Source organism: Saccopteryx bilineata, chromosome 3 (assembly GCF_036850765.1).
Source record: "Saccopteryx bilineata isolate mSacBil1 chromosome 3, mSacBil1_pri_phased_curated, whole genome shotgun sequence".
NCBI classification, from domain to species: domain Eukaryota; kingdom Metazoa; phylum Chordata; class Mammalia; order Chiroptera; family Emballonuridae; genus Saccopteryx; species Saccopteryx bilineata.
Window position 1 is genome coordinate 268,408,142 of NC_089492.1, and position 71,048 is coordinate 268,479,189.

Here is a 71,048-nt window from a genome sequence, read left to right on the forward strand (position 1 = left end):
ACCATAGTCATTGACTTGTTTGGGATTCTAGAAAGTGCTGCATGAACAGGATTTGGAGGGGCTGTTGGCAGGGCACAAAGATTGGGGGGCTGATTCTGAGATTAGTTTCCCCAACCTCCCCCCCCCACCGCCCCACCACATGACCTCAGATCCCTGTGACTCACCCAAAGCCACACCCCTCCATCCTTGCTCAGTGTATCTGTTCCGTGGGGGAGAAGCATCCCCTCCATGGTCCTTCCTGCCCTTCCTCCCACTCAGCCTCTGCACCAGGTCCAAGAAATGCTAGTCAGTTCCCAGTCTTTGCTCCCAGTTTCCTAGTGTCTGGGAGGAACTAGAGGGGCTGTATGTGCACACCCAACAAGGGGCTTCTGGAAATCAGGGCACCTCCAAGAGGTCTGAAGTAATCATAGAATTCTTGAATGAAGGCATCTGGGGTTGTCAAGCCGAACCCCACATTTAACACAGGCAAGCGAAGAGAAGACGCAAAGGTAGCCCAGCCTTGGGGAGGAAGGAGCCAGCAAAGATCTTACCCAGTGCAATGGATAGAACGACAGTAACCCCATTCAGATCCCTGTCTGTGGTCAGCAGGCAGAGTGCTGGTACTTTTTAAGACAAGCCCATGAAGTTAGTATCATCATCTCAGTGTCTGAGTGGAGAAACGTTACTTCCCAGGGGACCCACAGCACAGCTGGAAGTCAGACGCAAGCCCCCCCCAAAGCTAAAGCCAAACTCTTCACTGGACCTCCCTGGACATGCTTCTCAACTTTAGGAACAGCATCAGTGACAGACAGCAGCCCCCATACTGTGATCGCCCTAGGATTCAAAGCGGGAGCTTAACCCAGGCTCCACACCACTGTGGAATTGTGAAATTGTGAGTCAAGTTTCAACTGTGAGCCAAGCCTCATGTGTCTCCTGGGGTTGGGAGTGGAATCATGAAGTCACTTTGTGAATCTGGGTCTCTCTCCCTGGGCCTCAGTTTCCCCATCTCTATTGGAGAATAGCTAGGGATCTAGCTAATGGATAGCCAAGGTCCTGGCTCTGATGGCTTGAGATTCTGTAAGTCTAATGTTAATCTCAGGGCTTGGCCTGCTCGGCACTTAACAAGGCCATTAACTCTGGATCCTTCTCTCTGGGGTGACGCAGGAAAAGAAAACAACAGAGATAAGGTCTCTTGGCAGCACAGGGTTTGGCTCAGGGGCTCTGGGGACCAGCCTTCCCTCCTGCCAGAGAGGCCATGCCGGGAGGCGGACTGCTCACACCTGGGCAGCGTTCCCAGCTTCCTTCCCTCCTGTCTGGGTCCAGGTTCTCTTCACTATCCCCGAACTACCAAGAGACAGTCGCAAAGGACCATGTCCCAAGTTTAAATGCAGGGGTCTGGGGGAGAAAGTAGGGGGGGGACGCAGAGTGGGGTGGGTGCTGGCCAAGGTGCTGAATCCTCCTTGGCCACCAGGGCGTGGTTATTCTCCTTACTCTGGGACACCCATGATTTTCCCCAGCTACCAGGGAATTCTAAACCACATAACGGAAGAGAAAGTGATAGGAAGCAGAGCAGAAACAGTGGGGGTGGGGGAGGGGGGTGTAGTCAGGAGGCTCAACCGCCAACATAATAGCAGGAGAGGGGGAAATGCTTTTATTTTGATATGTGTTCATTTCCCTTTGTTTTTCCTTTTACCTGGATGAAATTTTGTGAGTGTTTTACCCTAGATACAGAACAGTCTTTTATCTTCTCTTGAAATGTTGGCAGCTCTTATATTTCTTACTATTCAATATTACAAAATGCTCCCCACTCACCCTAGGAATTAGACGAAGTAGAGGAAGAGTTGACACAGGGGCTTCCTACTCTGGTGACAAGGGAGGACCTTTCACAAAGCCCAGGTCCTGATGAACTCCCCCAAACTGTGGGCCTGGATGTGATCAGTTACGGATGCTGGAGGAGCCTGGTGGACCTTCCAGCCCAATGCTGAAGCCCAGAGAGGAATGGTTCCTAGCTCAAGCGCAAGGCAAAACCAAAGCTCAAACCCAGCTTTCCTGGTTCCCAGTTAGCACCCAGCTGAGAGCCCCACCCAGGCAAGGAAACAGAGCACAGGGGCTCAGCTGGCAGTGGGCAGGGGCAGGGCTGAGGAGGCGGGTGCTCAGAGAAGGATACCCCATGTCTAGGAAGGTCAGCAGGGCATGAGAGGTACCCTCAGAATCAGGGACTGCAGCTCGAAGGTCACAGAGTGGGAAGTTCTCTCCAGAATGGAGACAGCCCAGCTGAGCATGCCAGCCAGTGTCACAGACTCCAGGATGGCTGCTGAGAGACCACTAATCTCATCTCTGTCATTTTACAGGTAAGAAAACTGAGACCCAAATGGGAAGACACCAGCCTGTGGGGCCCAGCCCAGGTCTCTTGACTCCCAGCTATCTAATCCACTCTTTTCAGGTCACCTTTCATCTTCCTCCTGGGGATTCCAGGGCCTCCTCCCGCCCCCTGGGAACTAGAAGCCTGAGCAGGGGAGAAAGGGCATGGCCAGGGCCCCCATAACCCCAGGCACCTAGAGCTGGGGACCTCCTTCCATCCTCCTCCCTGACGGCAGAGTTGGCGTCCCCTCCTCCTGGACAGAGCCATTGGGGCCTGCCCACACCTGGTTCCTCCCTTACAGGCAACAGAGTCCAGAGCCACACCAGTCACAGCAGGGACAAAGCCACCAGGGCAGCAGCTGGTAGATGAGGGCATCAAGGGGGTCCCCTGATTCCAGGGCCCTAGAGTCAACCCTGGGGCTTTGAGTGGTCTGGGGCTTTTGTAATCTTTTTTTTTTTTCTAAGAAGGGGCTTTTTTTGCCCCTCGCTCCCTGGGCCTCCTTCCTCTGCATCATGCAAACCTCAGACTGAAGCCCCTCTCTGACCAAACTGCCAGGTTACAAACAGGAACAGGGATGTGGGCCCAGTGGCTCTGTCTATCCCAGGAGCGGAGGAGCCCCAGGAGGCCCCAGAAAACCAGAGACTGGCTGAAGGTGTGTGTGTCTCACAGGACAGGGCTGTGGGTCTAGGCCTGGGTGAACCTTGCTAAACCTGGGTGGGTGGGGGTGGGTTCCAGCTCCATCCCTGAGTCCCCAGTGACCCCGGATGGCTCCCTATGGGTATCCAGTCCACATTGGTTCACCAAAAGGGATGGGTGGTCCTGGGCCACGGGGTCACTGCCATTTCTAAGGTTCTAGCTTGAGGCAGCCTTGTAGAAAAGTTTGCCCAACAGTGCCCATCCCCATCCCCCTCCCCCTTCTGTCACACTCCTGAGATGCCCTCCTCCGTCTGCTCTCTTCCTCCCCCAAAACTTACCCTCCTGTGTTCCTCAGGGCTCAGCTTATGTTTAAGATGCTGCCCCGACCTATGAACACTTACAATAGAAACCATTCCAAAAGGGCAGCGTGTGGCGGGAATTCAGGCACCGCACAGCAGGTGGGGGAAGATTACAAGGGTTTAGGAAGGGAGAGGGGACTTCTCGTGACTCCTCACTGGCAGTACTACCGCAACTGTTACAGTGCGGCACAGATCCAACTAGAAATGAGGGTGGCTCCCTGTCTGGAGCCTAACCAGGTCCCACTCTGGGCCCAGCCCTCAGCGCTCACTCCCCTCACCAGCACCCCAGCACAGGCCAGTGGCCCCTCACACAGCCTTTCTGTTTCCAGGGGCTTCCTGCGGAGGCAGAAAAGACTGCATATCAGGCTAGGATCAGAGCACTCAAGAATATTAGGATTCCAAACAGAGAGAGTTGAGCATATTTTGGTTCTTAATGCGCCTCCTTTTATAATACTCGCCACCTTCCGCCTAGAATGCCCTTGCCTTCCTTTTCTTCCTGTCAAAACTGTACTCCTCATTCACATTTCACTCAAGGCCACGCTGTCCCAGTCCTTTCAGGCCAGCAGAGCTCAATGCTCAGGGTCCCTGCGGGGCACGGGAGCTCCCACTACACCAGACTATGAGCGTCTTGAGGCAAGGATCATGCCACTGGCTCTGCCCGCTGGGTGCAGAAAGGGCCTCAGAAAAGTATTTACCAGCTAGCTGGTGTCAAATCTGGAATCACGAAACCACCCATCACCAAGTTGGGCAGGATCTCAGAGACCAGAGACAACCCCTCCCTGGAGATGCTGGGATGCATGCAGAGCCCCCAGTTGGGCCCACTGACCACCCAGCCGCATTCTGCACAGCAAGAACCAGGGAGTTGGCAAAGACTAGGACAGTCACTTGACTGTTTGCCTTTCTAAATTATAAAATAACGTACGCTCATTATTATTATTTTTTTTTTCTGAAGCTGGAAACGGGGAGAGACAGACAGACTCCCGCATGCGCCTGACCGGAATCCACCCGGCACGCCCACCAGGGGACGATGCTCTTCCCCTCCAGGGCATCCGCTCTGCCGCGACCAGAGTCACTCTAGCGCCTGGGGCAGAGGCCAAGGAGCCATCCCCAGCACCCGGGCCATCTTTGCTCCAATGGAGCCCCGGCTGCGGGAGGGGAAGAGAGAGACAGAGAGGAAGGAGAGGGGAAGGGGTGGAGAAGCAGATGGGCGCTTCTCCTGGGTGCCCTGGCCGGGAATCGAACCCGGGACTTCTGCACGCCAGGCCGACGCTCTACCACTGAGCCAACCAGCCAGGGCCTCATTATTTTTAAAATACAAATAAATGTGAGACGATCAAGCTGAGAGCCCCCTCATCTGGCTCCCAGAAGTCAACAGCTGTTAACAGTTTGGTCCTTCCGGGCATGTTTGCTTATGCACAAACATAAACAAAATTTTCTTTTCCAAAACAAAAAACAAAAATGTGATCATTTTCCGTCTCTATGTGTTCTGTGGGATAAATGCCTACATATGGAATTGTTGGTCAAAAGTCTTGTTCACTTAAAATGTGTTGCTTTCCTAAGTAAATTTCTTTTTCCATAACATGCTCTTTGGAGAAAATTTGGAAAATCCAGTCAAGACACACAAAGTATAAATTATCCATCAGCTGCTGTTCAGAGATAACCGCTGCTAGCAATTTGGTGGGAAGGTTTATAGCCTTTTTCTCCGTGTATGTTTATTTACAAAAACCAAAACAGGCTCTGCTCTTGTTCCATAGCCTGCTTTTAGTTACCACTGTTGTCTGGCCACTTAATAACACATTGTGGCCTGACCTGTGGTGGCGCAGTGGATAAAGTGTCGACCTGGAAATGCTGAGGTCGCTGGTTCGAAACCCTGGGTTTGCCTGGTCAAGGCACATATGGGAGTTGATGCTTCCAGCTCCTCCCCCCTGTCTCTCTCTCCTCTCTAAAATGAATAAATAAAAATAAAAATTAAATAAAAAAAAAATAACACATCGTAAGCATTTTTTCTTGTTAAATGTCTTCTACAGCATCAGGTGAGTAGGAGGGATGTTTGACCTCAGTTCCCCCCCCCAGAAGCCTGCTTGTCCTGACCCCCATTTGGAGTAGAGAGCCTAATGCAGCTGTTGGTTGGAGTCCGTTGCTCCAGGATGTGACCTCACTCTGCCCCTCCCTTTCAGAAAGGAACGCCCAGGAAGAACTTGAGCTGAGGTCTCCCACCCCCCACTGATGGGCATGCCGCCCCCCTGCAACTTCTCCACTGCTGCCACCCGTGCAGTAAGGAGACGCCCGGCCCTTTCTTCTGCTACTTTCCTGACCCCGGGGCTCCTCAGACCCTGCTGCCAACCCCTGACCCAGAATGGGAAAGGTGTGGGCAGCCCAGGTGGCCCGGACTGTGGGCAGGGGAGGGCTTAATGACTCAAGTGGGGGGGGGCACAAAGAGTGCCACTGCTCTGGTACCTCAGCCAGCTTTCCCTCCTACTGGTGGCACTGAGGAAGGCCCTGGGGCAGGCAGGGGCCAGGGGCGCAGGAGGGGCTGAGCGACTTGAAAGTTTTCTGGCTTCCAAAGCAAATACTCAACTCTAAGCCAGTGCTCTGCTCCAGGAATTTACTAGTCAAATAGTGTAGAATGAAGTGTAATCTTAGACATGACCCTTCTCCATTCTGCGGGGAGAGGGTCTCAGTACCACGTGGTTCCGAATGCACCTTCCCGGCTCTGGAGTTCTAGAGCCCAACTTGAACCCGTGTTTTCAAATGCTCTCTTTTCTCTCAAAGTCCCTGTGCACCTTATGATTTGTTGAAATCAATTGTGCACCAGGCCTTGTTTGAGCCATTATTAACATAATAATTTTTTTTTCTTTACAGGGACAGAGAGTCAGAGAGAAGGATAGATAGGGACAGACAGACAGGAACGGAGAGAGATGGGAAGCATCAATCATCAGTTTTTCGTTGTGACACCTTCGTTGTTCATTGACTGCTTTCTCATATGTGCCTTGACCGCAGGCCTTCAGCAGACCGAGTAACTCCTTGCTTGAGCCAGCGACCTTTGAGTCTAAGCTGGTGAGCATTTTTTATTTTGCTCAAGCCAGATGAGCCCACGCTCAAGCTGGTGACCTCAGGGTCTTGAACCTGGGTCCTTGGAATCCCAGTCCAATGCTCTATCCACTGCACCACCGCCTGGTCAGGCCGTAATTATTATTATTAGCTATCACCTCGTTTAATCCTCACACCAAGTCTGAGAGGAGGTACCACTTTTATCCCCGTTTTCCAAATGAGAACACTAAGTCTGGAGAGTTAAGATGATTTTTCCCATTAAGTGGCAGAGCTCAGATCTGAACGCAGGGCTGTGTCTTCCAAACCCATGCTCCTTATCTGCCCACCCATACCACTCTGTGATGTGTGCAGGGGACATTCTTCCCTGGCTACAGGTGAAGAAACTGAGGTCAGAGAAGGGAGATGAATTCTTCAAGATCACAAAGCACGTTCATGGCAGAGCAGCTCTGGCTGGTTTTCAAAGACGGAAGCTGGTGAACCAGGAACAGCCCTTGAGCTGCGTTCATGAGCCAGAACTGAACAGGGGTGGGCCGGCCAAGTGGCGAAGGCCGTCTTTGTTCAACGCAGCTTGGGTCTACCCTCCCCCAGCTCAGTCCAGAGAAGTGTTGACTTTGGGCAAGTCCCAAAAGAAGAAAAGGTGACATTACCTATAAGATGAGGGAGGGCTAAGCCAAAGGAACCTCCCTCCTTCTCCACTCTCCTCTAAGACAGCCCCACTGTGCTCTCCACTCCCTCCCTCTCTCTTTTAATGCTTACCCAATAAATCACTTACTCAGATAAGCAAAGACAGATGCACCCCAGCTCTCCATCAAGGAGCTGACAGTACCCTGGCAGTCACAGCACACGTGCTGCGGGCTAGGCTGGGACAAGACGTAGCTCACAGGGACTCAGAAAAGAGGGGCAAGCTGGAAGAGGCACTGGTGAAGATGAGACCTGCACAGTAAGAGTTGGGCAAAGTGTTTCAGGAAGAGGGAACAGCATGTGCAAGAGAGTGAGGTCTGGGGGTGGGGGAGACTGTGGTGAAGCAGGAGAGGAGGGCAGAACCAGGGCATGCCACGCTGTGGGCCCTCTGAGGTCAATGGGGAGCCACAGTAGGTTTTAAGCAGGGAATGGGGTATGGTCATGTGTGTATGGGGCAGGGCAAAGCTGGAGGCAGGGAGTCCAGAGAAAAGGCTGGAGGCTGGGAGGGCTGAGGCATGGGTGGAGTCAAAGATGGAAATGGTGAGGGAAGGCAGAGCAAGGAGGGAGCCAGTGAATCCTCCCAGCAGCACTGGGAACTGTTTCAGAGCTGATGACTCGGCCTCACTGGCCTTCTTCAGAGAGGACAGGCAAGATGAAAGATCTGCGGAACAAACCCAGAGCCCTACACTGTTCCCAGCAGCAGTGGAACCCTTAGAGTGCAATTTCTGCAGTATCCCACAGTAGCCCTGGGCAAACGTGTCTGGTGTCAGGGAGCCCAGCCTGGCCCTCTACTGGACGATAATGACTAGGAGTTCTTCCTTTATATGGGGCCCCTTGTGTCCCCACTGGTCCTAGCCCTGTCCTCGGGGCTCCCATACAAGACTGGCCTCCTTTCCATTGGACACTCCCTTACAGGTCCTTCTGTTTATTCCTTTACCAAGGGCACCTTTCCATTCTTCAGCTGAATAAACCGAGGCAGTAGTATGGGATTCCATGCTACCTCAACTCTTTGGACGTGGGAAAAGCAGAGTTAGCTTAGGTCTAGATCTTGACCTTGCCACTTACCAGCCAGATAATCTTAAGCAAGACACTTTACCTCACTAGCCCCAGCTTTCCCACCTGGAAAACAGGAATAATAACATTTAACCTGGCAGAGTTGCTGTATGGACCAAATGTGTCAAGCTAATTGTAATACCTAATGACAGCTAGAACTTATTGAGGGACTGTCATGTGCCAGGTGCTGTCTTACTGGGCTGGGCCACAGTGTTCAGGACATGCTTGCTGGGAAGCACGTGAATAGCATGAAGCCTGGCAGCATGCAGAACTGTGTTCAAATTCTGTCTATGCCCCTTACTTTTTTTGTGTGACAGACAGAGTCGGTCAGAGGGACAGATAGAGACAGACAGCCAGGAAGGGAGAGAGATGAGAAGCATTAATTCTTTGTGGTGGCATCTGAGTTGTTCATTGATTGCTTTCTCATATGTGCCTTGACTGTAGGGCTACAGCAGACTGAGTAACCCCTTGCTCGAGCCAGCGACCTTGGGTCCAAGCTGGTGAGCTTTGCTCAAACCAGATGAGCCTGCGCTCAAGCTGGCAACCTCAGGGTCTTGAACCTGAGTCTTCTGCATCCCAGTCCGACACTCTATCCACTGCGCTACCGCCTGGTCAGGCTATGCCCCTTACTTTTTAACCTCAGACAAACCCGCCTCTGTACCTCAGCTTCTCCATCTGATGAATGATAATAGCAGAGGCGGCTTGCCAGGTCAGATAAGACAAGGCCAGGAAAGCACCTGGTGTTACTCATATCACTTCTCCCCCATGGACCAAGCACCTTCTAAGTGCCAAACACCAGAAGGAAAGAACTGTTGGCCACTCAGTCTTTACCTCCAAGCATATTCTTGCCTTGCAGCACGCCCCCTCCAGACCTGGGAGCTCAGTGTCCTGTGAGCCATGGCTGCTGCAGACAAGGACGTAGCCTGCCCCAGGGAAGTACTGTAGTACTCAGTCCCTTCCCTGGTGCCTCCATTCTTTTGCCAGACATGGGTGGCTCGCAAACTCCGAGGGTTATCATCCCAGCCCTGCTCTCCTCATCCGCTCTGCTGCTTGTCTGCCACATCTACAGAAGACATGCCGCCGCTGGTCCCGGGTCACCAGCCCCAGCCCACCAGCCCAGTGAGGGGTCCAGGTAAGCCACTCAAGCACCACAGGACAGAGTTCCATTTCTGTTTCACTCTTCGTGTCCTTGTGCACCACACTTGGGAAAAGCCCTATTGCATCTGTAACTGCCCACAGGTGGGATATGTAACCCTTAAGTCAAGAGGAGAATCTCTCCTTACTATCTTGAGGCAACAAAGGATGAAGTGCTGAGCTGGAAAAGCCTCACAGAGGCCACCACCGCATGTGTGATCCCAGAACCCCCTGTACCTTGTCCAGGTTCTGCTGGATCTCAATTTACCAACCCTTTGGGTCAAGGAAACCCATTCTGCAACCCTGTCACTGTGGCCCTGAGTGACTGTGGACTAAGGCTGTCCTTGGCCCCACAAAGCCCCCCCGCCTTCCTGGGGCCACCGCATGCAGCCTGGTGGGGTCTCCACAGGGAGCCTTACTAAGGAGGAAGACATCCTCCTGCAGGAACTGGATGAGAGCAGTCCTGGTTTCACCGTAGTTGAGACGTAGCTGATCACATTACCCAGAACTTGCAGCCCTTAGAAGTTTCCACTTCTCATATCTTAAAACACTCACATTACCTATGTATTCCTGAGGGCACAGAGTTTCAGCTTAGTATAAGTTCTTGTGGGGAACATAACCCTTAAACGCCTGACAGGCAAAGCCTGGCTGGCGGGGAAACTGCTGAGGCCCTGGACCCCTGCCCAGCTTGCAGCTTCCCTTCTCCCTACCTGCTGCCCAAGCTCTAGGATTCAGAAGGGCACCTAAGTGAGACAGGATGTGTCACACAGCTATTATAAAAGTCCAGGATTCTCACCACTGCCCTAAGATCTCAGGTCACCCATTCTGTCTGCCAGCCACAGGGTCACAGCTTCTTCCGCTCATCCGATGACACCCAAGTGTGTATCATGTGCCAGGCATGCCAAGTGCCGGGTTTATAACAAATGAGATCCAGACTAGTAATCTAGTGGTTGGAACAGAACCACGACAAGAGTATGAGAAGTACTTAGATGGAGTAGAGAGTCTGTGAAGCACAGAGAAGAGACCATTAAACAGCCAGGAAAGAAGGGTTAAAGAAAGCTTCCAAGGAGTGGAATCTAAACTGAGACCTGAAGGATCACTACGAGCTTGCTGGAAGGAAGGTGAGAGAAATAGTCCGTCCAGTCAGAGAGAACAGAAAATACAGTTTAGGGGCTGGCAAGCTCGGGTCCACTTCCTGGTTTTATAAATAAAGTTTTATTGAAACATAAGTGTGTCAATACCTAAACCAGAACATTCACTTATATATTGTCTCTGGAAGCTTTTGCTCTATACAGCAGAGTGAAATAGTTTTGACAAAAATGGGACTGTTTACAAAGCATAAAATATTTCCTGTCTTGCCTGACCTGTGGTGGCGCAGTGGATGAAGCGTCGACCTGGAAACACTGAGGTTGCTAGTTTGAAACCCTGGGCTTCAGGAGGAAGTACAAATGGCCAACAGATATATGAAAATATGCTCATCTTCTTTAGTTATTAGAGAAATGCAAATCAAAACTGCAATGAGATACCACCTCGCATCTGTTAGATTAGCTATTATTAACAAGACAGGTAATAGCAAATGTTGGAGAGGCTGTGGAGAAAAAGGAACCCTCATATACTGTTGGTGGGAATGTAAAGTAGTATAACCACTATGGAAGAAAGTATGGTGGTTCCTCAAAAAACTGAAAATAGAACTACCTTATGACCCAGCAATCCCTCTACTGGGTATATACCCCCAAAACTCAGAAACATTGATACGTAAAGACACATGCAGCCCCATGTTCATTGCAGCATTGTTCACAGTGGCCAGGACATGGAAACAACCAAAAAGCCCGTCAATAGATGACTGGATAAAGAAGATGTGGCACATATACACTATGGAATACTACTCAGCCATAAGAAATGATGACATCGGATCATTTACAGCAAAATGGTGGGATCTTGATAACATTATACGAAGTGAAATAAGTAAATCAGAAAAAAACAGGAACTGCATTATTCCATACGTAGGTGGGACATAAAAGTGAAACTAAGAGACATTGATAAGAGTGTGGTGGTTATGGGGGGAGGGGGGAAAGGGAAAGGGAAAGGGGGAGGGGGAGGGGCACAAAGAAAACTAGATAGGTGACAGAGGACAATCTAACTTTGGGTGATGGGTATGCAACATAATTGAAAGACAAGATAACCTGGACTTGTTGATCTTTGAATATATGTAACCTGATTTATTGATGTCGCCCCATTAAAAAAATAAAATTATAATAATAATAAAAAAAGAAACCTTGGGCTTGCCTGGTCAAGGCACATATGGGAGTTGATGCTTCCTGCTCCTCCCCCTTCTCTCTCTCTCTCTCTCTCTCTCTCTCCTCTCTATAATGAATAAATAAAATCTAAAAAAAAAATTTATTAAAAAAAAATTTCCTGTCTTGCCCTTGACAGAAAAAGTTAGAGGTTAGAGAGCTTATGCTGCCTTTTAGGATCACTGTGGCTGGAGAAACAGCGGGAAATGTACAGTAGGCAGCTCACAATGAGCTCTTCTGCCCATAGTCATAGTGGACTGATCCAGGAGTAGACACACCTCATTTAAACTGACCTGATCAGATTCTCTCTTCCTAGAAATTTGAAATATGGAACATAAAACCCAGAAATGGAGCTGAGTCACATTAGCGTCTGTGAACCTCTGTTGCTGAGGCCCCAGACTGGTTAATCAACAATTCCTTTGATTCAGAAGGCCCCTGCAATCAATCCCCCAAACTTTTTTTTTTTGTATTTTTCTGAAGTTAGAAATGGGGAGGCAGTCAGACAGACTCCCGCATGCGCCCACCAGGGGGCGATGCTCTGCCCATCTGGGGTGTCACTCTGTTGCAACCAGAGTCATTCTAGCGCCTAAGGCAGAGGCCACAGAGCCATCCTTAGCGCCCAGGCCAACTTTGCTCCAATGGAGCCTTGGCTGCAGGAGGGGAAGAGAGAGACAGAGAGGATGGAGAGGGGGAGGGGTGGAGAGGCATATGGGTGCTTCTCCTGTGTGCCCTGGCCGGGATTCGAACCCGGGACCACTGCATGCTAGGCCAAAGCTCTACCACTGAGCCAACCAGCCAGGACCAATCCCCCAAACTTTTAATTCTCATTTTCCTTCAAAGCCAGTTTCTGTTACTTTTAATGAGGGGAAAAAAAGCTTTAAGGGAATGGAGATGAAGCTGGCAGAGTAAACAGGTTTAGTTAGCATGGTCTAACTTAAGTATAATATGAGCCAGCTATAACTTTATATTTTATAGTAGCCAAGTGCCACATTTTATTTATTTATTTCAGTGAGAAGAGGGAAGATAGAGAGACAGACTCCCACAGGCACCTGACTGGGATCTACCTGGCAACCCCCGTCTGGAGCCAATGCTTTAATCAACCAAGCTATCCTCAGTACCCAGGGTTATGATCAAACCAATCGAGCCACTGGCTGCGAGAGGGGAAGAGAGAGAGAAAAAAAGAGGGAGGGGAAGAGAAGCAGATGGTCACTTCCCATGTGAACCCTGACTGGGGACTGTGCTATCCACTGAGTAAACCAGCCAGGGCATAGCCACATTTTAAACAGTAAAAATAAATGAGTGAAATTCACTTTAATAATATATTTTATGTCACCCAACATATATGCTATATTACCATTTCAGTAACCAATATTAAAAAATTGTTAATGTGATATTTTACACTTTTCTCTTTGGACTATATATTTGAAATCTGGGGTGTAGTTTATACTCATAGCACATCTCAAATCGGACTAATCCTATTTGAAGTGCTCCACAGCCACATGAGTTTGAGACAAATGTAATGGACAGCGGAGATTTAGACAGTCAGTGCTGTGGATGCCCTGGCTAAAAAGTCATGGCCTTATTCTGAAAAAAGTGGGCATTTCCTGAAGAGACTCACTCCAGGAAGTAACATGATAAAAATTTCATTTAGGAAAATCACTCTGAATTCCACTTAAAGAATGGACTGGACAAGAGTTGAGACTAGAGTTGGGGAGATCGATTAGGAGGAGTTGAAGTAATCCACATGGAATGAGAGATGATGATGATGATGATGATGATGATGATGATGGAGTTTACCAGTGGCAGCAGGGATATAGATAAGTGCTTGAAGTCAAGAGATGCTTAGGAGGCAGGCCCTGGCCAGTTGGCTCAGTGGTAGAACATTGGCCTGGCGTATGGAAGTCCCAGGTTCGATTTCCAGCCAGAGCACACAGGCAAGGTGCCCATCCGCCTCTCCACCTTCCTCCTCTCCTTTCTCTCTATCTCTCTTCCCCTCCTGCAGCAAAGGCTCCATTGGAGCAAAGTTGGCCCGGGTGCTGAGGATGGCTCCATGGCCTCCACCTCAGGTGCTAGAATGGCTCTGGTTGCAATGAAACAACGCCCCAGATGGGCAGAGCATCACCCCCTAGTGGGCTTGCCAGGTGAATCCTGGTTGGGTGCATGAGGGAGTCTGTCTCTCTGCCTCCCTGCTTCTCACTTCAGAAAAATAAAAAAATTTAAAAGAAGATGCTTAGGAGGCAGAAGCAACAAACCTAATCATCATTGTTGCCACCTTCCTGTCCCTACTAAAGCCATTTACCATCTACATCTCCTTCCCATCACCCCATTCCAAATATCTTCCCCTTCCTCCCTGGCAACCAAAACAGTAAGCTGCCTCCACTAGTCACTATCTGTTCTAGATAAGTTACTTCACACTTAAGCCTGTTTCCTAATTTGTAAATAGAAATAATTTAAGTGATTTGTTTGGGTAGCATGTGTCAGGTGCTGTTCTAACCTCTCTAAATGTTAACTTATTTGTTCCTTAGGAGGAGATAGCCTGACTAGGTGGTGTTGCAGTAAATAGAGTGTCGACCTGAGATGCTGGGGACCCAGATTCAAAACCCCCGAGGTCGCTGGCTTGAGTGCAGGCTCGGCATGGGGTCACCAGCTTAAGTGTCACTGGTTTGAGCCCAAAGGTTGCTGGCTTGAGCCAAGGTCGCTGGCTTGAGCAGTGGGTCACTGGCTCAGTTGAAACCCCCAGGCACGTATGAGAAAGCAATCGATGAACAACTAAAGTGCAGCAACTACAAGTTGATGCTTCTCATCTCTCCCTTCCTTTCTATCTGCCTCTCTCTCTCGTGCGCACGCTAAATAAATAAAATAAGAAAGAATAGTATGAAGTACGTATTCCATTTTACAAATGCAGAAACTGTGGCACAGAGTCTTGCAGCAGGAAACACAGGATTCCACCACAGGCAGAGAGAGGTCGGAATCTGTGTCATAATATCCCCTTCACAGACTTGTATGAATTAAGTGAAATAATTCGAGTGAAGGTCAAGGGTGGGCATGATACATAGCAAGTACTCTATTTTAAAATGTGAAACACCTTGTCCTCCAGGTCACGATTTCTTTCAAAGCCCCTGATTTTCTGCCTGAACTCATTAGGTGTCTCCACTGGAGTATAACTTGGATGGGTGAGAGGGACACCTCACAACCACCCTTTTATTCCAGGATCCTCCTGCTCTGTTAAATGGAAGCGGAAGTAGTTGGTGGGCGAGGAACCAACTTCCGGTGCTACTTTGGGCCCTTCTAGCAAGGCGGAGTCCAGGTCTCCCCGTTCCGACGCCATTCGCGTTGTGGTCTGACCCCTTTCCCGTGAGAGTCCTGCGAATCTTCAGTTTTCCACTGGTGAAGCTGCGTCTCTGTTTTTCAACCCAATGGATTCGGCTGTCTTTTCTCGCTGTTCAGTAAAGTCAGACCCTCCTCCGGGCCGGCAGAGGGCGCGAGAGCTTGTGGCTCGAAACCTAGGAGCTACTCGGACACGGAAGTGACGTAGAAGATCCGGAAGTCCTCTACCGCAGGGTCCGAGGAAGGGTTCCGGCGATTGGAAGCCTAGTAATCTAGGTTCCGGGAAGTCGTTGTTGAGGTTATCATTTCCACCCGTGATATTCTCGAGTGCTTTAGTGAGAAAACTGAGCTAGAGGAAGGGGCTTGCTCATATTCACTCAGCAGGCCCAGCGCACCTTGCACAGGACCCCTCGGGGCGAAGAGATGGCGGGGGAAGCGGGGGGGGGGGGGGTTGCTCTGCCTGAAGAGTCCCTGAGGCAAGTGTCAGAAATATTCCTAGTGCAGGAATGGGGAAAACGAAACCCGGAAAGAGAGAGCGACTTGCAAATTAGTAGGGTTGACAGATTTAGTAAATAAAATGCAGGACGTCCAGTTAAAGTTGAATTTCAGGTAAACACCATGGTTTACTATAAGAATACCCCATATATTGTGGAAGACATATGTTTACTAAAAAATTAGCCGTCGTTTATCTGAATTCATATTTAACTATGCGTCCTGTGTTTTACATGGCATTCCTAGGCCAGGGTCATCCAGCTGAGTGGAAGAGCAGAAACAGCTGTTGAGACATCCTCAATGCCTCCCCACCTAAGGCTCACTAGTATGTGGACCTGCGCTCTAACTAGGTGTAACCCTCGGTGGCCTGCAGGGACCACAGCCCCTTCCAGTCAATGGTCTGCCCTTCCCAGGATCTAGGCTGTCGTTTAGGAGCTTAAGAGAAGGGGCCAGATACCCACTGCTTGGATTCAGGGGTCCCCCCCCACACACACACCCTCCAAGACTAGTTTATTCAAGACACTGAGGGAAGTATATTTAGCAGCTATACTTAACAAATGTGTAAACAGATGGACATGTTAGGTGCTGTGTTTCTTCGTTTGTCCATTTGGCACACACTTTTTGAGCACCTACTTTGTTCAGGGTAATGAGAACATAGCAGTGAAAAAAATAAATAACGTATCTGCAACCAAAGAGCTCCCCCATTCTAGAGGGGCTGCCGGACGGTACACAAACATAGAGTATGGTGATAAGTGCGTGAAGACAAAGCCAGTTAAGAGAAAAGAGAGAGACTGGAAAGTGCTGTTTTCCAAAGCAGTGTTTTCAAACACCAGTCCACAACCAGTACCCCAGAAATTTTGTGCAGGTCCGTGAAAGAGTTAACCACCCTGATGTTGTATGAAGATTACAGACCCAGTGATGTTAGTCAAATTTGTTTATGCTCAGGGTGATTTCTGCATTAGCAGTCCCCAAAATAATTCTATTTTCACAGGTCCGCATGTGTAAAAAGATTGAAAGCCACTGTTCTAAAGGGTGAAGACCTTGCCTAAAGAAAACATTTGAGTCGAATCTGAATGAAGTGAGCAAGCCCCACAGACACCCTGGGAAGATCATGCCAGAGAGCTGGAACAGTACATGCAGGCCCAGCAGGGGTGTGTGTATGGAGTGTTTGAGGCGTAGAGAGACCCTGCTGCCCATGGGTGGTGAGTAAGGAGGGAGAACGGGAGTCAAGGAGTAATTTAGTCAGGACTTGACATTTTATTTTTGGTGAAATGGGAATCATGGGAGTAACAGGACCTGGCTGCTGAGTGGAGTGGACTGGGGAGGGGAGGAGGAGCACCAGCCCCTGTGTGAGGGGATGGTGGCTTGGTTGGGGCAGTAGCAGATCTGTTGACCTCCCAGAGTGAGTGAGGGAAGTTCTCAGAAACAGTCTGGCAGATGGAGAGCTGAGCCCAGCATGTTGATCTGTAAAACATGGTTTTGGATGAAGAACAAAGGGGCAGGAGAATAACTCTTTCTGATTGCTCTCTGGGTCTCTTGGTGTCCTGAGATTTCAGCCTATTTATTGTCAAACTATCAAAGACTATCCCCAGTCTGGAAGCAGGCGACACCTCTGTTTTGGTAAGCACCTCGTTCACTCAGAACACATTGCCACATTAGATGACCACAAAGACACATGCAGGACCCAGGACTGGCTGAGATACTGTCATTTATAATAAGAAATATATTTTTGGTCTTCATCCCCATTCCTGGCAGAGCTCCTAAAATTCTTGTTGTTTCCTAAGTGGTGAGAGTGATAAAGGTGTCTTCTGTTATATCCCACCCACCAACCTCAGGGGAGGGGACAGGGGCTGGAGATTGAGTTCAGTCACTAGTGGCCAAGGATATAATCACTTGTGCCTATACAATGAAGCTCCCATAAAACCCTAAAAAGACAGGGTTCAGAGAGCTCCTGGGCCGATGTACATGTGGAGGTGCTGGGCTAGTGGCATACAGGAGAGCGCATGGAGGCCTGTGCCCTCTCTCCATACCTTGCCCTGTGCATCTCTTCCGTTTGGCTGTTCCTGAGTTACACCGTTTTATAATAAACTAGTAATCTAGTAAGTAATATGTTTCTCTAGAAAATTAGTTGAACCCAAGGAAGGAGTTGTTAGAACCTCTAATCAATAGCCAGTTGGGCCTGACCAGGCAGTGGCGCAGTAGACAGAGCATTGAACTGGAAAGTTGAGGACCCAGGTTCGAAGACTTGAGGTTGCCAACTTGAGTGCGGACTCACCAGCTTGAGCATGGGGTCGCTGGCTTGAGCGTGGGATCATAGATAGGACCCCATGGTCACTGGCTTGAGCACCAAGGTTGCTGGCTTGAGCAAGGGGTCACTTGGTCTGCTGTGGCCCCCTCACGCCCAGACAAGGCACATATGAGAAAGCAATCAATGAACAACTAAGGAGCTGCAGTGAAGAACTGATGCTTCTCATCTCTCTCCCTATCTGTCCCTCTCTCTGACTAGCCAGTTGGTCAGAAGCACAGGTGACAATGTGGACTTGGTGACTGACCTCTGGGCCTCTGAAGTGGATGGAGGGGGGTGGTCCGGTAGGAGCTGACACTATTTCCAGGTAGGTAGTGTTGGAATTGAGTGAAATTATAGCAGCTGGTGTTGCAGACTTGCTTGGTGGTGTGGGGAACAAACAAACAAACAGCATTGCACCAGGCTTATCCAAAGAGAAGTTCAAGTGACTGTATAAAACATCACAGTGAAATGTCCAGAATGGGCAAGTCCAGAGAGACGGGAAGCAGCTTAGTGGTTGCCAGGGGCTGGGGCAGGGGAGAGCGGGGAATGACGGTCGGTGGGTTTCTTCCTGAGGTGATGGACATGTTCTAGAATTAAATAGTGGTAATGATTGTACAAGCTCTATGAATACACTAAAAACCATCCAATTTTACACTTCAAAAGGGTGAATTGTAAGGTATGTGAGTTATATCTCAATTTTTTTAAAGAGAGAGGCAAGGAGAGAGATAGACAGGAACATTGAGCTGTTCTTGTATGTGCCCTGACTGGAGATCAATCCATTTTTTTTTTTTTTGTTCTTAATGCAGAAGAAAAATCTTTTGGGTCATCTGTTGTAGCTGGGGGAATGCTAAAATCTGAACTCCTTTGCTAAGTAGGTGCACAGCCTGGGACGCTCGCAGTGTGAAGGAGCCTTTGTCTTAACAAAAACTCTGGTGTAAGAAGACATCAATATCAGGGCCCCTGTACTGAACGTGGAAATATCTATGGACAGCCCTGTTCTCACAACTACTGCCTCAATTAGCAAACCCAGCCACCGTGGATGGCCTCACCCCACTGCCTTGCAGACCTGCAGGGAGAGTGAGGGTGCAGGGTCTCCTCAGAGCCCATCTGTCAAATACGAGGTTGCCCCACTTTGGGTCAGGCCTTCAGCTGGGTGTTAGGGTCACAAGTTAGGCCCCTCTCAGTCATGAGCTGTGCTCCAGGGCTGAAGGGAAGCAACTCTTACCCGACCTCAGCCCCTGACAGCTCTCCCTTCCTCATGATGCTGGGCACGGGGGCCTGTGGAGAGGAGAGGGGCGAGTCAGAGCAGCAGGCCCAGCAGGAGATGCCCCGCTGCGACTGGTCAGGACTGAGGCAGAGGTCACAGGGTCCTCGGTTCAGGCTGGGGACAAGCTGCTTTGTGAATTGAACTGCTGGATTCCACTGGAATATTAAAAAACCTAAATATTTATTTGCTTCATATTTACAAAGGTAGGAAGGCGACCAAGGGAGACCCCACGAACACCCGCCACCTGGCTGACCAGGCCCTTTGCGCTGCAGAGGAGGCCGACACAGCTGGAAGGGACAGGATTTATGTTGCATACTTGAACTACAGTGAGTGTAAGACTGGTCCTATTTACAGGGCAGAGACACTACAGGTGCAGTGGGGGGCGTCAAGCAGAGCGAGCACCAGAGTCCTGGCCGGAGGGTGCCCTGCTTGCCACCCTCCCCACCTCTGCCAGAGGCATCTCTGTGGCCCGCTGAGGTTCTCCGGGGGCACAGGGCGCGCTCACATGATGCTCGCTGGGGTGAAGACAGGGCCCATGCACAAGGTGTCTGTGATCTCCCAGCCGCAGGACAGAGGCTTGCACACGCCCTCAGCATCCTCACCCCGCTGGGCAGGCGGCAATGCCTCTTGCAGGGCTTCCCTGTGGGTGAGAGGGGGGCACTGGAGGCCACCAGCATGGACTCCTGATGGCTCAGTACCAGAAGGCCTGGCCACATCGGGGACAGGGGTCTCACCTGAGCCTCAGAGCCCAACCTAGGGCAGGGGAATGCCTGCTGCTGACACCTCTTCCCCCACCCTTGTAGTCCAATGCCCCCCCACAAGGAAAGGCACCCACATTTATCGAGCACTTACTATGTGCCAGACGTTATGCCAGGCACTTTACTTACATTATCTCATTGTATCCTCCCCCAAACCCTGTAAGGGCAGCATTACCACCTCCATTCTACTGATGAGGAGATTGAGACAGAGAAAAGTGACCTGCCTGGGTCACACCTCTAGAAGGTGGTAGAACTACTATTCCACCCAACTTTCTCACTCCCACATTCTTCATACTCTAGGCATGGGACTAAAAAAATCATCTCCTGCTCCATTAAAAAAAAATCCCACTGTTTCTCCTCCTACCGACCCACGCTGATACGCAGCGCCACCACCTGGTCAGCCAGGAGGTGGGAATCGTGTCCCCACAGCTAGTCCATCTCTGTGGAGCTCAGCTCCTGAACACCCTCAGGCACATGCCTCTCTCCATCCCCACTGTCGCCATCTCTAGGCAGGAACACACAGTCTCCCTGATCAGCTCCTGCCTCCTCCAGACATCTCTGACCCAGGGCCATTGCTCCAAACAGTAAATCCATGTGTCCCATCCCGGGCCTGGGCATGGACTTGTGCCTCCGCCTGCATCACCCACCCTTACTAATGCCTCCTCAGTCTTCAGGTCTCAGCCTCAGTGAATCTCGGGGAAGACTTCACTGAACCCACAGCACAATGTACTTCGCCTTGATAACAATAAGGGTTCGATATCTGTTTCGGTGACACTCCTTCAGCTACAGCAGCACAGGGGGTCAGTGCCCGGTGCCCCCAGCAGCGCTGGCACTCAGTAAGCACTTACTCAATGGGGAGGACGGATGCGCCCACCCTCTGCAGCCATCTCCCCAGCCCCAAGAGGGGGGCTCTTCACTGATGATCAGCTGTGTGACCTCAAGCAAGCAACCCATCTGTGATAACACTGAACCCAGAGTTTTGTGTGGTCGAAAGGAAATAATCATAAGGCCTGACAGAAGGGCTCAACAAACTCAACTCTCCTCCCATCTTGCTCACCTTCCTGCCTCGCTGGGTCCCCACACTGGCCTGGTGAGGCAAGTGGGGCCAGTGTGGGGCTCGTTTTGCAGTAGGGAAGACGGAGGCTGAGCAAGTGCAAATCCTTCCTGGGTCACAGAGCAGCCACTCGACTGGTCAGCTCTGTCCGCATTTGCCCGTGTCCTCCCTTAATCCACACAGTAGCTAGAATGGTTTTCTTTTTTTCTTTTTAGAGAGGGGGGAGAGAGAGGGTGGGAGAAGAACAGGAAGCATCATATGTGCCTTGACCAGGCAAGCCCAGGGTTTCGAACCGGCAACCTCAGTGTTCCAGGTCGACGCTTTATCCACTGCGCCACCACAGGTCAGGCTGTAGAGTGGTCTTTCTAAAGTCCACGTCAGGCCATGTTGCTCCCCAGCATCACACCAGCCCGTGCTTCCCCTTGCTGCTCAAAGTCCGTCTCTCAGCCTTAAGGCCCTTCCTGGGCCAGCCCTGCTCCCCCAGACACAACCAACCTTGCACAGTTTCATGACCGCTAGATGCTCGCTCCCTGTCCCCTCTTCCTGGAACCCCCTTCAGCCCCTCCTGTCCCTCCTGCCTCCCACTGGCCAACTCCCACTCTTCTCCCAGGCTTTCCTTCATCCTTCCTTCCTCAGGGAGGTGGGTCTGGGCCCCAGGGAGGAGGCTAAGCTTCCGCAGCCCGCCTTCTCCACCCAGCACGGAATCCGTGTCTCACGGGCTCTGAGCTCCTCAAGGGTAGCTCAGTCTCCATCATGGCCTCGGCCACGTGCCAGGCATGGGCCTTACTTGGAATCCGCAGCCCAGAGCTGGTTTTCAAGTTGGATTTCACAGAAACAGGGTCTCAAATCCGCCCCGCCTGCTTCTTCTCTCCCCACTCCGTTTCCCAGCAGGGGCTCCTTACCAGGCCACGCGGGACATGGCATAGGTGATGCGGCAGGTCTGGGTCCCTCCAAAGGGGGAACCCATGCCCACGGTGTAGGCGCCCATGTTCTCAAAGACCAGCCAGTCCCCGACATGTAGTTGCGGCAGCCACAGGCTCTCAGCTACGCAGTCACAGCCCTCAACCGCCGGGCCCCACAGGCTGCTGCTGTGCAGGGGCTGCTCTGTGGATGGCTTCTGCAGGAAAGGGGTGACCAGTCAGATGGTTCTGGGCATACTGTGCCCAATCTTGTCACTTCCTCCCTCAGAAGCCTCCCATGGCTCCCATGGTCCATAGGATAACAACTGGATGGACTTCCTAGGCTGGCATTGAAGGCCCTCCCACTTTTCTGCACGCATTGCCTCTGAGACTGGGAAGCCACAATGCCTGGTCTTAAATCCAGGCTCCAGCGCTTGCTAGGTGTGTGAACTTGGGCAACCTTTTTTCTTTTTTTAAAAAATTTTGGTGAGAGGAGGGGAGGCAGAGACAGATTCCTTCATGAACCCGGACCTGGATCCACCCCACAAGCCCACTACAGGGCAATGCTTTGCCCATCTGGGACCATTGCTCTGTTGTTCAGCAACCAAGCCATTTTTTTCAACGCCTGAGGTGGAGGCCATGGAGCTATCCTCAGTTCCTGAGGCCAACTCTCTCAAGTGAATAGAACCATGGCCACAGGAGGGGCAGAGAGAGAGGGAGAAAAAGAGAGAAAGGAGAGGAGGAAGGGTGGAGAAGCAGGTGTTCACTTCTCCTGTGTGCCCTGAACTGGAATCAAACCCGGGACATCCTCACACTGAGCAGATGCTCTACCACTGAGCCAACCAGCCAGGGCTGGGCAAGATTCTTAATGCCTCTGTGCCTCAGTTTGCTCATTTGTAAAATGGGAATGATAACGGTACTTATCTCATAGGTTAATGAAGGGATAAATCAGTATATAGAGTATAAAGCATTTAGAACAGTGTCTGAACAGGCAAGGGCCTGGTGAGATGGTACTATCGTTATTATTGTTATTGCCACCACCTCTCTGCTTCAGTCTTCACTGACAAACCTGCCGCTCTCCAGACCCTGAGTGTGTCCGCACTCTGCAGCCTTTCCCCTGTCCTCAAACCCAGCTTGTCCCCTGGGCCCACCCCTGCGGCACACTCTTCCATGAAGACCTCCCAGAACCCCTCATTCCTTGCCAGACCTGGTCACAAGAGGCAGAAGGACACAGGTGAGTTAGACTCAGCCTCCCTTGGGCCCTCAGTCTGGTGACAAAGGCCTCTAACAATGACAAGGTGATCTGGCAGAGGTCACAGAGGGCCCCATGGGGTAAACATACTTATTCTTATTTTGGGGAAACCGAGGGTCTGAGAAGTTGTGACTGGCCCAAAGAGACAACAACTATGTATGGTATTTTTTTTTTTTTTTGTATTTTTCTGAAGCTGGAAACGGAGAGAGACAGTCAGACAGACTCCCGCGTGCGCCCAACCGGGATCCACCCGGCATGCCCACCAGGGGTGACGCTCTGCCCACCAGGGGGCGATGCTCTGCCCCTCCGGGGCATTGCTCTGCCACGACCAGAGCCACTCTAGCGCCTGGGGCAGAGGCCAAGGAGCCATCCCCAGCGCCTGGGCCATCTTTGCTCCAATGGAGCCTTGGCTTGGGGAGGGGAAGAGAGAGACAGAGAGGAAGGAGGGGGGGCGGGGGTGGAGAAGCAAATGGGCGCTTCTCCTATGTGCCCTGGCCAGGAATCGAACCCGGGTCCCCCGTACGCCAGGCTGACACTCTACCGCTGAGCCAACCGGCCAGGGCCTGTACGGTATTTTTCACTCCATAAGACGCACTTTTTTCCCCAAAAGCGGAGGAGAAAATGCCCGTGTGTCTTATGGAGAGAATTTCATATATTTTAGCTGCTGCGAGTTCCCAGACAACTAGAAGAGTATTTGAACATTAAAGTCTCTTCTCATTTGTTAATAACAGTGCTAATGGTTGTTGATACTGCTGTTGAGTTTACATTGTTGAAATATTGTGGTATATTTTATTAAATATTTTAACACACCATTTGGTTCAGAATTTTTTTTTTCCTATTTTCCTCTTTAAAACCCTATGTGCATCTTATGGTCAGGTGTATCTTATGGAGTGAAAAATACAGTACATTACATTAAAATTTTTTTCTTGAATGACTTCTAAATCCAGAAAAGACATCTGTAACACAGGCCATCTGCAGACAAGGTATCACTGCAATCTGTCACAGTGTAGGAGACCTGGCCAGGCAGGTCCTAGAGGAGAAGTCGTGACTAAAATACAGAGGACATGCTGAATCCGGCCCGTGCCCTCCAAGGGCCCTCACTCCACCTCCCGCTGCACTAGCTGCTCAGCTATTCTAGCTGCTCCTGACTCCCCATGTGAACCCTGCTCCCTCCCCCCACTCCAGCCTTTCCCATGCTATTCTCTGAGGCCTCTAACCTGCCAACTCCCAGTTTTCCTTTAGATCTCAGTTAAAACTCACAGAGGCCTTTCCTAAAACCCCATGCACCCCCAATCTATGCCTTCATAGCATTAACCTTAATTTACAATTAGGTGTTTGTGAAATGTGTCTGCTCAGGCCTGTAGCCTATACATTCCATGAGCCCAGAGATCATGACAATCTTGCTCACCCCCATCTCCTCCATGCCTCACAGTCTGGCATATGGCAACTGCTTTTCAAATAATATTGATATATTTTAAATGAATGAACAGAACCCATCCAAGCTAGAAGGAGACAGTGGAGACCAAGAGAAGAAGAAGGAAAGGCATTTCAATACCTTAGCCAATAGCAGGAATCAAAAAAATTGAAAAAGAAAAGCCACAGGTTCAATAAGCAAAAATAATAGTCATATATTTGACAAAAAGCTAATTAATCAAAGGTACACATTATTAAAATCAAGAATGAGAATTACCTTATATTCATTCATTCATTCAACAAATATTTATTGAGCAACTACCATGTGCCAGACTCTGATATAGAAGCTGGGGATACAGCAGTAAACACACACACACACACACACACACACAAATTCCTGTGCTCTGAAAGCTCCCATGCTGGGAAGGGAACACAAATATATATCCTTGTTCATGTAACTTAACATTTGCATTTATAAGCTTTTTGTTAATGAATAAAATTAATCTCAATTGCTCTATATTATTTCCCTTAGCACCAATCATTAAAAAATATTGTTAACTTTTTGCCTGACCAGATGGTTGCACAATGGGTAGAGCATCAACCTGGGATGCTGAGGGCTCAGGTTCAACACCCTGAGGTCACCAGCTTGAGCACAGGCTCTCCAGCTTGAGTGTGGGGCTGCCAGCTTGAGCGTGGGATCATAGACATGACTCTGTGGTCACTGACTGGAAGCCTAAAGCCACCGGCTTGAGCAAGGGGTCCCTGGCTCAGCTGGAGTCCCCCTGGTCAAGGCACATATGAGAAACAATCAATAAACAACTAAGAGAGCTGTAACTAGGAGTTGATGCTTCTCATCTCTCTCCCTGCCTGTCTGTCTCTGTCTCTTGCTAAATTAATTAATTAATTAACTTTTAAAGATGGAATACCATCTTTATATAAATGTATCAACAAGGATCCTTGAAGAAGAGATTTCAAAGATCTTCTATAATAAAGTAAAAAAATAAGTAAATAAAAAAACCACCCACCCCTGAATTATAAGTTAGAGTTTTCTCACTTCTTATAAGTGGTTTAAATGTTAAAAATAAATGGAAAACAGCATAGTCTGTGGCGGTGCAGTGGAAGAGTGTCAACGGCACATACGACAAGCAACAAGCAAGCAATGAATAACTAAAGTGAAGCAACTATGAGTTGACACTTCCTGCCCCCCTCCTCCTCTCTCTGTAAAATCAAACACAATTAAGAAAAAATAAGTAGAAAAATATTTTAAAACTTCACAGGAAATAATGCAAAGCTACCCTTTTGCTATTTAAAGCCATTTGTTTTAAAAGAAACAAAAAAGGAATCTGCAAAATACATATATATATTCCAAGTACCGTATATATGTTGCAAAGAAACATATATATGTTGAAAGTCTCAGCTCCACTTATCAGTCTGAAAACTGAATGGAAATGGACAAACACCTGTAAAAATAAAAGATGCCCAGTCTGCTACTGGGCACCCTCTGATAGAGAGGGCAAGGGGTTCCTAGTTCACAAAGCATGCCCACCACTACTGCACACTTCATCTGGAAGTGTGTTGCAGTTCCCATTTTACAGGTGAGAACACTCACAGAGAGGAAGTGACCTGCTCCAAGTTCTAGAGGGAGATAGCAGCAGAACTCTGAGTAATCCCAGACAGGGGACCTCCTAGCTGCCTTTCTCAGAGGCCCAGTATCTGAGCAGATCCACAGAAGAAACAAGGTCAAACATTTAAAATGGCCCATAGCCCTGATGCAATTCCCCAATTTTTTTTTTTTTTTTTTAGGTGAGAGGAGAGGAGATAGTGAGGCAGACTCCCACGTGTGTCCCAATCAGGATTCAGCCAGCAAACCCATTTGGGGCCACCGATGCTCAAGTACCAAGCTATTTTTAGTGCCTGAGGCTAGTGCACTCCAACAGAGCTATCCTCAGCACCCAGGGTCATGCTTGAACAAATTGAGCCACTGGCTGTGGGAGGTAATTCCCCAACTTTAAAAAAATAAATGAATAATCCCTATACCATATCAAATGTACAAGTATATTTAAAAGGGAAAATGGGGGGGAAAAAAGGGAAAATGGAATGAACAAAGGCAGCACACAAAAAGGAGAAAAAGTCTAACAAGTCGGTGGCACAGTAGATAGTGTTGGACTGGGATGCAGAAGGACCCAGGTTCGAGACCCCGAGGTCACCAGCTTGAGCACGGGCTCATCTGGCTTGAGCAAAAAAAAGCTCACCCTGACCTGTGGTGGCTCAGTGGATAAAGCGTCAACCTGGAAACACTGAGGTTGCCGGTTCAAAACCCTGGCTTGCCTGGTCAAGGCACATATAGGAGTTGATGCTTCCTGCTCCTCCTCTCTCTCTCTCTCTCTCAATCTCTCTCTCCCACCCTCCTCTCTAAAATAAATAAATAACTAAAAAAAAGCTCACCAGCTTGGACCCAAGGTCACTGGCTCGAGCAAGGGGTTACTCGGTCTGCTGAAGGCCCGTGGTCAAGGCACATATGAGAAAGCAATCAATCAAGGTGTCCCAACGAAAAACGGATGATTGATGCTTCTCATCTCTCTCCATTCCTGTCTGTCTGTTCCTATCTATCCCTCTCTCTGATTCTCTCTCTATCCCTGTAAAAAAAAATAAAAAAAAAAGGAGAAAAAGAAAGAAAACAGCAAGCAACTAGTAAGTCTGCATTTTTTCTTTTCTCCAGAGCACCCTGTACTGGGGCAGGCAGCCTTAGGCAGGTTAGTAAGCTTATTTCTTTCGTGTTAGGGCTGATATGTGTAATACCTCCAGGAACTTCACACTAACACTTACAAGTGAAATGCCCTATGACCCTCTATTAGCTGAAATTCTTTGGCTGCAAAATAAATTCTAGTAGTTAGATACAGTTTAAAGGGGATTTCATTGCTTGTTCTGAAACAGTACAAGAGAATTAGATGGACTTTGAAAATTCTCCTATTTTATATGACTCAGGACTGGTGAGATGACTCAGATCATTTTTATGATCTCAGGGCACTTCTGTCTCCAGCTGCTGTTCCTTTATATAACATTCCCTCAATAGAGTTCTCTATAGAGGCTTTTCCGTTTTTTACAATTAAAGCGCTCTGATCGGCGCTTGCCATTCCATTGAAACCGCCTGGCAAGGTAAGCAATGACGACTAGGGTGAGAGGTCCAATCCTCTTCCTATTTGACCTTCAGTACTGTTTGACAGGGTTGACTGTTTTCCTTCCTGAATCGCCTTCCTAGCTTTTGCAGCAATGTAAACCAGTCTCTCACTGGTTCTTTCTCCTCTTTTCCAAGGGAGTTGTTCATGGGCTTGTCCACACTAACTTCTTCACCGAGACCGTCTGCCTCAAAATACCGCCTATATTGAGGACAGGAATTTGTATCTTCGACTTACCTCTCCTGAACTCTAGAGTTCAGATTGCTTGTTTTATATTTTTATTTGGATATCTAGTAAACATTTCCATCTCAAAAACAAAAACCTATGGTCAAAATCCCACTTGTAAACATCCAGGCAAAAATTCAAAATGAAACCGTGGCTAACCAAATCCATACTCAAATTCAAAGAACAATCTCCAATGATCAGATAACTTAATCTCTGAACTGGAAGGCAGGGACAGTATGAACAAGTCAATCACTGGCTTCATCATAGCATGGAAAATAAACATCTACAATTCAAATTTAATTTCCGCAATACCTATCAAAATGGCATTCATTAGCCTGTAGCATCTATTCTTGATTAAAGCTACAGCTAAAACAAAACAACACCTCACAATGAAGAGTATTTAAAATAAGGGGACAACTTTAACTTAATGGAGACACACTAAAATGGCCTCATTTTAGAACCAGAAGCAACATTAGTAATTAAAAGTTCAACTTCCTAATCTTCCAGATGAAGAACCAAGAGAAAGAAACAAGGCTCAGAGAAGTTAAGTAACATGCCTAATGTTATTCAGCCAATATGTGGCAGAGCCAGGACTTGAACCCATGTCTGTGAACTCCAAGTCTGAGGCTTTCTGTCATCATTCCTATTTTATATATCATAAGAAATTCTGGTAATAGCTATTAAGGGGGAAATAAAAACAAAACAGTATACTATACAGAAATGAAGAATTAGCCCTGACTGGTGGCACAGTGGATAAAGCATTGCCCCAGAGTGCCGAGGTCGCCAGTTTGATCCCAGGGTCACCAACTCAATCACAAGGGCGCTGGCTCGACCCCTAATGTCCCTGGTTTGAACCCCAGTCGGGGCACATATGAGAAGCAGTCAATGGCACAATCAAGTGGAACAAGTTGATGCTTCTCTCTCTCTCTTCCTCTCTCTCTCTCAAAAAAAAAAAAGAAGAAAGAATAGAATATCACATTGCAGAAAACTTGTTTGCCCATCTGGAGAGGCCAAAGGGGAGAGGTGTAGTTATTAGAGGAAATCAGTGAGTGTAAGCATGCAAGCCAGTGCCTCAGTTCAAAACCACAGGGAACATTTCCATCACAACAGTAATGAAAGCATTAAGTTATTAAACTCCTGGATGTACTTGAGCCACTATCATACTGAATCAAAGGAAGTAATAAAACTTTAATGGGAAAAATAAAATATAAGACCTCTACCCTCTCCCAGCTGGAAAAACTTAATAAAATAAAAAGGACAATTCTCCCCAACTTAATGAATAGATTAAATAAACTACTCCTAATTAAAATCCCCAAGATATTTTTTTAAATGTTAGAACAGTGCAATAAAAGAACAAATGGAAACCTATCAAAGAATATGAACAGGAAATGATGACAGATTCAAATTTTTGTTAAACACTTAATTCATACAAAAGAATATTTATATCATGTGTAAGATATAAGGAATAATAATTACATATTGATGTACTCACCACCAAGATAAAGAAATAGAAAATTCCCAGTATCTTTGAAACCCCTGTGTGGCCCACTCAAATGACATGCCCCTTCCCCAGCCCCTCCTGAGGTAGCCATTATCCCGAAGTTTGTTTTCATCATTCTCTGGTCTTACTTTGTTTCCCAAGAGCATACCTAACCTTAAACAATACAGCATTCAGTTTGCACACTTTTGAAATGTATGTAAATGAAATTCTAGAGTATTTAATCCCTACAACTTGCTTTTTTTGTTGTTGTTGAAATTTACCTGCCCAAGATTTCAACTGATGCATATAGCCTAATTTGCAATAAGCTGCACAGAAAATTCATTATATGGAATACACTATAATTTATTTGTGTTTTTTTCCTGCCAACAAAAATAAGGTTGTTTCCAGTGTTTTATATTATAAAAATCACTCCTGTGAACAGTCTTGTAAATTTCTTCAAACACATATGCCAAGAGTTTCTTTACAATGTATACTTAAGAACTTGTTGGAAGTTAGGGTATATACATGTTTATCTGAATAATGCCAACCAACTCCCACTTAGACAGCTACTGCGTATTGTGTCCAACAGCTGTTATTGCCATGCTTTAAACTTGTTTCTAATATAGTCAGTATAAAATATTATCTCATTTTCATTTCAATTTGCATGTCCTTGATTACCAAAGAGGTTGAGCACCTTTTCATTTTGTATGTAGTTTTTTTCTGAGAACTACCTGTTAAGTCTTCTGCCCATAGTTCTGTTGCTTTCTATGTCACACTGTTTTTTCCTTAAGATTCTTATTTGTCTTTATTTCTTATTTAAGAAGCCTTCATATATTCTGTCTACTAATCCCTTATTAATTATCTATATATATGTGGGCCCTGGCCAGTTGGCTCAGTGGTAGAGCATTGGCCCAGCATGTGAATATCCCAGGCTCAATTCCCCCCTGAGCTCATCAGGGCAACTTACTCAGACCAACATAGCCACATTTAACAACACAACTGTGCAATGAGAGACCATCAAGTCACCAGTACCTGGAGGAGAGAAGGGAGGCTCCCTATACCTGCCGCAGATAAGGGACAGAAAGACTACAGAGAGGAGCTGACATTTGAATGGGCCTCAAAAAAACTAGACAGAATGGAGAGGAAAGGAAAAAACACACACATATTGGAAGGTCATGATCGTCTAGGTGCTGGTTAGGCATCTCAGTTTTCTTCCAGAAGCCAGATGCACAAAGGCCTGGAGATGTGAAAAATACAAGGGCGCGTCTGACTTTCTTTCCCTTAAAGACGCCCACTGAGACTGTGGGAAGCCGTGGGCTGGATCCGCAGGCCAGGAGGAATGTTTTGCCAATTCCTGTTTCCTTGTTAACATGGAAAAAAGTATTAAAGAGGAGCTGTTTCTTTTTACTTCTAGGAATTTACCCCAGAGCAGTGACCAGAGATGGATGTCAAGATACACTCACAGCACTCAAAAACAGGAAACCAATGGCCAACCACTAGAGTTAGCTCAGTTAAAACACTCTGCAGTCATCAAAAAGCATGCTGTCAGAGATCAGGTGATGGCATGGAAGAGCTACACTGCGTATTAAGTGGAAAAAAAAAACAGGTTACAAAACAATATGATCCCAACTTTATGGGGAAAAAATATAACATTTTTTTTGAAGATCAAAAAGAAAATGTTAAAAGAATCTCTATGCAGTGGGATTATGGGTGATAACCTTCTTTATCTTTGTTGTCTATTTTCTATAATGAATATGCTCTACTTTTTAAAAATTAGATAACACCTCACAAAGAACTGTTATTTAAACATAGCCACACAATTGGAAACAGGTTTGAGTGGCTCACCTTCTGCAGGACGGGGGTAGGACAGGTGTCATCAAACAGGACTGAGTTGAAGATTCCATAGATGCCCTCATGGAGGTGGTACACCATGGCCGTGGGGGTGGAACCGGTCTGCTCTGCAAGGAGGGCAGAGGTCAGGGGCAGGGCAAGCAGCAAGATGAGGGGGTGGGAGGGGGGAGCTGGCAGAATGGGGGTTTCACAAGGATGATGGGTCACTGGAGTGAAAGGGCTACCCCTGCCTCAACTATGGGCTGGCTCCTGCCTCCTCCTGCCTTGTTGGAAGCACCCACCCTTGTAGCTAAGCAACCCTGCCCAAGACATAGGCTTAGCCTATGACTGAGCCCCTCAATGCCCCAGTAAGGGCAGAGGAAAAGCCCACCCAAGTTCAAAACCCTAAGAGGTTGAGCCATTTGCTTAGAGGCACATGACTGAGGCAGTGCAGGGGCTGGAATGAGAAGCCAGGTCTCCTGGTGGGACTATATAAGATAATACCCCAGATCTATAAAAGAGGCCGGAGGAATGCCACACACACACACACACACACACACACACACACAAGACATTCCATCACCCCTCCATATGGATTCTCTTGTGGGGCTGCCAAGAGGACTGATCTGTCTGGAAGGGCAGGGAAGAGTGCTGACGTTGGCAGAATGGGCAGAGATGCCTTGAGTCAGCCCAGCCTGAACTTGAATCCCAGCACTGCCCCTTATCAGCTATCTGACCTGGAGCTGATGACTCAACCTCTCCTGCCTATGTCTGTCATCTGTGAAGGGCTTAGATGAACATAAACTGTCATTATTTTCATTATGTTATGAGACACAATAGGGTGGATAAGAGCCTGTACTTAGGGACAGGAGACAAAAACATGGGATCAAATGCAGGCTTTACCTCTTACTATCTGTTAAGCAATTTACTTGTATTTTCTTCAGTTCTCAATGTCCTCTTCTACACAACTAATAAATTATCTCTACTACCTAAGTGTTTTGATCTTAATCTTCATAAAATATGAAGATGCACAGGAAAAAAGATGCTAAATATATGTCTTCGGGGTGAGAGGGCTTGTAAGTTTCCCTAAAGTAAAGACCCAGTCTTAAGATCCCCCCACTCCCTAAAACTAGACCCTGCTCAGCCAACCAGTCCCTACCTTCAGGAAAGAACAGAGCTCTGCTGCCCACCTGGCACCTACCCTCCCTGCCAGGCTGATCCAGAAGAACCTCCTTCTTGGCGATGATGCTGACTGCCAAGGTAAAGGCCGAGGTCACGTAATAACGCCCCAGCTTGGCAAGGATGTCCACGCCACAGCCCTCTGGGAAGTACAGGTCCAAGGCTGAGTTGATTACCGAAGCAATCTGGTGGTAGGTGGATACGGGGGTGAAAAATTACTTGTTTGAAATGTGGGGTTTAGACGGAAGACCTGCTACCACTTCAAGTCTATTTCTTTTTTTCTTTTTTTTTCTTTTTGTATTTTTCTGAAGCTGGAAACGGGGAGGCAGTCAGATAGACTCCCACATGCGCCCGACCGGGATCCACCGGCATGCCCACCAGGGGGCGATGCTCTGCCCCTCCGGGGCGTTGCTCTGTTGCGACCAGAGCCACTCTAGCGCCTGAGGTAGAGGCCATGGAGCCATCCCCAGTGCCCGGGTCAACTTTGCTCCAATGGAGCCTTGGCTGCGGGAGGGGAAGAGAGAGACAGAGAGGAAGGAGAGGGGGAGGAGTAGAGAAGCAGATGGGCGTTTCTCCTGTGTGCCCTGGCCAGGAATCAAACCCCGGACTTCTGCACGCCAGGCTGACGCTCTACCACTGAGCCAACTGGTCAGTGCCTCAAGTCTATTTCTTGAAAGCTTCTTTGATTTAAGAAAGAACCTGGCAGCTGCTAAGGCCCCAGCTGATAACCGCGGATGGCTGACTGAGAAAGTAGGTGGAAGGCAGGGCTGGGTCCAGCCCCCCATGCTTATGTAAGTCATCCTTCTCAATGTCCCCATGGTGAGAAGAGGCACTCTTTTTTTTTTTATTTTTTTTATTTTTTTATTTATTCATTTTAGAGAGGAGAGGGAGAGACAGAAAGAGAGAGAGGAGAGACAGAGAGAGAGAAGGGGGAGGAGCTGGAAGCATCAACTCCCATATGTGCCTTGACCAGGTAAGCCCAGGGTTTTGAACCGGCGACCTCAGCATTTCCAGGTCGACACTTTATCCACTGCGCCACCACAGGTCAGGCGAGAAGAGGCACTCTTAAAGTGACACTTGTACTCAGATTCTAGAAGCCCTGATGTGGATTTTTTTTTTTCATAAATAACCAATCTGTTAAATCAATGGTCCCCAACCTTTTTTGGGCCATGGACAGGTTTAATGTCAGAAAATATTTTCACAGACCGGCCTTTAGGGTGGGACGGATAAATGTATCATGTGACCAAGACAAGCATCAACAGTGAGTCTTAGACAGATGTAACAGAGGGAATCTGGTCATTTTTAAAAAATAAAACATCATTCAGACTTAAATATAAATAAAACGGAAATAATGTAAGTTATTTATTCTTTCTCTGCGGACCAGTACCAAATGGCTCACGGATTGGTACCGGTCAGTGGCCCGGGGGTTGGGGACCACTGTGTTAAATGACACATATTTTCTAGAAAATACAAACAAGCAAAAACTGATATCAAAATCAGCCCTAATTTCAGCATGAATGGATCTAGAGGGTATTAAGCTAAGTGAAATAAGTCAGTCAGAGGATAACAAATGCCATATGATTTCACTTATATGTGGAATCTGAAGAAAAATAAACAAAATTTAAACAGATTCATAGACACAAAGAGCCGACTGATGGTTGCCAGATTGGGGTGGGGGGTGGGGGAATGGGTAAAAAAGGTGAAGGGATTAAGTTACAAAATAATTACAAGCATGTAAAGTACAGCATAGGGAATATAGTCAATATTACTGTAATAAGTACGTATAGTGCCAGGGGGGTACTGGAAATATCAGGGGGGACACTTTGTAAAGTATACGATTGTCTAACCACTGTGCTGTACCCCTGAAACTAATACAAATAATATTGAATGTAAACAGTAATTGAAAAATAACATTTGAAGTTCATTTCAAAAAAATATCACTACTAATTCTATTATCCAGATTAATCATTGTTAACTTTTTGGAGAAAGTCTTTTCATTCTTTTTTTATACAAACATTATTGTTTATGCTAAACAAGATAGGACTATACACATATGTTTTTTTATAACCTGGTTTTACTCAATAGACTGTGAATGACCTGTCCATATGAGTAAATGTTCTCACTGTAAGAATGTTTCATAATTTAACCAATCCCCAGGTGTTAGATGGACCAGGGAGGTACAAAGAATTCTATGGTGTACAGTGCTGCAATGTTCATTTGTTGGGCTAATTCTTTTTTTTTTTTTTTTTTCATTTTTTCTGAAGCTGGAAATGGGGAGAGACAGTCAGACAGACTCCCGCATGCGCCCGACCGGGATCCACCCGGCACGCCCACCAGGGGCGACGCTCTGTCCACCAGGGGGCGATAATCTGCCCATCCTGGGCGTCGCCATGTTGCGACCAGAGCCACTCCAGCGCCTGGGGCAGAGGCCACAGAGCCATCCCCAGCGCCCGGGCCATCCTTGCTCCAATGGAGCCTTGGCTGCGGGAGGGGAAGAGAGAGACAGAGAGGGAAAGCGTGGCGGAGGGGTGGAGAAGCAAATGGGCGCTTCTCCTGTGTGCCCTGGCCGGGAATCGAACCCGGGTCCTCCGCACGCTAGGCCGACGCTCTACCGCTGAGCCAACCGGCCAGGGCTGTTAGGCTAATTCTTTGTGTCTATTGCGTATTATTTTCTTAGGGTCAGGTTTTCGATGTGGATATTCCGGAATGAAGCTCTTGCTGCTAAGGAGAAGCGCCCCCTAGTGGTTAGAGTAGTGACTGAGATGACATATTTTTCTTGATTCCATCTCATAGATGGGAAAGTGGACAGTTTTGCTTTCCACAAACTGTATATGGACAGTTTACCATATACATGGTAGATTTGCATATTTATTAAAGCTTCAGGCAGTAAAGCTTTACCGTTTCCCGTTTGATTTCTCATCAGCCCAGACCTTTAGAGAGCTTCATGATTTATGCAAATAATGCTTGGTTGAGCCTCAAATGTGTGCATGGGCAGGAGTCAGGCAGAGCTGGGTATGCAACTAGCTCTACCATGGACTCAGGAAGTGATGCGATTTCTTTGAGCCTCATTAGTTCAGCAGTAACACAAGGTTAATAATCAGGTACCAGTAAAGTACCTACCACAGCACTTAGCACACAGGACCTGCTTATAATGGACTCCCTCTTGTCATTATAACCCTCCTGCCTCACACCCACCCTAGCCCCAACCCCCACAGAGCCCAGTGTGACACTTCTGGTCCAAGGTTACCTCTTCAAATCGCACTTTGGCCCCCTCCACTCCAGGGAAGCCACCACCAAGGTCCAGGATGTGCATCCGGTGGCCCAGCTCGGCACCCATTTCAAACACAAGCCGGGCATCTGAGATGGACCGAGCATACGCCTGAGGGTCAGCACAGCCACTGCCAATGTGAAAACTGTGAAAGAAGGAAAAGCTTTGGCTTACATGCAGGACCCCAGCTGCCACCATCTCAGCCCCAGCCAGAAAAGCACGTGGACATGGTACCCACCCATTTGACAAATGTCATGACGGAGGGTCTGAGAGCTTTAGTGGATGACTGAGGGCCAGTGTGGCAGGTGAGGAGGGGGCAGGAGACTGGGCCCTTGGTGCCCCTGCTATCCCTCTGTTCTGCCCCTAGGGCTGGGCCTTCAGGGATGAGGGCCAGGACCCCAGAGTCAGCCAGAACAGGATGTACCCTCAGTCAGCAGTGTGGACTGCCCAGACTTCAGTTTGCCCATCTGTAAAGTGGGGATAAGACCCCAGAGGGCTATGGGATAACGCACATGAAATGGTTAGCACAGGACCTGGAATGTTCTAAGTAAGAATAAGTGAAAACTATGTTGTTAGGTCATTGCTACTCTTTCCACTCCCTGCAAAGAGACAGGCAGAGCACAGGTGGGGCCTCCAGGCTGGTAAATCTCCTGCAAAGCTAGGCAGGTCCTTCCTGGGACAAGACCTGGAGACTATGGGGTTGGGGCAGCAGGACGCCAAACCTTCTTTCTGAAGAGCTGAAAATCTCCAATGGCAGAATTCCAGGTCCAGGGACAGGCCCTCCTCGGACCTGGGGGAGTTCTCCTACCCAATCGGTTAATTCACAGGAAGGAGGCCATGGGCTGGGTGTAGGTGGAGATGGTGGGGCTTCCAGACACTCACCTCACACCTACCACCTCTACGTGGCTCTTCTTGGCGTTCTGAAGCAGTTGTCTGCAGGACTTCAGCAATGCTCCAAACTTGAGGCTGAGGCGGCTCAGGGAGTGGGAGTGGTCAGCGGCGATGCACAGGACCATCCTGCCGGGACACGCAGGGCCTCTGCCTCTGCCAGCAGACCGCCTCCCCGCCCCGCTCCGGCCTCTTCTCTGAGTGCAGGGCTGGGCACCCTTGCGGCTCAGAGCCACCCAACCCCACAGGCCTCCCGACCCCTTCCTCCTCCTGCACAGCCTCCTAGTCCTGTCCCAATCCATTCCCTAACGACCACGGGCCCTGCTCCGCTCCGCCCCGGTGGCGAACTCGCCAGATCTCCCCAAATCTCTCCACAGCTCCACTTCCTTTTCTTGTATAAGGGAAACCATTCAATTTTTCACTTCAATTTTTCAAACACCGTCTTATTGAGGATCCCAATATCATGTACAACAGACAAAAATGCAAGCTGCCTTCGGTGAACGAGAGTGGCTCACTGTCTGGCCTCCCCTCCACCCAGAAGCCCCTCCCTGGAATCCCCAGGGTGTCAGGTGACCAGGATAGAGCTTCAGCCTGAGCAAAACCTCCCGCCCTGACCTCTCACAAGCCCATTTGCATCAGGTCCTTGTCCTGCGACCAGCTTCACTCACTATCTCCCTTACGCCTGGAATGCGGTCTGTTCCAGTGACACCAAATTTCTGCCTATCCTGCAAACACCCCATGATATTTCTGACCTCCATGCATTTCATGTATCAGTTCACTCTGATACACTGTTGGTGCCCTCCCCAAATTCAATTCACCACTCAAGGCCCACTTCAAATGCTGCTTCCTCCATGAAGTTTTCCCGACCACCCCCTCTAGCGCTCTCAGTGGTGACTTTGACCTCCATAACACAATAGGCTCTAATTAGTTATTTCTGCCTTTGTCAGAGATAGGCCCTGGGATCCTGGGTCCAGTCCAGGGGTGCCTGCCCCAACCTCCCGTGACTGTGGCTGGGCCAGGGCAGTCCTCAGCTCCAACGCCACTCCTCCCACCCCTCCCCATCCCCACACAAATGGCTCTCCGCTTACTTGGCACTGGAGTGGCTCTTCACCACCTTTGCCAGCTCCATCTCGTTGTCAAAGCTCAGCAGCCGGACCCCATGCTTGGCAGCATACTTGATCTGTGCAATTTGCTTACAGGGGTTGGCATAGATGATCTTACTGGCAGGGATGCCAATACGCTGAACCAACTCCATCTCTGCCTGTGGAGTCCCAAAGGGAGTGGTGAGGAGGCACCAGGGCCTGCTGGGCCCACAGAAGCCCAGGAGACACAGATGAAGGGCAAAGCCACAGCTACGCATGCAGAGGTCCATAGGAAGCGGGCCTTGCGGTTAAACAACAGACATACAAGAATCAGGACTCATGCTGGTTCACTGTTCTGACAGGCAGGGCTGCCCTGCACAGTCCTGCGGGGGGCCCCATTCACAGAGGATACATGGTAGATTTGCATATTTGTTAAAGCTTCCTGGCAGAGAAGCTTTCTTACAAAATCAGTATATTTATTATAACAATTGAGTGTCTTAAGGAAGGCGTACATTTTCTAATTCACACTAAGGCATTATATGGACTCAAAGTGGCCCTGACAACAGACCTCTGACACGTTTTCCCAGCAAATTTAAATGCAGTCGATGTATTAGAAAGTTCACAACACCAGGAGTCTTTCTGACACAGGCCTGCTGTGTGCATGGCACTGGGCTGGGTGACTCCAGCGAGCCCCTCTCCCCACGGGGCCTCCTCTTCCTCACCTTTCCAGAACACTGCTCCACCTGATGGCTGCATTGATGATACAGTGATGATGACAATGACAGCAACCATGGTCATTGCGCACCTAACCACAAGCAGGTACACAATGAGATGCTCATTATATCAGGTGTTGGCAAACTTTTTCTATAAAGAGCCAGAGGGTAATTGGTTTAGGCTTTGCAGGCCAGACAGTTTCGGTGACAAGTACTCTACTGCCACTGTAGCACCAAAGTAGCCACAGACAATGTATACGAATGAGCTAGGCTGGGATCCAATAAAACTTCAAAAAATCCGCGGTGGGCTGGATCTGGCCCACCGTTCACAGCCTGCCACCCTTACTGTAGATTAACCGCTTTATTTACTCCTTACGATAATCCCAACAGACAGGTAGATATTAATTAGCTCCATTCTACAGAGAAGGACACTGATGCTCAGCGAGGCCATGTAGCAAGTAGGTGGCAGAACCAGCTTTCAAATCCAGGCCTGACTCTCTATGATTAAAGGAAGGAAGTCAGTTGAGAAATACAGAGCTATTTTTAGCCTTCCTGAGTTTGTAATGAGACTCTGATTTTAATTTAGCAACTTTCCAGCACAAGGTATTTATGTGCATTAGCTCAAGCAACGCCTATAACTATCCTATTGGCTACATTTTACGGAGGACAGAGAGGCCCACCAGCCTGCAGGGACACAGCCAGTAAGGAGCACAGTAGGACACAAGGTACAATTCCAGAGCTGGAATTGCCACTGTTACAGCTTGTTTCCAAAGACCCCGAGTCTGGGTGCATATGAGCTGTGTTGCTCCCTGCTTCACCACAGGAGAGGAGAGGAAGAAGCAGTGTTAGCACTCTGGGGACCTGAGGTTTAGCTTTGACTGAAAATATTTAAATAAAAGCCACTGCAGTAATCATCAAGAAATGCAAATCAAAACCACAATGAGATATCACCTCACTCTGGTCAGAATGGCTGTTGTCAAAAAGACAAGAAATAACAAACATTGGGGAGGATGTGGAGAAAAAAAGACCCTCATGCAGTGTTGGTGGGAATGTAAATTGGTGCAGCCACTGTGGGAAACAGTGTGGGAATTTCTCAAAAAATTATAACTAGAACTACCATATGACTCAGCAATCCCACTTCTGGATATTTATCTGAAGAAATCAAAAAACACTAATTCAAAAAGATATATTCAGGCCCTGGCCGGTTGGCTCAGCGGTAGAGCGTCGGCCTAGCGTGCGGAGGACCCGGGTTCGATTCCCGGCCAGGGCACACAGGAGAAGCGCCCATTTGCTTCTCCACCCCTCCGCCGCACTTTCCCTCTCTGTCTCTCTCTTCCCCTCCCGCAGCCAAGGCTCCATTGGAGCAAAGATGGCCCGGGCGCTGGGGATGGCTCTGTGGCCTCTGCCCCAGGCGCTAGAGTGGCTCTGGTTGCAACATGGCGACGCCCAGGATGGGCAGAGCATCGCCCCCTGGTGGGCAGAGCATCGCCCCTGGTGGGCGTGCCGTGTGGATCCCGGTCTAGGAGTCTGTCTGACTGTCTCTCCCTGTTTCCAGCTTCAGAAAAATGAAAAAAAAAAAAAAGGATATATTCATCCTTATGTTCACTGCAGCATTATTTACAATAGCCAAGATATGGAAGCAACCTAGTGGTCCATCAATAGATAAATGGATAAAAAAACCCATGTGGTATACATATACAATGGAATATTACTCAGCCATAAAAATGAAATCTTGCCATTTGCAACACAATGAATAGACCTAGAGGATATTGCACTAAGTAAAATAAGTCTGTCAGAGAACAATAAATATCGTATAATTTCACATATATGTGGAATCTAAAATACAAAATAAACAGAAAAACTAAGCAAAAAAAAGACTCATAGAGAACAAACTGATGGTTAGAAGAGGAAATGAGAGTTGGGGGGAAGGGAAAAAATGGTGAAGGGGAATAAGAGGTACAAATTTTCAATTATAGAATACATAAGTCATGGGAATATAATGTACAGCATGGATAATACAGTCAATAATATCATAATAACTATGTGACTAGACTTGTGATCACTGCATAAGGTATATGTCTAATCACTGTGTTGTATACCTGAAACTAGTGTAATATTGTATGCTATAATTTTAAAATAATTTTTTTTTTTTTCTGAAGCTGGAAACGGGGAGAGACAGTCAGACAGACTCCCGCATGCGCCCGACCGGGATCCACCCGGCACGCCCACTAGGGGCGACGCTCTGCCCACCAGGGGGCGATGCTCTGCCCCTCCGGGGCGTCGCTCTGCCGAGACCAGAGCCACTCTAGCGCCTGGGGCAGAGGCCAAGGAGCCATCCCCAGCGCCCGGGCCATTCTTGCTCCAATGGAGCCTTGGCTGAGGGAGGGGAAGAGAGAGATAGAGAGGAAGGAGGGGGGAGGTGGAGAAGCAAATGGGCGCTTCTCCTATGTGCCCTGGCCGGGAATCGAACCTGGGTCCCCTGCATGCCAGGCTGACGCTCTACCGCTGAGCCAACCGGCCAGGGCCTAATTTTTTTTTCTTAAGTGAGAAGCAGGGAGGCAGAGAGACAGGCTCCCACATGTGCCCTAACCAGGATTCACCTGGCAAGCCCCTATGGGGTGATGCTCTGCCCATCTGGGGCAATTGCTCTGTTGCTCAGCAACCAAGCTATTTTAGCACCTGAGGAGAGGTCATGGAGCCATCCTCAGGGCCCGGGGCCAACTGGCTCCAACAGAGCCATGGCTGCGGAAGGGGAAGAGAGAGATAAAGAAAAGGGAGAGGGGGAGGGGTGGAGAAGCTGATGGTCAATTCTCCTGTGTGCCCTGACCAGGAATTGAACCTGGGACATTCACATGCCAGGCTAGTGCTCTACTGATAAACCAACCAACCAGGGCCAAAATAAATTTTTTTAAAGAAAAAAAAAATACCATGGCCAGCCACTGCAACAAATATTTTATTTATATTCTTATTTATCTTTATAATAATCTTATAAAATAGGAAATAGGGGCTTAGTGAGGTTAAGTGACCTGTCCAAAGTAACACAGTATAAAAGCAACACAACTGAAATTCTAACCCAGAACTGTCAGACTTGAGCATACCAGCCAGCTTTTAACCATAGTACAATGGAGAACTCAGCCTTGATCCTCAGTTGACAGGTATTTCTGGAGCTCTAATGAGTTGCCAGGCTCTGTGCTAGGTGCTAATGAAAACAAGTGGTGAGTAAAGCAGACAGGGTCTCTGACCCTGTGCTACCTTCAGGCTGGTGGGAAAGACAGGAAGGAATGAGCACTGAGTAATGATGGAATTACAAATGGATAAGAGCCATGAAGAAAAAGGGCAGAATACTAAAGAGAATGCAGATGGGAAGACGTGGGTGTAGGGCCAAAGGACAGCCTTTCTGGTGGTCAGAAATTTAAGCCGAGATCCACAGGAGGCTGAGGCCAGGCCAAGATGGAAGGAAGGAAAGGTTTCTGGGAAAGGAAGCGTCTGTGCAGAGGTTCTAAGGCCAGAAGGTGCTCAGCCTGATATAGAGGATGGTGGAGTAGCCTGGGCCAAGTGCACACAGTGGGGAAGATGAGGTTGGAGGGAGGTGGCAGAGCCAACAGAAAAACCAAGGGGGCTGATGCGGATTCATATTTTATCCTGCGAGTGACAGGAAGCAGAGTGAAGGGTTGCAAAAAGGGAAATGACATGCTCGGATTTGCATTTGAAATGCAAGGTCTTGAATGCCTATCACTCTGGCTGCCCTGAAGGGCCAGAGAGGATTGTGGGGAGACTGATCACAATCACCCTGGCAGAGCTAAGAGTCTGCACTAAAAAGGCATGTGTTCTGGAAGCCGGGCTGGCAAGCTCAGTGGTGGATCACACATGGAGATGCTGGGTGAGGATGTCTGAGGGGACTCCGTGCCCAACAGACCAGGGGACTTTTCTCGGAGGGAAGATCATGAGTGCATTTGAACACACTGGGTTCCAAGCATCGAGTTTCCTTATCAAACCAGTAGCTGGTTACATAGCTCTAGGTAAGAGCTCAAAATATGGGAAGTGGTGGCACACTGATGACATTTAAAGCCATGGGAGATAAAACTCCCTAAGCAGAGTGAGAGTTTACAAGAGAGGGAGGCTGAGATGGAACCCAGAGGCGCTCCCGTTGGGAGAGCAGTTGAAGACGGCAGAAAGCTGGCACCCAGGACCTGCAGAGGCGAGCAGAGAGGGCGGCTCCAGAGAGGCAGAACACAGAGACTATAATGCCATTCTTGTCAAAGCAAAGCCTGTCCTACAATGTATATCTTTGTGGAAGGCCATGTCTCAACTGTCAGAGGCACCCAGCGAAGGTGGGGCAGGGGCCGAGCAGCCTTCACTGTCATCTGATAGACTTCTGAAGTCTTTACAAGTAGGAGCATCTGCTATTGTTGAATTTTTTTTAAAGACTCTGTCATTAAATGGGGAGTTGCTACTAAATGGACATCAGATATCAATTCTGCAAGATGAGTAAGTTCTAGAGATCAGCTGTACAACATTGTGCCTAATGTTAACCATGCTTAAAAATTCATTAAGGCCATAGGTCTCATGTTAAGTGTTCTTACTGCCAAAAAAATAAAAATAAAAGTCCCTGTATTGAATATTGTTGAAAGGCCAAATAATAAGAGGATCAAGGAGTGTCCCCAACAAAGTCTAAATGCATCAACATGAACATATCTTGAAAACCTGCTGAGTTGAAAGCTATTGCCAAACAGTACACACCAAGTGCCTATTATTTTATATTTTATCACAAAATCATGAGATATTTTGTATATTTTCTGTAGGTCATATTTGTAAGTTTGTTTCATTTTGTTTTAGGTGAAAGAGAGGAGGGGAGATAGTGAGACAGAGTCCTGCATATGCCCAGACCAGGATCTACCTGGCAACCCACCTGGGGTCAATGCTTGAATCAACCAAGCTATCCTCAGTGCCCGGGGCCAACACTCAAACCAATCAAGCCACTGGCTGTGAGAGGGAAAGAGAGAGAGAAGGGGGAGAGGAAGGGGTAGAGAAGCAGATGGTCACTTCTCATGTGTGCCGTGGCCAGGGATCAATCCCTGGATGTTCACACACTGGGCTAACACTCTATCCACTGAGCCAACCAGCCTTGTATTCTTTAAATACTATATACCGGCCCTGGCCAGTTGGCTCAGTGGTAGAGTGTCAGCCTGGTATGCAGGAGTCCTGGGTTCGATTCCCGGCCAGGGCACACAGGAGAAGCGCCCATCTGCTTCTCCACCCCTCCCCCTCTCCTTCCTCTCTGTCTCTCTCTTCCCCTCCCGCAGCCAAGGCTCCATTGGAGCAAAGTTGGCCTGGGCGCTGAGGATGGCTCTGTGGCCTCTGCCTCAGGCGCTAGAATGGCTCTGGTTGCAACAGAGCAACGTCTCAGATGGGCAGAACATCGCCCCCTAATGGGCATGTTGGGTGGATCCCGGTTGGGCGCATGTGGGAGTCTGTCTGACTGCCTCCCCATTTCCAACTTTAGAAAAATACAAAAATAAAAATAAAAATAAATAAATAAATGCTATATACCCACCAAACTCAAATTCATAAAAGCAATGATCTCTGGAGGCATAAAGCTGATGTGCTACTTTTGTGTGTGTGTGTATGTGTGTGTGTGAATGAATAAATACATATATTATTTGAATAATAATGAAGGTAAATAATTTAAAATAAAGTGCTCTCTGGATGTCAGTGGGGACACTGGTAAAAGGAGGTTCCTCGGGGTAGGGAGTGGAGATCGGGAAGCAATGGTGCAGGGAGCGGGTGCTAAGGGAAAGTGACCAGTGAGTGCAAACATGCAAGTGTAGACAACTCACTCATTTTGGCCATGAAAGTGTAAAGGATCAGAGTGGGGGATGATGCAGTATCTAGGAAAGGCTTTCTAAGATGGAAGCATGCTAAAAGAGAGAGCAAGAGAGGGCAAGAAATGGGGTCAGGAGAGATGACATAAGATCTTTGGGAAGGCGTGGTCTGTGCCCTTGACCCTGGAGCCCTCTGATGAAAATTTGTACACCCAGCCCCAGCTCACTGCCGAGTCCTCAGTCAATGTCAGCCAAGGCGTGTGCTAAGCATGACCACCAGCGATGGCTGACCAGAAGAGGGCAGCCTTGAACTTCCAAGGAAAGCTGGGCGTCTTGCAGTCCTGTCTCAGTAAATGCACCCAAAGGTCTGCTCCATCCCACCCAGCAGGAGTACTTGGCCTCTCCCAGTCCTCAGGGTTAGCATGTCACCAGTCTAGTGCCAAAGCAGCCATACTCTCCCTCAGATTTTGGAGAAGACAGCAACTATAGAATCAGAGACCTCACTGCTGAACACATGCAGTCACTTCCCAGTGAATCTCCCAACCTCTGAGCCTCCTTTCCTTATGCCTCAAATGCTTCCTCACAGGACTGTCGTCAGAATCATGGCAATAATAATTACCTCACAGGGTTGTTGCGAGAATAAAATGAGATCATGTACAGAAAACGCTTGGCAAAGCGCCTGGCACAACAGAAGCACTCAGCCAATGGTAGTAAATATGCTTTTAAAGTCCCCACTGACTTCAAAGTCCCCAAACACCCTTTGGAGGACAGCCCCTGAGGTTATAGTCCAAGGGCTCCACGTCTGGGTTTCCAGAAGCAAAGTCAGAAGGGTTCAGTCCTGCTTTTCACCCCTATACCAAGAGGCCGGAAAAGGGTCCCTTCCTCCTCGCCCACAGCAAAGGCCGAGCGTGTGCAGGGGAAAGTCCTATGAGCAAGTTGTAGTTGGTCCCCAGTTACAACTGTGAAATGGCAATCTCTCTCCTGTGCCCCTCACAGTGTCTTATGTGACACATGCATCAAACCAGGTGCACAAAGCGAGAGCTAATGCACAGGGGCTTTGCGGGTGACAAGAGGGAGAGACTCATCTATCAACAGCAGCATTAACATTAGTCTCTAATAAAGGTTAACCTGCTCTGACTGTCCCACCCTGGTGCACGCACACCCATCTCCCACTGCAATACCACCAGCCTGTCATCCTGTCCATTGGCTCCCTTCTCCCCGGGGAGCCCCTTCTAAAACTCTCCTCACAACACCCAGTCATGTTGCTGCCTTTAAGAGGCTTAAAGGGATTTTTTAAAGGGTTTAAAAAGGGTTCCTCTCAAAACAATTAATACTAACCATTACAAAAAATAACAGTAGTGACAATAGCACAAATCAATGCCCACCAGGCACCTCAGGGCCCTTGCACTTGCTGTTCCCTCTGCCTAGAATGCTTATCCCCTAGTTATCCACCTGGCTTGATCCTTTGCTTCCTTCAAGTCTGTATTCACATTTCAGCAAAACCTTCCATGGTCAAACAGTCTAAAAGTGTATCCTCTCTCCCAATACCCTTTACTTCCCTCTCCCACTTTAATTTTCTCCACAGTATTTACCATCTAAAATACTATCGATTTTCATTGTTTATTTAACTTATTTTAGAAACCAAGCTCCATGAAGAAAGAGTTTTTGTTGTTGTTGTTTTACTTGCTAAATCCCCACCTAGAAGAGTACTTGGCACCACTGTAGGTGCTCAGTAAAATGTCTGCTGAATAAATAAATATATCCAAAGCTGTACTCTGAAGAAACTTCATAGCCTAAAGGCTTTTCTCAAGTAAGAACAGAATGAAAATAGATAAGCTAAGCATCCAACTCAAGGACAGCAGTCTTACTCAACACTCTATTGCCAGCCCTACCTAGCACAGTGACTAGCACATTATAAGAGCTCAATGAATAAAGAATAATAGTAAATATGCAAAATGAATCTAAATTGAGCAGGAGAGAATTAAGGCAACAGCAGTAATAAAATTAGAAAGTCAACAGAATTGGCAACAACAACAAAACTCTAAAAGGATCAGTTAAGAAAATGTAGCCACACATTAAGATTATAAATGAAAAATAAATAAATAAAACCAACAAGAGGGTGTTTTTGTTTTGTTTTAATTAAAATAATACCATGTATAGCTCTGTGCCAAGAAATTTGAGTCAAAAGGTGACCCATCTATCCCAGGGCCACAAAAGGTTCTAATTTGGAACTTCAAGGCCGGCAAATTCCATGCTTGTTTCTCCCTCCCTCATCCCTTAAAGCCCTTCCTTGTAAGTGGCCCTTTCCAGAGGGAAGGGGCCAGCTGCAGGTCACTCCTGCCTCCCAGGCCCACCCACAGCAGCCCCGCCATGTGTGTGCTCAGTCGGCAGCAAGGGTCAGTGCACTGGCGGGGGCGGGGGCTCACCTTGTTGGCACAGCTGAAGCCCAGCCCCAGCTCAGCCAGGACCTTCAGCACGCCCAGGCTGCTGTTGCACTTGACAGCGTAAAAGGGCCGGACTCGAGGCAGGCACTTCAGAAAGCAGAAGTGCTTCCTCACTACCGCACCCAGGTCAGCCACGAAGAAGGCAGTGACCTCACCCTGCACAACAAGATGGGTGAATGTGAGACCCCACCAAGCTCCCTCTGTGCATGCCATCCCTGGTCCTCCTGGGTATCTGCCCAAGCTCAGCTGTGGCCACAATGCTACCCTGCTCTAGATTCTCTGGTGCTCCCCAAGAGTACAGGGCAGGAGGCAAACTCCTCAGCTTGGCGTTCCAGGGTCTATGATCCAGCCCTGGTCCCCTACCCCTCCTGCCGTACTGGATTATTTATTTTCCCACCTCCAAGGCTCTGTTCCCATCATGCCCTCCACATACAATGCCCTTTCCCCACTTGTGCCTGGCAAATTCCTAACCTACCTTCAAGTTTCATCTCGAACACCACCTCCCCTAAACCAAGAGGGCAACTCTGCCTCTCATGCTCCTACTGTATTTTGTACTTGCTGCCCAAGCGTCAGAACTGTTTGTGCATCTGCCTTCTCCAAGAAAAGACAAATTTCTTGAAGGCCAAAGCTATGGCCTGCAGTGCACTGCTTTTCACATAGTGGCCCTCAGTGAAGCCTGCCTCCCCAGGCCCACCCACAGCAGCCCCGCCATGTGTGTGCTCAGTAGGCAGCAAGGGTCAGTGCGCTGGCGGGGGCGGGGGCTCACCTTGTTGGCACAGCTGAAGCCCAGCCCCAGCTCAGCCAGAACCTTCAGCACGCCCAGGCTGAGGTCTAGTGCACTGCTTTTCACATACTGGCCCTCAGTGGCCCCACTGCCACTGTAGTCCATACCTGTGGACAAGTGGCCAGCACAGATTTGCTAAGGGCTGAACACATATGAGGCTATGGGTGAGGCCACATTACTGAAACCTTCCCTGGGACTCAGTTTCTCTTTATGCAACATTTTTTTTTAACTGATGCCCACTTGGTGTCAGACATTATGCTAAGGGACAGAAATGACCAGAGAGGGCTCTAGCTCTGAAGGGAGTTAGGTCTGGAAGAGAACAAACCCCTTATGTAATTATAAGTGCATACAATAAATGCCAGATAGGAGTTTATACACAATGCAGCGGGGGCCAGGGAGAAAGAAAATACAAAATCTGCCTGGCCAATCAGGAAAAAGTGACACTGATGAGTAATATGCAGAAATAGGTAAGAGGGAGAGAGGCTGGGAGAAGAGTGCTCTAGGCAAAGGAATAATTTTAGAGCATATGGCATCATTGGGACCTATGAGCAGAGTAACCAGCTCTGATGGAGCATGGTTAGCATAGGAGAAGCTGGAAATGGGGCTATGAAAGCAGAGGGCTTCTGACATGGTCCTGTGTAGACAACTGGAAACTACCAATGAATTCTGATTTTGAGCAGGGCTGTGATAAAGTTGGGGAGGGTCAGGCAGGAGGAGGTTAGGGGGACTTTAGAAAGATGAGGCCATGTTTGGGAAGAGCACATTGAAGGGTGCTCTTCCCAAGGAGGCTGAACTCATAGAGCTTGTTGATGCCTAGATGGGGGGGGGGCTCCCAGGTTTCTGACCTACATCTAGGGCTAGGTAGGGGATAATGGTGCTGTCCTCAAAGCAAAAAACAGGAGGGACAGATATGGGGGCAAGGACCAAGAATTGTGGATAAAATGAGCATGTCTCTTGCAAATTCATAGTAAAGATTGAATAGCAAATAAATGAATGAATAAGATGAGGGCCCCAGGGGCCGTTTGAGAGGAGGCAACTGGCCCTGCCCATGAAACAGGGGACCCACTCCCACTCTCAGTCTCTCACCGTGGTGGCCTGTGAGGCCCCCAGAGTGAGTTCCTCCAGCAGGTCTCGAGTGCTGAAGCCCTCCTCCACCATCACAAAGTCCGTTTCACTCAGGTAGCCGGCCATGCCGAGGAGGAGGATCCGATGGTCTGGATGGAGCTGCCGCCGCCGCCTTAGAAAGTATGCAACACACTGCGGGGGAAGAATGAGGGGGCTGCTGGCCTGGGTGTCCATGCGGGGTGGGACTGGCTTCCGCTGACCCCCTCACTTCCCCAAGCCAGGGTGCCCAAGACCTGTCACACCCACCACGTCTCTAACGCAAGCCTGGGGAACATAGGTTCACTGGTAAAGGTCAGAGACCAACGGGAATCCGGGACTGGGACAACGCATTAGCTGCCTATATGGCACTGCCTCTCCGAGCCTGTTTCCCCATCTGTAAAATGTAAGAATTGGTTTGGAGATCCTTTCCAGTTGTGAAATTCAGGTTTTAGTGAAAAAGCAAAGAAAGAACAAGAAATCAGGAAAGCCGAGAATCTCCGTTGGCCAAGTTTCCAGCGAGCCCCAAGTCCGGATCACGCCCACCGAAAGAGGCTGCGGGTGGCTCCGCCAGGGAGTCTCAGCCCAGAGCTGGAGCTTAAGTTCGAGTCAGCTCTGCTGAGTGACCTTGGGTACAGCCCCCTCCCCTCAGAGCCTCAGTTTCATCGTTTGTAAATGAGGGCCGCTGGTCCTGGAGTGCTAGGATTCTGAGCGTGTATGGGGCGCCATACAGGCTCCAGGGCGAGCACCAAAGGCTGAGTTTCTGCCTGGGGAGCCCTCCCGAGTGCAGACCCCCACCCCGCCACCAAAGACAAACATGCCCTTACCAAGCCCCGTCCTCCTTCGCGGGAGCCAGAGCCAGGCGCTGCTAGGGGGGGTCGCCGGTGACCTCGAAACTTGTGCAACACCCCAAAGAGGAGTGGCAGTTGCGGAGCCGAAGCCCCTGCTGAAAGGAGGCAAGAGGGGCCAGGGACACATCAGCACTGGAACCGCGGGCGCCCGCTTCCTGAGGCTCCCAGAGCTATTCCCCGCACTCGCCTTAAAACACATTTACACGGCTTCGGCCCATAGATCTCCCCAGCGAGTGAATCGGGTCCTCCGCGCCTCCGCTCGCTTGCTCCCCGCCGACTCCGGCCCCGCGGCCTGCGCCCCCCGCTTAGCAGCCACCGACCCCACGCCTAGCCTGCCTCCCGCCGCCTGCTTATATAAGCCCCGCCCAGGGCCCGCCCCTGTTGCTCAGGCTCCGCCCCCGCTCAGCCTCCTCTGTAGCCCTGGCAACCGGGTGCCACCATCCCATTGGTCAATTCTGACATAAAGCATTCAGCTCCTCCAGCCTGGTCCGCAAACCTGAGTGGCTGTACTGCCGGCTGATCCCTGGTCCACCGCTACCCCACGCCTGGAAATCGGAACTGCAGACTCGCCACCGCAGAATCCCTGGCATTTACGCGGTGGAACGCTTAGATCATGGATCTTGGATCTTAGAGAATGGACAGGAAGCCAGAGGATTTCCTATTTGCTCCGGAGCTTTTTCTGTGACTACCTCCTCTCCTCTGTCTTGCTCCTCCCTCGAAGTGCAGGTCAAAAGTCATCTTGATTTACATTTCTAATAAGATTCTTTTTACTTAATTTCCTCTTCCTGTATCCTCTCTGATTCCTCCAACTCAAACCAACCAAAAGGTCTTCAAAGAGCTTTCTTGTGATTTTCCTAGCTCAGGGCAATCCCTCCCTTCATTCCATCCTCTGAAATTGGACAAATGCCTTTCACCTCTCAAATGAAATGTGTCTCCTTCAGAGAAGGTAAGTGTTCTCTGACTTCCCCACTCAAAGCATTTCTTCTATACCTGAAAAACTCCTATTCGTTCATCCAACTCCAGTATCTCACCTCCCCTGTTAAGCTTCCCAGGATTTTCCTAGCCTGGAGGAGCAAGGCACTAGCAGCACTTATATCTATGTGGACTTCTCACCCCTTTGGCTCTAGTTACCCACATGGTAAGATTCCTGATGTTGTTTTATGCTTCTTGTTTGGTAACATTTCTCAGAGAGTTTGTGAGCTCCCAAGGGCAGGAACTGAGTGCCAGGCTCCTCACAATACCCAATGCCTATCATAAACAAGAGTGCTGATGAGGATTTAATATATATGTTATTCAAAAGCTAACTTAAAAGTTCATCTGAAACAGTAATCATATGAGAACAGCAAAGACATTCTTAGAAAAGAAGAAAGAGGACTTCCTCTGCCAGATTGCAAAGTATTTTGTAAAGCTATAGTCTTTGAAATTGCATAATGGTGGTGCAGGAAAAGATAGCAACAGAACAGAATCTAGAATAGTCCTGTGCACACTGGAAAATGTGGTACACAATGAAGACAGCATTTCAAATCAATGGGGCCAAAGGCCTTTTGGTGTAACATGTTTTTGTGTCCTCATCAGGCTGTAGGCTTCTTGAACGGCAGAGGCACTTCTAGTTCTGTCTCAGTGTCTGCCTAGGTCACCCTGCACAACCTAATCAGAACATGCTCAGCACGCAGATGGTATATAGAGCAGTGACCGAGGAGTCTGGAAGAGCCATTTTCTGCTCTCTACCCCGCCTGGCCACATGACTGCTGGGTGTCCTTGGTTGGGTCATCCTACTTAGAGTCATTCCTGCCTGGCTTGAGTTCAAACTGAATGATTTCTCTGGGTCCTTCTACCTGGAACCTTCTTGCTTTTTATGCATAGGAACAGCTTTCAGAAGGCAATCAGCTTTACAGGAGGGATCATCTGCAGGTACATGCTTTGAGAGATTTGTAGTCGTTTGTACCATAGCATGAATTAGTGACTGAGGTCTTCTGAGAACAAGCATCTACTGACTGGGAAGAGGTAGACCAGGACAGCCATGAATGAAACCTCAAAGGGACTCACCAAGAAAAGATGACAGTATGAGGAGGGGAGCAGCACCCAAACAAACTTTGGCTCTACTTTTATTTTTAACCATTTTTGATACCATAATCCAAGTCTATCTCTCTAGCTCTTTTCATACCCTGGCACAGAGGAGGCACATAGTAGGCACATTCAGTATGTTTACTGAATGAATCAACAGAAGTAAGAAGGAATGAACCAGAATCCGGTCGGTCCATTTGTTATCTGTCAAGGATTAGTAGACTGGATACAGACAAACTGGATTTATCTTTTCCCCTACTGGGTATATCACTAAATCTCCATGACAACCCTATGTCACAGGGGCTATAATTGTTCCCATTTTACAAATGAAAAATCTGAAACTCAGAAGTTCAGTAACTTGTCAAGGATCACCCACTAAGTAAGAGTGGAGCCTGGATTTAAACTATCTGTCCTGACTCTCAATCTTTATGATTAACTGCCAATCAGTGGCTAAGCATTCTGGCCCCAGCTTAACAAAAATCACCCAGTCATTCTGCTGGCATCTAGCCCAAAGGTTGACAGCTCTTCTCCTGCCAGTCTCTCATAGCACTGTTATCCATGGATGTTGTGCAGAGCCCTCAAGAATATGTTGCTGAAGCAGGACAAAGAGCTTCTGATCTCTGGCCAGGATCGTGTCAGTCAATTTCAACTTATTCTTTCTAAACCAATCATAATTGTAGTCACAAACACTGCAATAAGAAAATTGTCTTATGTGTGCCTGGAGCTGGAGAGCTTGGAAATTACATTTCATTCAGGATTCCTAATACTTCATGGGATTGGATATCAGTTTAATTTAGGTTTGCCCGAGAAAAATAAAAAAGCCAAAAATAACAGAGCCACAAACAAACATAAATTTATTCTATCAAGTATGTAATATATAACATTGGAGGTAAGCAGTCCAAGTCTGTTGTGCCAGCTCCATAAAGTCATCGGGAACCAAGGCACCTCCTCGCAACACTGCCATCTTAAGCTCCTAACTTCTCGCCTCATGGTCCAAAGTGGCTGCTGGAGCACCAGCCACATTCCCAGGGTTAATATTTAACCAATATACACAAGTGTGACTGAAAAAAATTGTTCATGGTTTGTGTCCTTTTTGATTGATCAATGCCCATCTCCATACAGATTGTAACATTTTAAACACCAATCCTGTACATTCTAAACATCAGGAAGCCTCCATTTAAGCAATAAAATAAAAAGTACCAAAAACTGAGTGGCTTAAAACAGATGTATGTTTGTTTATTTATTTTTTCCCCAAGTGAGAAGAGGGGAGATAGAGAGACAGACTCCTGCATGCACCCTGATCAAGAACTACCTGGTCCAGTGCTCTGCCCATCTGGGACCATGCTTGCAACAGAGCTACTTTTAGCACCTGAAGCAGAGGCTCTACTGAGCCATCCTCAGTGCCTGGGGCTTATGCGCTTGAACCATTGAGCCATGGCTGTGGGAGGTGAAGGGGTGGAGAAGCAGATAGTCGCTTCTCCTGTGTGCCCTGACCAGGAATCAAACCCAGGACATGCACAGGCTGGGCTAACACTCTACCACTGAGCCAACCAGCCAGGGCCTAAAATAGATACTTATTATCTCACTGTTCCAGAGGCCAGAGGTCCAAAATCAAAGTGTCAGCAGTGCCATGCTCTCTGATGCTTCTAGGGAAGAGTGCTTGCCTCTTCTAGGTTCTGGTGTTTGCTGGCAATTCTTGATGATTGTTGGCATTCCTAGGCTTGTAAGTGCATTACTTCAGTCACACAGCTATCTTCTCCCTTTCTGTCTTCAAATAATCTTTCCTGTGCATATGTCTATCTCTGTGCCTAAATTTCTTCTTTTAATAAGTGCTCCAATCATTCTGAATTAAGACTCACCTGAATGACCTTATTTTAACTTAATTGTGTGAAGATGCTCTTTTCCAATAAAGTTGCATGCTGTGGTATTGGGATTTATTCGTTTTTATTTTTTATTGATTTTAATTTACTGTGTTTTCATAGATTCTAGTGTCATCCGAATGCATCCCCCCTCCCCTGTACTCCCCTCAACATCCCCTTTACCCCCCTCCCCATAGTGCCCTCCCCCCTTCCCTTCAGGTATATCCCATCCTATCATCCCCTTTCCCTCTGTCCTCTTTCCTTCTGGTCCCTTTGATCCCTCCTCTGTCTCAGTTTGGTTCCTCAGTTCACATTGTTCATTGGATTCTTCAAATGAGTGAGGTCATATATTATATTTTTCTTTTTCTGCCTGGCTTATTTCACTTAACGTAGTTTCCAGGTCCATCGATGTTGTCACAAAAGGTAAGATTTCCTTCTTTTTCATGGCCCCATAGTATTCCATAGTATATATGTGCCACTGCTTTTTAATCCACCCGTCCACTGATGGACACTTGGGCTGTTTCCAGATCTTCGCTATTGTGAACAATGCTGCCATAAACATGGGGGTGCATTTCTCTTTTTGAATCAGTGATATGGTGTTCTTGGGATATATTCCTAAAAGTAGGATGGCTGAGTCAAAAGGCAGTTCTATTTTTAATTTTTTGAGGAATCTCCATACTGTTTTCCACAGTGGCTGCACCAGTCTGCATTCCCACCAGCAGTGCAGGAGGGTTTCCTTTTCTCCACATCCTCCTCAGCACTTATTATGTGTTGTTTTGTTAATGTGCACCATTCTGACTGGTGTGAGGTGGTATCTCATTGTGATTTTAATTTGCATTTCTCTAATGATTAGTGATGTTGAACATTTTTTCATCTGTATTGGCCATCTGTATGTCCTCTTTGGAGAAGTGTCTATTCATTTCTTTTGCCCATTTTTTTATTGGATTGTTTATCTTCCTGGTGTTTTTACAAGTTCTTTATAAATTTTGGTTATTAACCCCTTATCAGACGTATTGTCGAATATGTTCTCCCATTGTGTGGTTTGTCTTTTTATTCTGTTCATATTGTCTTTAGCTGTGCAAAGCTTTTTAGTTTGATATAGTCCCATTTGTTTATCCTGTCTTTTATTTCACTTGCCTGTGGGGATAAATCAGCAAATATATTGCTGCAAGAGATGTCGGAGAGCTTACTGCCTATGTTTTCTTCTAAGATACTTATGGTTTCACACTTACATTTAAGTCTTTTATCCATTTGAGTTTATTTTTGTGACTGGTGTAAGTTGGTGGTCTAGTTTCATTTTTTTGCAAGTAGCTGTCCAATTTTCCCAAAACCATTTGTTGAAGAGGCTGTCTTTACTCTATTGTATGCTCTTACTTCCTTTGTCAAATATCAGTTGTTCATAAAAGTGTGGGTTTATTTCTGGGTTCTCTGTTCTGTTCCATTGATCATATGCCTTTTCTTATGCCAGTACCAAGCTGTTTTGAGTACAATGGCCCCGTAGTATAAGTTGATATCAGGAAGTGTGATACCTCCTACTTTATTCTTCCTTTTCAAGATTGCTGAGGCTATTCGTGTTCTTTTTTGGCTCCATATAAATTTTTGGAATATGTGTTCTATATCTTTGAAGTATGTCATTGGTATTTCAATTGGTATTGCATTGAATTTATAAATTGCTTTGGGTAATATAGACATTTTAATGATGTTTATTCTTCCTATCCATGAACACAGTATATGCTTCCACTTGTTTGTATCTTCCTTGATTTCTTTTATCAATGTTTGATAATTTTCTGAGTATAAGTCTTTAATCTCCTTGGTAAAATTTACTCCTAGGTACTTTATTTTTTGGTTGCAATAGTGAAGGGGATTGTTTCCTTAATTTCTCTTTCTGACAGATCATTGTTGGTGTATAAAAATGCCTCTGATTTCTGAGTATTAATTTTATATCCTAGCCCTGGCCGGTTGGCTCAGCGGTAGAGCGTCGGCCTAGCGTGCGGAGGACCCGGGTTCGATTCCCGGCCAGGGCACATAGAAGCGCCCATTTGCTTCTCCACCCCTCCGCCGCGCCTTCCTCTCTGTCTCTCTCTTCCCCTCCCGCAGCCAAGGCTCCATTGGAGCAAAGATGGCCCGGGCGCTGGGGATGGCTCTGTGGCCTCTGCCCCAGGCGCTGGAGTGGCTCTGGTCGCAACATGGCGACGCCCAGGATGGGCAGAGCATCGCCCCCTGGTGGGCAGAGCGTTGCCCCATGGTGGGCGTGCCGGGTGGATCCCGGTCGGGCGCATGCGGGAGTCTGTTTGACTGTCTCTCCCTGTTTCCAGCTTCAGAAAAATGCAAAAAAAAAAAAAAAAAAAAAAAAGTTAATGTTATATCCTGCCACCTTGCTGAATTAATTTATCAGGTCCAGAAGTTTTTTTGACTGAGACTTTAGGTTTTTCTATATACAATATCATATCATCTGCAAATAATGAGTTTTACTTCTTTTCCAATTTGGATGCCTTTTATTTCTTCTTCTTGTCTGATTGCTGTGGCTAGGACTTCCAGAACTATGTTGAATAAGAGTGGTGAAAAGGGGCACCCCTGCCTTGTTCCTGATCTTAAGGGGATTGCTTTTAATTTTTTTCCATTGAGTATGATGTTGGCTGTGGGTTTGTCATAGATGGCCTTTATCACGTTGAGGTATGGTCCCTGTATTCCCACTTTGCTCAGAGTTTTGATCATGAATGGGTGCTGGATTTTATCAAATGCTTTTTCTACATTTATTAAAATTTTCATGTGTTTTTTCTTCTTCCTTTAGTTTATGTGATGAATCACATTGATTGATTTACAAATATTGTACCAGCCTTGCCTCCCCAGAATAAATCCCATTTGATCGTGGTGTATGATTTTTTTCATATATTGCTGGATGCGGTTTGCTAATATTTTATTGAGGATTTTAGCATCTAAATTCATCAGGGATATTGGCCTATAATTTTCTTTCTTTGTGTTGTCTTTGCCGGGTTTTGGAATCAGAATTATGCTCACCTCATAAAAGGAGCTTGGAAGTCTTCCTTCCTCTTGAATTTTTTGAAATAGCTTGAGAAGGAGTTAGTTCTTCTTTGAATACTTGGTAGAATTCACCAGTGAAGCCATCTGACCCAGGGCTTTTGTTTGTTGGATGTTTTTTGATAACTGTTTCTATCTCATTTGTTGTAATTGGTCTGTTTAGGTTTTCTGATTCTCCCAGATTGATTTTTAAAAGATTAAATGTTTCAAGGAATTTGTCCATTTCATCTAGGTTGTCTAATTTTTTGCATACAGTTCTTCATAGTATGATATTTTCTTACAATCCTTTGTATTTCTGTTGTGTCAGTTGTTATTCCTCCACTCTCTTTCTAATTTTATTTATTTGAGTCCTCTCTCTTTTTTTTCTTAGTGAGTCTGGTTAAAGGTTTATCGATCTTGTTTACCTTTTCAAAGAACCAGTTCCTGGTTTCATTGGTCCTCTGTATTGTTTCTTTAGCCTCTATTTAATTTATTTCCGCTCTGATCTTTATTATTTCCTTCCTTCTTCTAACTCTGGGCTTTACTTGCTGTTCTTTTTCTAGTTCTTTTAGATGCAGGGTTAAGTTGTTTATTTGAGCTTTTTCTAGCTTCTTAAGGTATGCCTGTAGTGCTTTGAACTTCCCTCTCAGGACTGCTTTTGCTGTGTCCCATAAATTTTGAGTTGTTGTATGCTCATTATCATTTGTTTTTAGGAATTTCTTTATTTCTTCTTTGATCTCATTGTTAACCTATTCATTATTTAATAACATGCTATTTAGTTTCCAAGTGTTTGAGTATTTTTCAGTTTTTCTGTTGTGGTTGATTTCTAGTTTCATGCCATTGTGATCAGAGAAAATGTTTGATATGATTTCAATCTTCTTAAATTTGTTGAGACCGCTTTTGTGCCCTAACATGTGGTCTATCCTAGAGAATGTACCATGAGCACTTGAAAAGAATGTATATTCTGCTGCTTTAGGGTAAAAGGTTCTGAAGATATCTATTAACTCCAGTTGATCTAGTGTGTTCTTTAAGTCTGCTGTTTTTTTTGTTAATTTTCTTTCTTGAGGATCTATCTAGTGATGTTAGTGGGGTATTGAAATCCCCTACTATTATAGTATTGCTGTTGATCTCACCCTTTATATCCATCAAAATCTCCTTTATATATCATATTTACGTGCATAGATATTTATAATGGTTATATCTTCCTGTTGGATTGCTCCCTTTATCATTATGTAGTGACCTTCTTTATCTCTTATTATAGCCTTTGTTTTAAAGTCCATTTTGTCTGATAAAAGTATTGCTACCCTAGCTTTTTTTTCATTTCCATTTGCATGAAATATTTTTTCCATCCTTTTACCTTCAGTCTATGTGTGTCTTTTGTTTTGACGTGTGTCTCTTGTAGACAGCATATGTATGGGTCCTATTTTCTTATCCACGTAGCTACCCTGTGTCTTTTGATTGGATCTTTTAATACATTTACGTTTAAGGTTATTATTGATATGTAGTTGTTTATTGCCATTTTATTCTTTAAAGCTATATTCCTCTTTTACTATATTCTTTTTCCGCTTTGATCTGTTTACAACAGGCCCCTTAACATTTCTTGCAGCATTGGTTTGGTTGTAATGAATTCCTTGAGTTGTTTTGGGGGGTTTGAGGGGTTTTGTTTTTTGTTTTTGGGGTTGTTTTTTTTGTATTTTTTCTATAGCTGGAAACGGGGAGAGACAGTCAGACAAACTCCCACATGTGCCCGACCGGGATCCACCTGGCACGCCCACCAAGGGGCGACGCTCTGCCCACCAGGGGGTGATGCTCTGCCCCTCCGGGGCGTCGCTCTGTCGTGACCAGAGCCACTGTAGCGCCTGGGGCAGGGGCCAAGGAGACATCCCCAGCGCCCGGGCCATCTTTGCTCCAATGGAGCCTCGCTGCTGGAGGGGAAGAGAGAGACAGAGAGGAAGGAGAGGGGGAGGGGTGGAGAAGCAGATGGGCACTTCTCCTGTGTGCCCTGGTCGGGAATCAAACCCGGGACCCCTGCACGCCAGGCCGATGCTCTACCACTGAGCCAACCAGCCAGGGCCTTGTCTGGGAAGCTTTTAATTTCTCCTTCAATTTTAAATGATAGCCTTGCTGGATAAAGTAGTCTTGGTTGTAGGCTCTTGTTCTTCATTACTTTGAATATTTATTGCCATTCCCTTCTGGCCTCAAGTGTTTCTGTTGAGAAGTCAGATGTCATCCTTATGGGGGCTCCTTTGTAGGTGATAGCCTCTTTTTCTCTAGCAGCTTTTAATATTTTCTCTCTATCTCTTAGCTTTGGTATTTTAATTATGATGTGTCTTGTTGTAGATTTCTTTGGGTTTCTCTTTAATGGAATTCTCTGTGCTTCTTGAACTTGTGTGACTTTTTCCTGCATCAATTTAGGGAAGTTTTCAGCTATGATTTGTTTGAACAAAGTCTCTATCCCTTGTTCTTTCTCTTCTTCTTCAGGACCCCTATGATGTGGATGTTATTTCTCTTCATGTTGTCACAGAGCTCTCTTAGAGTTTCCTCAAACTTTCTTTTTAATTTTATTTATTTTATTTTATTTTTTTGTATTTTTCTGAAGCTGGAAATGGGGAGAGACAGTCAGACAGACTCCCGCATGCTCCCCACCGGGATCCACCCGGCACGCCCACCAGGGGCGACGCTCTGTCCACCAGGGGGCGACTCTCTGCCCCTCCGGGGCATCGCTTTGCCGCGACCAGAGCCACTCTAGTGCCTGGGGCAGAGGCCAAGGAGCCATCCCCAGCGCCTGGGCCATCTTTGCTCCAATGGAGCCTTGGCTGCGGGAGGGGAAGAGAGAGACAGAGAGGAAGGAGGGGATGGGGGTGGAGAAGCAAATGGGCGCTTCTCCTATGTGCCCTGGCCGGGAATCGAACCTGGGTCCCCCGCACGCAGACTGATGCTCTACCACTGAGCCAACTGGCCAGGGCTCTTTTTAATTTTAATTTTTTATTTTATTTATTAATTTTAGAAAGGAGAGAGAGAGAGAGAATAGGGGAGAGGAGCAGGAAGCATCAACTCCATATGTGCCTTGACCAGGCAAGCCCAGGGTTTCGAACCGGCAACCTCAGCATTTCCAGGTTGACACTTTATCTACTGCGTCACCACAGGTCAGGCTCCTTGGACTTTTGAGTCTCTTTTCTTTTTGCTACTCTGCTTCTGTGCCTTCATTTAGCTTGTCCTCTAACTCAGTGGTTTCCAGCCCCTGGGCCGCAGACCAGTACTGGTCCGTGGGCCATTTGGTACCGATCCACAGAGAAAGAATAAATAACTTACATTATTTTTGTTTTATTTATATTTAAGTCTGAATAATGTTTTATTTTTTAAAAAATGACCAGATTCCCTCTGTTACATCCATCTAAGACTCACTCTTGATGCTTATCTTGGTCACATAATACGTTTATCCATCCCACCCTAAAGGCTGGTCTGTGAAAATATTTTCTGACTTTAAACCGGTCTGTGGCCCAAAAAAGGTTGGAGACCACTGCTCTAACTCACTGATTTGATCTTCAACTTCATTCATCCTGCTTTTAATTCCTTCCATTCTGGTCTTCATTTCTGATATTGTATTTGTCATTTCTGACTGATTCTTTTTTATTATTTCAATGTCCTTTTTATATTTGCTATCACTTTATTTAGGTGTTCATTATGTCCATCTATTGTTATTCTAAGATCTTTGAGCATTCTAACAATCTTTATTTTAAAATCTGCATCCGGTAATTTGGTTATATCTGACTCATTCAAGTACTTTTCAGGGGCTTTCTCTTGGTCCATTTGGCTTGCATTTCTCTGCCTTCCCATTTTGTCTGTGTATAAGAAGGGTGTGGCCACTGGAGTCCATTGGGTGTGGCCTCTGTGTTCCCTAGGTGTGGTCTGTCTATAGGCCCACCACCCCCTTTGCCGCTGCCTAGGGAGTTTGGGTATGGGCATTGCCGTTGCCGGCCCACTGCGGCAGTCGCTGAAGTTTCCACCTCTCCTCCCTGGGAGGGGCTATGTCCACGAGCAGGGTCTACAAACCTCAGCCAGCCTCGGCCTTTGCCCTGTCCCCACGGGTGGGGCTGCACATTATGCCGGGGCCACAAGCCTTGGCACCGGGGGCAGGGCTGTGCACTTATGTTCAGCCGTGGGTCTCTGCCTTTTCCCTGGCTTTTGCACCACCCCCACTGGCAGAGCTGCGCATGCACACCAGCCACAAGCTCCAGCTTTGCAAGCCGGGCAGGGCTGCGTGCCGGCACTCAGCCACAGGTCTCTGCAGTTCCCTGGCTTTTTGCCTTTCCCCTGTGGGCGGGATTGCAGGCAGAACCGCTCTTGTTCACCCAGCCCACAGCCGGGTTGGACCACTTTCATGCACCCCTTCTGGTCCTGCTAGGCAAGACTGAGCTCATGCCAGGTCTCAGTCATGGCTGACCGGCTTCAGCCCCCTCCTACAGAACCACAGTTCCGCATCCTGCTGCCGCCTGCCCTCCAGCAAGCACTCAGCAGAGGGGGAGGGGGCAATGCAGCTCAGATCTTAGCACTCAATACTGAATTCCTGAAGGCTCCCTCCATCTAAGGGACTCTGCTCTGAGTGCCGCAGGAGAGCTTGTTTGGCTGGTGTCCTGCTTCCCTTTGCTGGTATTGCTGGTTCCAGGGGAAATAGTCACTTTAGATTTGGGGAGTGACTCAGCCCAGGGGTAGGGTGGCTGTCCCTCAAAGTGTTTCTCCCTATGCCTCCTAGATTACACTCTCTTCCTGCTACTCCAGTTCTCTCAACTCTCCCAGTCTCCCAGAGTCCTGGGTTAGTGGTTGTGAAAGAGGTTTTCTGCGCCATCTCTTTAAGAACAATCCTGAGTCTGAAAAATCTGTCTCTTTCTCACAAACAGTATCCTGACTTGTTTTGCAGCTAAATACTGTCCATATGCTTCTTCTAGGCTCTGGGACTGTATGGTGGGGCTTTGTTCCTGGGGCCCAGGACCCTCCCCTCTCCGTTAAACTCACTTCCCACCACATGAGTCCCTCCGGGTTGCTGTTCACTCCTGAGAGCTGGGCGGCTCTCTCCACATTTCTGCTTTTCCTACCAGTCTCAGTGTGGCTTCTTCAGTGTTCCTTGGGTAAAGAGTCCTCTTAGTTTAGTCCATAGTTGGTTTTTCCAGATGATGGTTCTTAAAATTAAGTTGTAATCCACTTTGGTTCTGGGAGGTGGAAGTTGGTACGGCCACCTACTCCATCACCATCTTGCCTCCTCTGGTACTGGGATTTAAACTTTAACGTATCTTTTTCAGAAGCCACAATTCAACCCATAACAACATCCAATACTTACTTTTATATAACTAGCCAAAACACAGATACATGTGCCACCTAGCTGCAAGGGAGGCAGTAGTTGAATACTTTCCTGCTTCTTCCCAAACCCAATAAAGTCAAACTACTAAAGAAGAAAGAAGAGTGGATATTGCATGAAGAATAGCAGTCTCTGCCCCAAGTAGGAAAGGTTATTTCCCCCTTTTACAGATCAGCTTACCAATTAGAATGATTATGGGATTTACTCCATAGGGAGAAGTGGACAGAGTATAAACATTTATTAAGCACCTGTTGAGCATGGGATCATAGACATGACCCCATGGTTGTTGGCTTGAGCCCAAAGGCTCTAGCTTGAATCCCAATGTCGCTGGCTTGAGCCCAAGGTTACTGACTTGAGCAAGTGGTCACTAGCTTTGCTGTAGCCTCCCAGTCAAGGCACATATAAGAAAGCAATCAATAGCCCTGGCCATATAGCTCAGTGGTAGAGTGTCAGCCCAGTGTGTGGAAGTCCCGGGTTTGATTCCTGGCCAGGGCACACAGGAGAAGCACACATCTGTTTCTCCACCCTTCCCCCTCTTCTTCCTCTCTATCTCTCTCTTCCCCTCCCGCAGCCAAGGTTCCACTGGAGCAAAGTTGTCCCTGAGGATAGCTCCATGGCCTCCACCTCAGGAGCTAGAATGTCTCTGGCTGAAACAGAGCAACAGCCCAGATGGGCAGAGCATTGCCCCCTGGTGGGCATGCTGGGTGGATCCTGGTCGGGTGCATGTGGGAGTCTGTCTCTCTCTGCCTCCCCACTTCTCCATAGATGGACCTCCAGGCGCCTCATTTCCCCTAACCATTGTGGGTTCGCCCAAATGATGAGATCTCAATTTTGTTGTTACCTTTGTCTTCTCTTTTTCTCTCCTTCCCCTTCTCCAAAGCCGCCCTGTGGAAGCAGGGCACTTGAAAGTCTCTGAGAAAGCTATCTTGTCCAGGAGCACTTAAAAGATGTTTTCCATACATGTCTAGTTTATTGAAATACTATATTCGTCGTTCAGAGCTTCAAAAGAAATAACTCCCTTCACCCCCCAAAAATCAATAAAGTGTTTGTATAAATAAAAAATAATAATAACTCCCAGAAGTTAATGGCTTAAAACAAACATATTCTCTCACACAGTGTCTGAGGATCAGGAATCAGGAAACAGCTAAGCTGGGTGGCCTAGCTCAAGGTCTCTCATGAGTTTGTGGTCAAGCAGTCAGCCCAGGCTGCAGCCCTCTGAAGGCGTTGGTTGGGACAGAAGGATCCACTTACTGTAAGCTCACTCACATAGCTGTTGGCAGACAGCTTTCAGTTCCTTGCCATGTGTATTTCTCCATAGGGATGCTCAACACATAGCCTCTCCCACAAATGATTGGAGAGAGATAGACCAAGACGGAACAGTATCTTTTCTAACCTAATCTCAGCAGTGACATACTATCACTTCTGCCATATTCTATTAGCCTCACAGACCAACCTGATACAGCAGGGGTTGGGAACCTATGGCTCGTGAGCCAGATGTGGCTCTTTTGATGGCTGCATCTGGCTCACAGACAAATCTTTAATAAAAAAAATAATAACGTTAAAAATATAAAACATTCTCATGTATTACAATCTATTCATTTCCTACCGCTCATGTTCACGGTTGCGGGTGGCTAGAGCCAATCACAGCTGTCCCCCGGGATAACACCAAATTTTTATTGGATAATGCGTAAAGTACATGGGTCATTGTATGGCTCTCAGGAATTACATTTTAAAATATGTGGCGTTCATGGCTCTCTCAGCCAAAAAGTTTCCCAACCCCTGTGATACAGTGTGTGGGGCACGGGAGGGCCATTGCACAAGGGTGAGCACACCAGGAGGCAGGGGTTGCTGAGGACTATTTTCAGTGCTGCCCATCACAGTTGTAATTTACATATGATGAAATTCACAGATCTTAGGTGTATAGTTTGATCAGTTTTAATTACGGAATATTCTCGTGTAACACTCTTATCCAGACTTAGAACATTTTCATCACCACAGACTATCCCTCATCCCCGAAATATTCCTCAGAACATCCATCACCTCATGTTCCCTCCCACTTTATCCCCCTCTTCTCCACAGTTGTCCTCAGTCTAGAACTTCATAAAAATGGAATCGCACAATCTGTACTTGGTTGTCCTGACATCTTTGAGATTCACTCACATGTTGCGTCTATTGACGATCCCTTCCTTTTCATGACTGAGTTAGGCCCTCCCACCTCTGCATCATTTTGACCTTCTTTCCATGTGCCTTTAACCCGAGACCTGGCAGTTAATTCTTCATGTTTCTCCCTCTACTGGACTGTGACCTGTTTCCGGACAGAGGCTGTATCTCATTTCTTTCTGGGTCCCCAACATGAGTTCAGTGCCTGGCAGGCAGCAGGTGCTGGGAGCTGTCACATCTGGAACTTGGAAGTGCAGCATGATGGGAAGGAGCAGTTGGCAGGAAGACAAGAAGCAGGGCAGGCTGGACACTGGTCGGATCTGCCAACTAGTGCTAGAAATCACTCCAAGACCCAGCGTCCACGGACCTCAAGAGCTCAGAGGGCTCTTAGATCAGAGGTTCCAGGACAGACAGGGCTTCATTCTGACAACACAGAGTGGCAGTGAGTCCAGGGCTGTTAGCCTGGAGGTCACCCCCTGGCCACTGAAACGCTCATTGACTGGGGACAGGCCTGAAAAGTAAAAACAGACTCTCCCTCACTTGTTTCTCCTCCCTTTTCGTCAAAATACCTGACAACTGGCCCCAACCCTCAGGCAAGGGATTGAAGCCTGATCTCCTGTGAGTACCTCCTCCAAGCTCCTCCCACTCACACTGCCCACACCAACCTCCCCGTCGGCAGGACATGAGGAGAGCAGGGCGAAGGCTCCAACACCAAGTAGGCTTTCTGGAGTCCCAGGTCCTCTAGCAGTGGTCGGCAAACCGCGGCTCGCGAGCCACATGTGGCTCTTTGGCCCCTTGAGTGTGGCTCTTCCACAAAATACCACGTGCGGGCACTACCTCGATAAGGAATGTACCTACCTATATAGTTTAAGTTTAAAAAATTTGGCTCTCAAAAGAAATTTCAATTGTTGTACTGTTGATATTTGGCTCTGTTGACTAATGAGTTTGCCGACCACTGCTAGATTTAGGGGGCAGGGTGCTGAGTCTCTGATCTGCCCCCTCTGCCTGTGACCTTGATCAGATGACTTCCTCTTGTGTAACATGGAATCATCATTCCTAGCTACTCAAGTGAGTGCAGGACTGACAGGGGTCAGTGGCTTGCAGAGAAAGGGTGGCGTGCCTTGGTGGGACAGGGTGTCATTCAGACCTTCTCTTTTTACCCAGAAAGGTAGAATTGCAACCAGAATTGGTGCCGAGAACAAAAAGCATAAAGTGCTCCACATTCCAAGCTCAGAGAACAGCTGGCTCCCCTCCGGGCTTGATAGAATGTGACATTGCAGCAGAATGAGCACAACTCACAAGGCTGCAGGTACTGAAAGAAGCCACCTGTCCTCTCTCCCTGAGGGGCAGAGCAGGGAGCAAAGAATTGTTCCCTCCCCCTGAGGCAGGCAGGGATATCCAACTGTATTTTGCAAAGATAGCCCCCTCCCACTTGCTCCTCTGCAGGTGACCTTATCACACCTCCATCAAGAGGACCAGTCAAATCCCCTCCCCTTGAATCTGGGCTGGCCTTGGTGACTCACCTGTAACAACATAATGCAGCAGAAATCACTGCACATGACTTCCTAGGCGAGGCCAAAGGGAAGCTTGCAACTCCTTCCTCGGTCTCTAGCACAGCTCACTTTATAGACTCTCTCTCTTGAGACACTCCCTCTCAGAGCCCAGCTGCTGTGCTGGGAGAAACCAAGCCACATGGACAGGCCACGTGTAGGTGCTCCAGGTGACAGTGCCAACTGAACCTTCAAGTCGTTGCAACTCAGGCACCAGCCACAGGAACGAAACAGTCTCTCAGGTGTTCAAGTCTTTTCAGCTAAGGGCCCAGGTGTCATGGAGGACTGTATTAGTTATCCATTGCTGCATAACAAATTACTTCCAAAGATAGCAGCTTAAAACAACAAACATTTGCCATTGCATACCATTTCTGACAGTCAGGAACCTAAGAGCAGCTTATCTGGTGGTTCTGACTCAAGGTCAGTCTCTCATGAAATTGCAGTCAAGCTGCCAGCCAGGGCTGCAGTCATCTAAAGACTTTCTCTGTGACTAAGGACCCATTTCCAAGCTCATTCATGTGGCCATTGGAAGAAGGCCTCAGTTACTCTCCAGATGGGCTTCTCCATACATGTGTGTCCTCAGGTCGTGGCAGCCCACTTCCTCCAGAGTGAGTGCTCCAAAAGACAGAAAGGCAGAAACCACAATATCTTTTATAACCTAGACTCAAAAGTGACACCCTATCACTTCTGCCACATTCTGTGGGCCACCCAGACCAACCCTGATACAAAGTGGGAAGGGACGATACAAAGGTATGAATACCAGGAAGTTTGGGTCATTGGAAACTAGCTTGGAGGCTGCCTACCTCAAGCAGAGTCCGGCCTGCCCCGCTGTGCCCTGCCCTGGATCCTGACCCACAGGATCCATGAGCATGATATAAGGGTAGTTGTTTTAGGCTATGAAATTGGGGACGATCTGTTTCACAGCGGTAGACAAATGAAACAAAGCCAAGGGAATAACTTATTCAGTCTGCCACCAGAGGGTGTCTGACCTCTAATTCCCGGTGGATATCAACTGAGCCACTGAACCTGCAGGCAGGGCCCACCCTGGTGCTATTGAAATAATGGAAAGGGAATTGGAAAGAGAAGATCAAGGATGTGGCCAGTGAGCGAGAAGAGGAAGAAAGATAGAGTCTGCCCGTGTCCACAGGCCCTGGGATGGGGGCTCCAGAGAGTAAAAATGATGGAGGCAGCAGGCCTGCTGGGTGCAGAGATGAGGGGTGAACCCACAGCCCTTGGTACCAAGCCCTTCATCAGCATGGCCTGGGGGTCCCCACACCTCCACACACCATGTCTATAGATAGTGAGCTAACCAGCTGTGATGACCAAGAGGACAGGAGCGCAGCCACATGACAAGCAGTGAAGAGGTGTTCAGCCAAGGGCCAGCAGGGGCTGCCTAAAGAACCAAGTCCTTTTTTTTCTTCTTTTTTCCTCCCCACCAGAGGGCGGGAAGGCAGACGACATCATCTCCTTTCCTGCCACAAGTCAGCTTGCTGGAACTTTGAATCCAATAGTGATCCACCTTTGAAAATGAAATGACCAAGTGAATGCTCAAAACAAGAAACTTTGTTAATAACTAAAAATTACTAAGTTTTGGAACCAAGGAGAGATGTCATCGAGGGGGCCAAATGCTAGTCAGGAAAGGGGGAAATGACAGATTACAGTAGGTAGAAATTATTATGTTTTTGAAGACTATTTGATATTTACCTTTGAATGTTGATATTTCTCAGTCATCCTCTTGCACCTCATTCATTTATTCACTCATTCACTCTTCTGTCGTATCATATCTTCATTTACTCCTGAGCAGTTACTATAGGCCAGGCACTTCGCTAAGCACGGTACTATGATAAGTACAGTAAATTAGAATGCAGTCAGTTGGTCATCATGTCCTGTCCATTCAACTTCCAAATACCTCCTAAGCCTTTGTCTACTTCCTCCGCCCCAAAAGTCTCTCTTGGTTCCGGCCTCAGCAGCTCTCATTTAGATTATTACCCTGGCTCTGATCTTCCTATCCCATCCATTCCCCACCCTCTTCAAGAAAGATCTTTCCAAAATGCAGACAGGCCCTAGCTGGATGTCTTGGTTGGTTAGAGCATCATCCCAAAGAACAAAGGTTGTCAGTTCGATCGCCGGTCTGGGCACATACAGGAATAATGTTCCTGCCTCTCTCTCCCTTACTCTGTTGCTAAAATCAATAAATAAAACTTTTTTTTGTTTTTAAAATATGCAAACAGGATTGTCACTCCCTTTTGAAGATGACTAGCTGTCCCCCAGCATCCATCCTTCCTTTAGTAATAGAGTGCCTACACTTTAGCAGATGTCTGTCCAGCATAAAAATTACACTTCCCAGCTCCTTGGCTGCTAGCGATGGCCATGTGACTAAATTCTGGATAGTGCAATGTTAATGAAAGTAATGTGTGCAAGTTCTAGGTTATGCCTTTAAAGAAAAGAGGTATGTTTTCCATGACCCCTTTACTCCTCTCTGATGGCTGAAATGCACAAGTGACAATAGAAGCTGGGATCACCCTCTTGGACCACAAGAAAGAAGCAATATGTTAAGGATGTCAGAGCAATGAGCCAGAAGGAACCAGGGCTCCTGATGACTGGAGCCGCCATGCCTGCTCTGGCTTACCTACCTTGGCTCTTCCATAAGTAAGAAGTAAGCTTTTCCTGACCTGAGGTCCTGGGCTTACCCAGTCAAGGCACATACAAAAAGCAAATAAGTTGATGATTCCTGCTCCTCCTCCCATCTCCATTTCTCTCTCTCTCTCAAATCAATAAATAAAATATTTCTTTGTGTGTGACAAAGACAGAGAGGGGAACAGATAGGGACAGAAAGACAGGAAGGGAGAGAGATGAGAAGCATCAATTCTTTGTTGTGACACCTTAGTTGTTCATTGATTTCTTTTGCATATGTGCCTTGACGGGGTCAGGGGGAGCTTCAGCCAAGCAAGTGACCCCTTGCTCAAGGCAGTGACCTTGGGGTCATATCTATGATCCCACACTCAAGCCAGCAACTCTGCTCAAGCCGGCAACCTTGGGGTTTTGAACCTGGGTCCTCTGTGTCCCAGTCCGACACTCTATCCACTGTGTTACCACCTGGTCAGGCAATAAATAAAATCTTTTTTAAAAAGAAGAAGAAGTAAGCTTCTGTCTTGTTTAAACCATTGTTATTTTGAAGTCTTTGTGAGAGTAGCTGAGCATCTTTTCTAACTAATAAACACTATAATTCCAAACTCTTCCAATAGATTCTGCTATCTTCAGTTAAGTCCAAGCACTTAAATGCAGTACCTAAGACCCTTTGAGATATAGCCCCTGTCCACCTATTCTCTTGTCCCTCTTTAGTTTAAACTTCATGCTTTAGTCCTACCAAACTACTTCACTACCAAGTACACTGAGCTCACTCACAGTTCCAGGCCTTCGCTTAAGCTAGTCCCTCTGCCTGGAATATCCTCCCCCTTCTTCTCTGCTGTCTGCTTCCTGTTCACCCTCCAGGACTCAGTTCTGGAGTCATGTCCTTTATAAAATTATCCCAAAACTCCATACCCATTCACCCCAGATTGAGTCATGTGTCCCTGCTAAATGCTTCCTTAGCACTTTGTGTCTATTTCACTCAAGCTTGTTAAACTACAAACTGCAGGAGGACAAGGATAGCCCATGTCTTGTTGACACTAAATGCCCAATCCCTAGCTCAACAAATATGCATCAGACGAATGAATGACTAAATTAACCAACCAACCTCATTTATCACATTGTATTATCACATTCTGCCAGAGGCGGATTGAACGGCAGGCGCACTGGGCACGCGCCCTGGGCCCCGACTTCTGAAGGGCCCTGCAAAACCCCAACATTATACTTTTTTCTAATGACACCAAGTTTGGTTTCATATGTGTAATTTTAACATTAATAGTACATAATATTTTTATTTATTTTAACACATGGTTAACATGTATTTTTAAGGGGTCAATGTTTTTTCTTCTGCGCCCCGGGCCTCAACCGACCTTAATCCGCCTCTGCCTTCTGCTCACTCAGTTGTCTGCCTCCACCATCACCTGAGTTCCTGACACAGGGACCAGAGTTCTGACTGCCAGGTATAGTAGCTGCTCAATAAACGTTGTGCTAGAAGCACTTCCAACCCAGCGCCCTCTGCTCTGCATTATTATTTTCCAATAGAACTCTGGTTCAGTCCACAAGGGTGTTCTCACAGTGTCCAGTGCATGGCATTTCCCAACAAAGTGTGTATTCGTTGCTGTTAACACCATAAGCCTTTTCCTAGAAGGCTGACAGCTTTTATGAAAATCAGCATTTGGCCACAGTGTCCTCAAACAGTAGCTGAAAGGCTCTGCTTGTTCAGATGGCTTGGGGTTAGTCAGTTTTTTTTCATTTTTTTTCAGAGACAGAGCAAGAGTCAGAGAGAGGGATAGATAGAGACAGACAGAAACGGAGAGAGATGAGAAGCATCAATCATCAGGGTTTTTTTGTGGCACTTAATTGTTCATTGATTGCTTTCTCATATGTGCCTTGACCGTGGGGCTACAGCAGACCAAGTAACCCCTTGCTCAAACCAGCGACCTTGGGTCCTAGCTGGTGAGCTTTGCTCAAACCAGATGAGCCCGCGCTCAAGCTGGCGACCTCGAGGTCTCAAACCTGGGTCCTCCATATCCCGGTCTGACGCTCTATCCACTGCGCCTGGTCAGGCGGGGGTTGTCAGTTCTTTAGAAAATAACATGTCAGTATTGTGGTTTGGGTGTCCAAGGGACAGGAAGCATGTTACAGAGATTGGGAAGTGGGTTCTAGGTCCGGTAGGGTCAGAGAAGGGGTGTTGTCTGCAGGTGGGAAGGGGTTGGTCTGTGTAGGTACCTAAAACTCAAAGTCCATAATAAGTAGGCCTTGACCTACTTGGCAAGAGTCTCTTGTTCAGCCTCTTTATTCTGACCCCACTGAAGGATAGATCAGTTAGGATGAGTTAGGTTTTTGCTACAATAAGAAACAATGTGGAAAATCTCAGTAGCTTAAAACAAACAAAAAAAATTTTATATTTTTATTTTTATTTTTTTACAGGGACAGAGAGAGTCAGAGAGAGGGATAGATAGGGACATACAGACAGGAATGGAGAGAGATGGGAAGCATCAATCATCAGTTTTTCCTTGTGACACCTTTGTTGTTCATTGATTGCTTTCTCATATGTGCCTTGACCACAGGCCTTCAGCAGATTGAGTAACCCCTTGCTCGAGCCAGCGACCTTGGGTCCAAGCTGGTGAGCTTTTTTGCTCAAACCAAATGAGCCCACGCTCAAGCTGGCGACCTTGGGGTCTCGAACCTGGGTCTTCCGCATCCCAGTCCGATGCTCTATCCACTGAACCACCGCCTGGTCAGGCCAAAAAAAAATTCTTGCTCATACAATATCCTCATTTGAATCAATAGGGATCTCTGGACAAGGGAGGTCTTAGAGCCCTGGGTCGATGGAGCTCCACCTACACACAGGCTTCCATGCAGAAGCAGGAGAAAGAGAATATGTGAATCCTGCATGGTCTGTCCAAAGTTTCTGGCCTGAAGTGGCCTGCATGTCACTTCTGCTTACATTTCATTTGCCAAAGCAAGTCACATGCTCTTGCCTAAGTTCCACAGGGCAGGGATATGTAATAAAAAGGGACATCAATTATCTGTGAAAAACAGTACAGTCAACCACAAGAGAAAATACTATGTGGTGGCAGCCTTCACTAACTCTGTGATTCCAGGCAAGCCAATTAACCATGCTGGGCTCCCTTTGCGCACCCAGAACATAGGGGTAATAATAGTTCTGACATAGCGAGAGTAGTGTGATGACTCAGTGTGTAGAAAGCTGAACACAGGGCCAGGTATATCCTATATATTTTATCACAGAAATATTGTCTTTCATTGCATAG

The 71,048-nt window shown here is 47.5% G+C and overlaps 1 protein-coding gene and 1 long non-coding RNA gene across 5 annotated transcripts in view; both read right to left on the reverse strand.

The window, feature by feature from the left end:
• Positions 1–16,651: 16,651 nt before the first annotated feature.
• AZIN2 (antizyme inhibitor 2) lies at positions 16,652–50,037 on the reverse strand. 4 transcript variants are annotated; one of them, XM_066269750.1, is made up of 11 exons: positions 49,638–50,037; positions 49,118–49,236; positions 48,276–48,446; positions 46,388–46,561; positions 37,433–37,605; positions 36,339–36,473; positions 35,436–35,601; positions 32,211–32,373; positions 31,025–31,137; positions 21,637–21,851; positions 16,652–16,832 (listed from the first exon to the last, which is right to left on the reverse strand). In XM_066269750.1, coding segments are annotated over exons 1-11 (1,524 nt in total). In that variant the 5' UTR covers positions 49,732–50,037; the 3' UTR covers positions 16,652–16,831. The 4 variants fall into 4 exon arrangements, with proteins under 4 accessions (XP_066125847.1, XP_066125845.1, XP_066125849.1 ...); XM_066269748.1 differs by lacking the exon at positions 16,652–16,832 and adding an exon at positions 19,159–19,562; XM_066269752.1 differs by lacking the exons at positions 16,652–16,832; positions 49,638–50,037 and adding exons at positions 19,159–19,562; positions 49,329–49,473.
• Positions 50,038–66,273: 16,236 nt separating this feature from the next.
• Positions 66,274–71,048, reverse strand: part of LOC136329149 (uncharacterized) — a 5,957-nt gene continuing 1,182 nt past the window's right edge. Inside the window, exons 2-3 of the long non-coding RNA XR_010730158.1 lie at positions 66,850–66,983; positions 66,274–66,664 (exon numbers count right to left, since the gene is read on the reverse strand). This is a non-coding gene — a long non-coding RNA (uncharacterized lncRNA). The remainder of the gene's footprint in view (positions 66,665–66,849; positions 66,984–71,048) is intronic.

Excerpts from the sequence above, each read along its gene's own strand:
- AZIN2 (XM_066269748.1), bottom strand. The coding sequence starts at position 49,731 with ATGCCAGGGATTCTGCGGTGGCGAGTCTGCAGTTCCGATTTCCAGGCG. Across the intron at positions 49,237-49,637 it reads CCGGCAGTACAGCCACTCAG|CAGGGGCTTCGGCTCCGCAA; the intron begins GTTTGCGGACCA and ends GCCTCCTTTCAG. Across the intron at positions 35,602-36,338 it reads GTAGAGGTGGTAGGTGTGAG|TTTTCACATTGGCAGTGGCT; the intron begins GTGAGTGTCTGG and ends CTTCTTTCACAG.